This window comes from Megalobrama amblycephala, linkage group LG12 (assembly GCF_018812025.1).
Source record: "Megalobrama amblycephala isolate DHTTF-2021 linkage group LG12, ASM1881202v1, whole genome shotgun sequence".
NCBI lineage: Eukaryota > Metazoa > Chordata > Actinopteri > Cypriniformes > Xenocyprididae > Megalobrama > Megalobrama amblycephala.
The window spans coordinates 38,657,628-38,729,716 of record NC_063055.1 but is presented as its reverse complement, the minus strand read 5'-3'; the positions used below and the strand labels follow the sequence as shown (position 1 = coordinate 38,729,716).

The window sequence follows — 72,089 nt, the reverse complement described above, 5'->3', positions numbered from 1 at the left end:
AACGAGACGAAAATGAAAAAGAGGGACGATTTGGGAAGATATCCAGTCAGGACTGCTGTCCAGTGTGGAAGAATGCGCACAATTTAAGTGTAATGTGCTGATCTAACCGCGGGAAACGCGGCGCTGTTGCGCCCTCTACAGGCTCGCGCCAGCAGCACATCAGACTGCTGCGCAATTAATGAATAGCGCATATTTATGCCATGCGATTGCTTATAAGCTAATGTTGATGAATTATGACAATGTTTACTACACGATGTTTATATGGTAGCATGTTTTATACGGTTGTAAGAATGCATATTTATCACCCTCATGAGCAGCCTGCTACAGTGCAGACTGTAGACATTTCAGAATAAGAGTGTATTTCGGGATGGTTTATAATTATAATTTTTTTCCTGGTCATTATTGTTATTTTGTTTAAACAATAAACTGCATTTAATTTAATTTCTATTTAATTCATAGTAAACTACTGTATCTTCTGTCATAGGAAGGAAAGTTTAAGAACATTATTTGACACATTATTCAATATATTTTTACAAGTGTAAGGGTTATTATTGTTAACTAAACCTAAAACCAAAGAAATCTTCATTACTTGAAATAAACATTAACTGAAATAAAAGATAAATATATAAAAATGTAAACTTATTTTATTTCATAGTTTCTAAGCTTTAGCTTAACCTGAGGTATTAAACAAATAAAAACTTATAGACATTTAAAAGCAAAAACTAAAAGACATGACACAAAAAATTACTAAAACTTTTAACTAAAATTACAATGAAAGCAGGAAAAACTAAAAATCAAATCTAATAAAATGTTTTAAATGAAAACTATAATAGTAGCCTACCTCAAAGATATCTGCTGCCCTCTGGTGCTTATTCTATATATGACATTTGAATATTATTTTAATTATTTTAACCAGAGAGCAGTTATCTGCCTAATTCAAACTTGCACATACTTCTTATAATTAAAAAAAGATTGAAAAGGTGTTTATTTATAATATTTGTATTATTATATATTGAAATAAAGGATGTATATTTATAAAATAAGGGTGTATATTCCCTTCTTTATCTTTATTTTAATCCATAACCATGGCAACACAGTTTGAGATATCCAACATCCCTTTGCAATCTAACAACTTCAATGTCTTGTCACCAAGTTGACTGATTAACTGATTAACAAACCCCTCTGCTACTTAACTGATCAGGGCAGCGTTTCCCAAAAGCATCATAATCTTATGCATCTACGATCAACTTAAGCTTATGATGCTTTTGGGAAACGCTGCCCTGATCCCAGGAATTTAACTGACTTGATGCTTATTGATTTGTCACCGTTAGGCTTGCTTTCATGTTCATTATAGCTGATGCAAGTAATGTGAATTATTTACCATGACAGATGTTAATGTTTTAACGAGTTATTTCATGAGTAGTAACTAGCCTGTTTACCATATCATATAAATGTGCCTCAGTCACATCTAATGTGGTAATGCCGCCATCTTGTGGGCAATCATAGAATGACTCTTATTATTTACACAGACATGGTGTTAAACTGCCTTATTTTGTGGTTAAATTTTATACTTATAAAGATTGTTATTGCATGATAATTGTTTGATAAACATTGAGCATGATAAATGATAAGACTTTGTCTTCAGTAAACGCTTTAATGAGATTCTGTAGTCTGGGGTGAATTCTTCAAGTTAGAAATCATACAGTTCGACTGCAGGGGTTTGAATTGACCTGAATCAATACTAAAATTTAAAACCTCAGTGACAATTATTATTATTATTTTGTTAAAAGTTTGGCATATTGCATAAATTGTGTTTTACTGAAAAGCTTATATTGAAATATTCTACATTCTACCAATGATAAAACTGCTAGACGGTAAGATTTGTGAAGGAGGGCCACTGAGTTGTGTTTAAAATCACTACGATATAGTGGTTTTCAATTTGCATAACACTGACTGTAAAATATGTATTTTAGGTATGGAAATTACATATTTTGAGTTTTTATATTTGGTATATGGTCATTTGGGCTACTTTTTGGGCTAGTTTTGACTGGTCATTCTGCTAGTTTTATTACGCAGATCTGATCTGATATTTCGCTCAAAGTGATCAGATTCTAACATTATTTCTCCTGTGTTTTCAGGCTCTTCTCTGATCATCCCTCTGGTTCTGTTTTTTCTGGTTCTGATCACAGCTGGACTCTTATTATTGTTTTTCTGTAAGAAGCGTCAGTCTCAAGGTAAAACTCATTCTTAACTTATTTAGATGCAGAAATTCACCATTTATACTGAGATTTAAACAGATTTCTTGATCTGTTTTCCCACTTTCTGTCATCACCTATAAGCTGCAATGAAACATGAGCAAAATACAGATATTTGATGATTGTGTGAAAGAATTTACAATTATAATGTAATTAATTTAGGACGCTTGTTTTTGGCAGGTGGTGATTCGTCATCTCAGACTGGACCAGGAAAACATGAAGTGGTGAGTCCAGTTACTGTATAAAATGATATTAATGTCTAATGCCTTCCATCCTGACGATCTTCAGAGCTGTAAATAATTTCTGTCTCTCCTCAGGTTTCTCACACTGGTTGTGATTATGAGGAGATTAAAGACGCTCACAAACAATTACCCACAAACCCCTCTGATTATTCTAACTGCGTTTACGCTACAGTTCAGAAAGCCACTGGTGACTCTCAGTGCTGCATCACATCTGCTGAGGATCTGAATTACACAGTGGTGAATTTCCACAAGAAATCTGACTGTCCTGACAGTGTCAGTAGCAGGAATAATCAGGATTACAGTGAATACGCTGCTGTCAATCATCTCACTGCTTGACCAACAACAGCAGAGAATATAAATGAGCTGAATGTTTTATCACCTTGTCTTTGGCATTACGTTTGCGTGTCTGGTGTTTTTTGTAAGTCTTCAGTGATGCTCCTTTTCCTTATATTTTAGTCAGTTTTGTGAATCAGACTTTTGACTGTTGGCATGAAGTCTGATGAATGTTTAAATTACAGCGCAGTGTTTTGTTCTGCAGACGACAATGAAAGAAATGATCAGAAGCTTTTGGTCAGAGTTTGATATAAATATGTACTGAATGTTTCAGACAAAAGTGTAAAATTAAAGCAGAATATACAGCTGTGCTCTAATTTATAAAGCTAACAAACTTTAGCACATGCAGCAACTGTTGTTTTTTTCTCTCAGTTCTCATTTTAACAGATAACTTAACCTGATAACTTAAAAAAAAAAAAACAGATGAGGTTGCGATATTGTTTGCAAATGTAATATGCATGAATTATGGAAAGCTGAAATGCACATAAAAGCACAATGTCTGAGCTTTATGAGTGTCCGTTGTGAAGCCTGAGGTCTTTTTAGCTTTTGCTCTAAAAATGTTTATTCCAGAAAATTGACTCCCCACTGATGTAATTGTAATGTAACAGAGACTCGTTCGAACTCAGGTTGTTATTATGCCTCTCCCTCTTTCTCATTTGGGGTTCAGTAGATTTAGTTTAGCGCTCTGATATTTTTACTAAAGGTAAAGGGGGAGTGGAACATCTCAATATTTAAGCCCTTTCTCTAGCTGAAGACGCTGCATGTGGTGTCGTCAGTGGGGCCTGAGTGCTATAGTCACCACACCACATGTGCTGAACAAACAAGTCAGATCCATGGAGGCTCCACCTCACAACTTACAGGACTTACAGGAACTTACAGGACTTTATGGATCCGGTGACACATGTGCATTCATTGACTTGAAGAAGTCTTACTTGGTTGGTTGTGATCATATGCTTTCCATCTCCAAGAGAAGAATATGCTGGAAGGAACACCATCCTGAAATGATGCTCAAACCACTCTTGTACTGGAGCTGAATGGTGAAAGTGGAAATTGTCCCACAACTACACAATTTCGCTCAGTTTGCTCCTGATCACTCTGTGGAAAGTTGATTTCATTGAGGGAGTTTAAACAATTTAGAAGCCTTTCTGTGTTTTGCGACCCCAAGACAGCATTGTGTGGCACACCATCAGTGGATTGGAGCACTTGTCGTCCAGGACATTGACTGTGGCACAATGTTTTTATTGGGATGAACTCTCTGCTGCAATTGTTTTCACCTGATATATTAAAGTTTTGGTTGGCTGTATGAACTACTGTGAAAACATTTGTGAATTTTGAATGTAGTAAACGTAGTAAAAGATTTTGAGAAAGTTCCACATGTAACACTTATTTAATATGCAAAGATGTCAGCCAATCACAGCTGTGGATGTTTACACAGCAGACACGCCCCTTCCAACAGAGCGTTCAAATCAGAGGGACAAAATCAGGGTAGAAAATGACCTTCTATTTCTTCACTGATTATAATGGGAGTCACTGATAAACTACAGCTGTTTGACAGCTCCAGCAGTTATTAAGGGATGGTTCTCTGATTGCTTTGTATATAATTTAATCACAATCTAAAGGGTTAGTTCACCCAAAAATGAAAATTCTGTCATTAATTACTCACCCTCATGTTGTTTCACACCTGTAAGACCTTCATTCATCTTCTGAACACAAATAAAGATCTGAGAGATTTCTGTCCCTCCATAGACAACTGTGCAACTACCACTTTGACACTCAAACAGTTCATAAAGAGATCGTAAAATTGAGCGGTTTAGTCCAAACTTTCTGAAGAGACTCGATCACTTTATATGATGAACAGCTTGAAATTAGGCTTTTATTCATAAACATTGATGAGTGAACATAAACAGAAGCTCAAACGTGTAGCGTAGCGCACAAGAGTGAACCTCATTGGTTCTTTCATGCTTGAACTGTTTATCATAACTGATGTGTGCATTGATGAATGTTTATATGTTTGTAAAAGCCTAAAATTCAGTCTGTTCATCATTTAAAGTGATCATGTCTCTTCAGAATATTTGAACTAAACCGCTCAATTCATATGGATTAGTTTAATGATCTCTTTATGAACTTTTTGAAGCGTCAAAGTTTCAGTTGTGTAGCTGTCTATGGAGGAACAGAAATCACTCTGATTTCATCAAAAAGATCAATCAATATGACCCTAATCGACTTTTCTTTAGTTAAAAAAAATGGTTCCCTACATCTCAGTAAGATTTTGTGACTTTTTCTAAATTATCTATCTTTACGCACACACACACACACACACACACACACACACACACACACACACACACACACACACTCTCTCTCTTTACTCGTGTTCATTTCTGGATATTGCTGTTGGTTTTATTTATAAATAATTTCCGGGTTTTTTTTACAATCACTAGGACCCATTTCAAAACTCTTCACACACTTCTCCTAACCAACTTTCATCTTGGCACAGCTGTTCATTTCCCATTCAAAATGCACTCATTCTTCCAGAACTCTAGCAAAGGTTTTCACTCAGCAAACACACTTTGTCAGAAAACACAGACCTAAAACACTAACATCAGGAAGAATTATACAATGATTTCTTTTGTAAAAATTCTTAGTTTTCTTCAACTGCTCACACACATAATCTTTACTTGTCACTCAATTTCTGAAGCCTGATGCTCAAACAGCAGAACCACACGCCAAATCTGCAAATCCATACACTAATTCTCAGCCTTCCACTCAGTTTTCAATTTCACAAACACTTTTTTCAAAACACAACACACAGTTCTCTGTGTAACACACAAAAATCTTGATTTCCTTTTTCAAACACAATCATTGTTTCTGTCCAACTACACACGGTTGATGTATTTCTGTTCTTTCGTTCTGTAATACTGTATTCACAACCTTATGCTTACAGTAAAACAATAAATAGCTTGGTTTCAATCTTGCTCTCGTGTTTACCGTGAATTGTTCAACATCTCTCTGATTACTTTCAGTCTTGTACAGAAATGATCACAGGAGCTCATGAAAGAAGAGCTTTATGTTTTGATTAACTGTGTGAATATGATATATCCAAAAATAGAATATTATGGCAAAAGTGTTTTGAGCGTAAGACAAATGATTGCTTTTGAGAAGTGTTTGTGATATTTTGAATGCAGTGCTTCATTTTGCAAGAGATGTGAGGCATTTTGCATTTTGTGATTCCTGGATTTGTGTGTAAAGTTTTGAAAATGTAAGCAGTTGAAAAAAAAACAAAAAAAACAAAACTGACAAAACAAGAATAACACTCTCTGTTGTTTATAATTCACTGCAGTTTGTGTCACATGAACCATGTTTACATTACAGTATAAAATTATTCCCAAGTTTTCCCCTTTGAATGGATGATAATGAAACTGAAAGACTAACGCTTTTGTAGGTGTTCAGTTTCATCTAATTGCTTTGATGGTGTTTGATTTTTTTAGATTCAGAATATATTTCATTACAATATTACTGTAGAAATGCAGCATATTTCTGTCTTATTCAGTTTTGTATTATGTTATTGTTTTGAAGTTTTGAAAACAGTATAAGCATGTGTAATTGGCCTGTAGATACACTGAGTTTTGGCGTTTGTTGTGTCAAAGTGAGTAAAGAATTAATGTAATTTAAAAGATGTAGTCACTGAATGCATTTTGTGCCAAAGCAATGATAAATGATCCACAGTTTATCCCACAGAGATTTCTGTTGTGCTCACTGTGTGAAGAGTTTAGAAAAAAGTTCACAAAATGTTTCACAAAAGTTATGATGAGCCACATCCAGTAAAATGAATGGCTCTCTATGGCCCCCTGCTGGTCAAAACAATTTCTTTCTTGAACTGTAATTCTTTTAGGTTAATCTCTAACCAGCAGATGGCAGAATTCTACACCTAACACTATAGATCAATATCCAGAAACAGCTTATATTTAATTTAGTTCATCATTTAAGTGATTTTTTCATAAAAATGTAATATTTCACATGCAAGCTAAAGGTGTAGTTGAGGAATTTTGTGGTAAATAGGTACAAAAGTACTTCATATCTCCCAAAACACAGCATTAATGTATAGATGAGAAGTAAACAAAACAAATTATATATTATATGTATTATTAAAAAATGTATGTGTATATATATGCAAAAGCCTCTAAGTGCCATCTGAAATTTTCTTCTAAAATGAGCATTTTTATCAAGCTCGTATGTTTAGGTTCAATAATTTCACTTTAATGGCAATTAATAGGTCATTTTCATTGCCATTAAAGTGAAATAACTGAACATAAACATACAATCTTGATAAACATGCTAATTTTAGAAGAAAATTTCAGATGGCACTTAGAGGCTTTTGCATCTGAAGTCTTCATTATATATATATATATATATATATATATATATATATATATATATATATATATATATATATATATATATATATATAGGGTTAATAACTGAGAAGGCCTCTGTGTTCAGAATGAACCATCAGACTCTCGTCTCTCAAGAACTAATCATCAAGCTCATGTGAAATAATGCACATCGTCAGGGCAAAAGTCGTGTAGTGTATTCCAGCCTTTAGTCAGGGTATGAATTACACAGCGGCCTTCAGGGGGTCAGAGAGTAAGGGCAAAAAACAAACAAATAAACAAACAAACAAAAAACTTTTGTCCATTGTTAATGTTAGTTCATGTTAGTTCTCAGTGATGCTACATAACTTTATATTAATAGCCTATAAAAATTGGCATTTGTGGAAATTTACATAAGCCAAAACTTTAAAAGGGCTTTAAAAGTATTGTTAGGCCTAGTTTATGATAACTATAGTGGAGGACAGTGTTAAAGACTACACAACCTTATGAAAGTGTTCCAGGTACATTAAACAAACTAATGCTTACATGGAGAGACTATCATGCACTTTCCCAACTAATCTTAAAGGGTTAGTTCACCCAAAAATGAAAATTATGTCATTAATGACTCTCCCTCATGTCGTTCCAAACCCGTAAGACCTCCGTTCATCTTCAGAACACAGTTTAAGATATTTTAGATTTAGTCCGAGAGCTTTCTGTCCCTCCATTGAAAATGTATGTACGGTATACTGTCCATGTCCAGAAAGGTAATAAAAACATCATCAAAGTAGTCCATGTGACATCAGTGGGTTAGTTAGAAGTTTTTGAAGCATCGAAAATACATTTTGGTCCAAAAATAACAAAAACTATGACTTTATTCAGCATTGTCTTCTCTTCTGGTCTGTCGTATATCTGCTTTCACTCCACAGTGACGCTTCTTCTTCTTCTTTCCTGTTTTATGGCCATTGGCATCCAGCTTATTGGTGCATTACCGGGGCGGCTCCGGACAGTGACGCGATTAGGACATCCGCGACATGCACACCTACGCACCATTTTAAAAAATATAGCAATACCAAAATACTGTTGGGGATAAACAGTTTAGGACCCTTGAAACCAGATATGTTGAATAAAGACCCGGAGTCAAAATTTAAAATAATTAATAAATTGAAGAAAAATGTAATGAAGAATAGTTTGCAGTTTCATCAGCAGAAGCCAGCTTCAAGTCTCACAAGGAGTTCGTAAGGCCGCTCTGCATACATTCACATTTCCACAGCAATTATACTCTAACAGTCAACTAACTACGTCATCACTTCAGGTTGGATGATTCTGATTGGCTAAGAAAAATAGACAAGATTAGAAATTTTCCACATGTGGACAGATAGTAAGAAGCATATCTCCCTTCGTCACAGTGATGACGAGGGGGACCCTAGATTTAGGTACCGGATGTCCTTTTGGGGTCATGACATGACGTCTGCTGGTCTCAAGCAGATTGCTAGTTGTCCAGTACAAAGGGACCTGCACAAAACTCTTAGCACACATACACAGATACACACGATTCACAGCTTCTTCAAGGCTGAAGTTGATCTGAGCTCTGCTCTGAGCAGGAAACTTTCCCAAAACATACTGATAACATGTTCTTTTCTCTCAGTGAGAGGTACAGAGGAAAATAAATGCTTTAACATACATTGAAGAAGTCATTCAAATATTTTAACAGAAATATAAATGTTGATTAATAACTTAAAAGATATATATTGAAGCAGCAGTGGATTCCAGAATCCATCCATTTTAAAAAATATAGCAATACCAAAATACAAACAATGTAGAATAGCTTGAATACAGCGTGCGTCTCCCTCAGACTGTAAACGAAGCTCGGGCGCACTAGATAACACGTCATCAGCGTCACTGTCCGGAGCAGAAGGGGGCAGTAATGCACCAATAAGCTGGATGCTTATTGGTGCATAATCGCCGTAAAACAGGAAAGAAGAAGAAGAAGCGTCACTGTGGAGTGAAAGCAGATATACAACAGACCCAGAAGAGAAGACAATGCTGAATAAAGTCGTAGTTTTTGTTATTTTTGGACCAAAATGTATTTTCGATGCTTCAAAAACTTCTAACTAACCCACTGATGTCACATGGACTACTTTGATGATGTTTTTATTACCTTTCTGGACATGGACAGTATACCGTACATACATTTTCAGTGGAGGGACAGAAAGCTCTCGGACTAAATCTAAAATATCTTAAACTGTGTTCTGAAGATGAACGGAGGTCTTATGGGTTTGGAACGACATGAGGGTGAGTCATTAATGACATCATTTTCATTTTTGGGTGAACTAACCCTTTAAACTAACTTTTCTTCATGGAATAGTAAGAAAAGCCCTCTTTGTTCTCTTGATATGGAACATTTTCCTTATGGTGATTCTGAAAGAAAACGAGCTGGGTTTCTACTGTTGCCATAGTAACAACCGCAACTTTAACGCGCATCTGATTGATAAACCGCGCGCTCTTATGTCAGTGTTGTTAAAGGGTTAGTTCACCCAAAAATGAAAATTCTGTCAGTAATTACTCACCCTCATGTTGATACAACCATGTAAGTCTTTCTTTCATCTTCGGATCACAAATTAATATTTTTGTGATTAAATATGAGCGGTGGAATACTCCTCCATTGGCTTTAAGGGGGCCCAAACTTGTCCGTCCAGTAAGTCAGTGAAGAAAATGTTTAAATAGTCCATGCCACTACAGTGGCTCAACCGTACGTTTCTCAAGCGACGATAATACTTTTCGTGCGAAAAAAACAAACAAAAGAACGACTTTATTCAACTATTCATTTTCTCTCTTGTAGGCCTCTGACGTAGCTCCATGACGCATGCGCGAGAACTAAACTGACGACGGTCTTCTTCTACTACTACTTGTTACTGGCTGCTCACTCCTTAGGAGTATTACCGCCACCTAGTGTTCAAGATGAAGTGCTGGCATAGCCGCGCTAAACTTTGTTTACAAGCAGGTGAAGGCGCGCGCGCTGTATGTAAGCTATTGAATTCGACATTGATCGTGCTTTTGGTCTCGTTCTAAGTAATTGTTTACAATGGTTAGAAAGTGTGCATTTCCTGGATGTCCGAATCGTGAAAAACTAACAAGTAAACGTAAAGGTGCCTTAACATTGCCACAAAATGAACGGCTTACCTTTCACCGTTTCCCATCAAATGATCGTGAGCGACTGAATCTATGGCTGCTGGCTGTTCAACGGGATGTTAATTTACCGATTAATTTCGTCAAGCACATGAAGTTGTGCAGTGAACATTTCTCTCCAGACGACTTCAAATCAGTTCAACAAAAAAGATTACTGAAATCAACAGCTGTGCCCAACTTGTTTATACAGACCAAGGTAAGTGGAAGCAGTATGTGGTAATTGTTGAAGTCATGATACACTCATTTAGTTTTGTCTTTATTTGTATATGGCTATATATTAAATAAAAAAAAAACATAATACATGATACAGTGAATTTTACAGTGTCTGTGTATTCAGGTTCGAATAAGTAAGGTTGGTTAAAAAAATTCAAGTCTTCATCTACGTCAAAATCTGCCGACATATTTACAAATAATGGTTTTTACATACAGCGCGCGCGCCTTCACCTGCTTGTAAACAAAGTTTAGCGCGGCTATGCCAGCACTTCATCTTGAACACTAGGTGGCGGTAATACTCCTAAGGAGTGAGCAGCCAGTAACAAGTAGTAGTAGAAGAAGACCGTCGTCAGTTTAGTTCTCGCGCATGCGTCATGGAGCTACGCCAGAGGCCTACAAGAGAGAAAATGAATAGTTGAATAAAGTCGTTCTTTTGTTTGTTTTTTTCGCACGAAAAGTATTATCGTCGCTTGAGAAACGTACGGTTGAGCCACTGTAGTGGCATGGACTATTTAAACATTTTCTTCACTGACTTTCTGGACGGACAAGTTTGAGCCCCCTTAAAGCCAATGGAGGAGTATTCCACCGCTCATATTTAATCACAAAAATATTAATTTGTGATCCGAAGATGAAAGAAAGACTTACATGGTTGTATCAACATGAGGGTGAGTAATTACTGACAGAATTTTCATTTTTGGGTGAACTAACCCTTTAATGGTGTAGTTATTTCAGCAGTTTCCTCGCACATTCAGTTTAACGACATTAAGTTCATAATTTCATTTATCGTTCATTGAACTGTGCGTATGCATTTAGACACTTACATTATGTGTTTGCTCCGTCCATGCAATAAATGCGCGCCTTGAAACTGCTCAGGTAATGTCAATGAACCATTTCGGACGTTTCCACGCAATAAAAGCATTTTATTTCAACAGTAGTGACCGCGCAATGACTTGGCAGCTTTATCAATGGCTTGAGCAGTTTGACTCAGGACTATTGCTGTCTTAATAGAGAGCTGTCATCTGCTCATGTGAATAGCAGTGGCCGCCCTGAGGAGAGCTCAAACGTGGGCTACGGACTGAGCGCGAGCGCAATCCAGTTAGAGGCGGTTAAGAGTGCAGCCGCGCGTGTCTGTGAAGGAGAGCTGTGAGGGAAGGTGCAAAATGACGGCGCACAACGTCTCCATCAATTCGCGCATGTAGTAGGCTAATTAAATGTTTATATATTTTAAATACTGAATCGCTATAGAATTGCGATTAATCCGATTCTTAGCATTTTACATCGATTATCGACCGAAATAAACGATTCACGATTCAAAAAACATGTTTCAAGATGCATATGCATCGTCAGGATTTGTAATCGATGCATCGAGAATCGTTACACCCCAGTACTTAAGATTAACATGATATTTTTTACAGTCTATGTGTAGAGCTCAGTCAGACTGATCAAACAATTCAAACTCTAGTTCCTGTTTTAATCATTGATTGATTGATTCTGACATAGAGAATAAATTAATTTAGTCAAAAGCACTTTATAAAATACAGTAGAAAGCTATTAAAGTCCCTGTAAAGTCATTTTAAAGTATGTGTTCTGAGTTTTTCACTCTGCAGAAAAATGTGTTATTAACCACCCAGCCAAATTTGAATGATTAAAAAAAATCTGAAAAAAAAAAAAATTAAATAAGTTATCAAAATCTCGAAAAAATAGGCAGTGCTCTCTGCTCTCAAACGCTGGGGGCGTGTCCTCTGGCGGCTCTGAAGCCACGCCCACTCGCGAGAGCTGCAGTCTCAACTAACTTGAGTCTAATGAGTCAAACATACTGATGCATATGAAAATAATCATTTAGATGACTGCAAATTTTAGCAGAGTTACTGTGGACTACCTACTAATTATAACATAAGCAAACTCGGCAACTTACACTCATTGGTGGGCACGAACTGCCGACTGTTGTCGAGTCGACAAATGACGGTGCCGCGAGACGGGAGAGACTCTGTCCAGCCCCATATATCATCGGTTATCGGTGGGACGGTAGGAAGGCCGAGGCGCGAGGGGGGCCGAGGTCTGTTCAGTCACAATTACCAAAAACAGCGGATTATCTGTGAATCCCAGCTGTCTGATGAAAGTTTGTAAAATTATCTGGTGTAGAACGATCACTTTAGAATATTTCATATCGTCGTTTTAGACAATTTAAATAAGGAGACCGAGCATATTGTATATTATAACAACCATGTAAATATGCAAAGGGCTGTATAACCGTAATGACACTCGAAATTGAGCGAGTGAACCGCTGTAGAGTTAGAGGCGGCGCCACGCTCGGTGCGTCATCGACAGTTATATAGTGTTAGGGGAGGGGCTATGCTCGGGGGTCCAAGTGCGTCATCAGACCCCCGTTTTAGCTCCGCCCAAAAAATCCTGAACAGAGACTTGGTGAAAAACTGTTTAACGCTCTAACTTCACAATTAAACATTACACAATTCACAGTCTTTGTAGTGTGTTTCAGCAATACATTTGTAACATTTATAAAGTGTTTAGAAAGAATTCTCAGAATTGACTTTACAGGGACTTTAAAGGTCACATTGGGATAATAGAGATCACAGTAATAAAATCTATAATAAATATAATTGATGGATCAGCACACAGCTAGAGATGAGTGACACCTCATTTTATAAATGTACAAAATTAATCAGTCAGCAGTGTAATTATACAGTTACCATGGGAACCGCTGATCTCTGTCTTTAAAATGAATGTGATGCACTGAAGAAACACTTCATTAAACTCTTGAGTCAGTTAAAAACATTCAAAATTACGGATCTGAAAAAAAAAAAAACCTGTAAAACTAAGCCTTTGAAAACAGAATCATTCTGTGAAAATCTGTGTAAAATAACACTTAAAGGTGCTAAAGAGGATGTTTTGTTTTATACATTTTTGCAATATTACTTGAAACTGTCTTTACTAACGGATAAAAGACTATTTATTAGGTGCACTTAAAGTAATAATATTAATATACATCATCTGTGCATGAGGTAGGGCCTTAAAAACATCAGCCAATCGTTTACGTGATCATCGCGTAAACGATTGGCCCTCTGGCTTGTCAATCACTGCCATGACGTTCCTTGTGAGAGACGAGCGCGGCTGCGCGCTCCAGTAACTTTCCACACTCCACAGGCGCCACATGCAATGTTTTTGTCAGGAGACAGGAGTAACAACTGCAGATTATGAGTTACCTGCGGTGAGTCCGACATAATGAATCCAAAAAACATGACACAGCGAATGCCGGTGGTAAACACTCGTGTTCCAATACGAGTTTTGGGAGGCGTTCCTTTGAAGTGAGCTGTGAAGGAGGGGGGCTGTTCTTACGCATGCGCTCATTTGAAAAACTCAGTAACAGTCTTTGGATTCTCAGTCGACGAAAAAATCCTCTCTATCACCTTTAATTAGGGCTGCACGATTAATCGCATGCTATTCTCACGCGCATTTCGTCAGTAAAGCCGGTTCCCTGATTACCGCTAAATCGCCATCACCTGCTTTCAAATGAAGCGGCATTTAATAGACAGAGCCGTAGGTCACTGAAAAGCCACGCAATATCGCGTTCATATCGCAGATGAATCGCCTGCGATAATGAACGCGATATTGCGTGGCTTGTCCGTGAACTACGGCTCCGTCTATTAAAAGGCGCTGCGTTTAAAAACAGGTGATGGCGATTTAGCGGTAATCAGGGAACCGGCTTTACTGACGAAATGCGCGTGAGAATAGCATGCGATTAATCGTGCAGCCCTACCTTTAATAATGAGTTTTATCTGCTCGTGTCTGTTCTGTCTGGTTTTGTGTGTTCGTTAAAAATAAGTGAAGTAGTATCACTTCCCTCTTTTAACACTCACTCTCTCTCTGTCTCTCAGAGGAAGTGGGCGTCTCTGTCACATTTAGCAGTTTACTTTAAAGGTGCTTCCAGGAAACATGCAAACTCATCCAAACACTTCAGAAGAGCTTCAGAAGAACTGAATCTACTGAGAAGATCATTTAATAAGAGAGAAGGATGAGGATCATCTTGACTTTCACTCTGCTTATGATTCCTGGTAAGAATCAAGTTCTGATCCAACAATCACATCAGAAGAACTAGAACAGAGATTAAAGAATGACCAAAAGTCTTTAGATGCGTCTCAGTTTGGGTACTTATGCACTATACGCCATTTTGTAGTATAAGTTATGGAATAAAATAATGACAAATGTTTTTGAAACAAAAAAGCTTGTTGAATCGTACTAAGGCTTGTAGTTTTGTGTTCTGGAATTCAACATGGCCGTATATTTAAACAATGAATATTTCACTTTAAAATATTTCGCACACATTTTCATTATTAAAAATACATACAACATCGGTGTTCACGTTTCTAACTTAAACAGCATTTTAAGAGAATGACTTACAGTCACAAAACCAACTGTAAAGTTCATGTATGTCAAGTATCATTCATACTTTTTAGATGTTTGATATTTAACAAATAAACTGTCAAATCTTGTGTAACTTTAATAAGGATTAACCTTTATTTAATTTGTACAGTGAAGATTATATGCAGTGTTATTTTACATTTGATTACTTTATTCAGTTTCTGTACCAAAAAAACACTCATTATTTCATTTGTGTTTTTGTTCTGTTGTATTTATTTATTTGTGCTATTGCTTGTAGTTTAATTATTATTATTATTATTTTTTTATTTTTTTATTAATGACTGTTTACTTGTCTTTGATAATCTTTGAAATTAGTAGTTTTAGCTGTGGTAATGAAAATTGTTACATTTCACTGGTATCTAAAATATTGGGTGTCATAACCTTATTTCAGACAGGACCACCTGGCAAGTTACTTGAGTTTATTGAACACAATTATCTTTGGCGGTATGGTTCCTTATGGGGGTTCTTGCTCCAAAATTAATTGAACATACAAGAGCTTTAACATTAACCCCCCATAACCATCAGCTTGGAAATACATAGACAATTAGGACACTTATTAATGTCTTAATAAGCGAATATGGTAATCGTGTAGATATGGCAGTGGAACGTCTATACTGTAGCTTGGTTATGAGGATGAGTGTCTCTCAGCAGTGAGGTCCATGCCAGCCGGGACTTGAAAGCCTTAGTGATCTGAAACAAAAGAAGAGGACAACCAGAAGGTGCACAGTAATATGCTCATGCTTATAATGAGGAGGGAGGGTTGCGAGCAGTTTGAGCATACTTACCGAGCAGCAATGCCACGTATATATGTCCCGTGTCTAATAGGAGAATGGTAGCGATTGGAGCGATTTGACAGCTGAGCGCGTCAGCTGGTCGCAGCACTATGCCTACGTGGCCTGACTGAACTAACGCTGCGCTCGATTTAATAATATACAAGAATACATGAGTGAAAATCAACAAAAACAATAACTATTTTATTCATTTATTACTTTTTTTGTGGTGGGGCCAGTGAAAATTGAATCGCTGAATTCATTGAATCGAATCGAAAATCGAGAATAGAATCGAGAATCATAATCGAATCGAACTGAGATCTTGTGAATCAGAATCGAAATGGGACATCTGAATTGATATAAAAAGCCAAGAGCAATATATATATTAAGATGTAATATTTGATCTGTACATCAGCGTCGGGGAGGGGAATAAAATTATAATCTCGATCGCGGTAGAGAAGGCTGCTTACATGTAATGTAATGAAAATGTGTGTGAAATGTTTTGAATTGAGATATTCACTGCTTAAATATACAACCATGTTGAATTTCAGCCCATTAAAATGCAAGCCTTAAAAATATTTTTTTAATTAGTGCAACTTTTTTATTTCAAAAACATTTGTCATTCATTTACTTCCATGAATAGCACCAGTAGTGTTCACACTGAAAATTCAAAAAGAAATAGTGCACTTTAAATACAGAATATTGGGCCCGTTTACACTAGTGTGTTTTAGTTTTAAAAAGCATAAGTTTTGCCACGGTTACACCTGTCTTTTACAGTACGCCATTGTTTTTGAACTGAAAGACTTTTGAAAACGCTGCAGACCTTGTTTTAGTTTGAAAACGCCAGGGTTGTGTTTCAGTATAAACGGACCAAAACTGAGACTTTTGAAACCGATGCCGTGGCTGCCCACATGATCTGCGTATCCTTGACGACCGTGTAAACAATAACATGGAGACTGAACTGCAATCTTTGCTGGCTTTATACTGAAGCTGCCTACCTGTGCAAGAGGCAACTGAAACGCGCATGCCCAGTGTGCATGAATGGTCATGTGACATGCGTTTTCGGCCGTGTAGTGTAGACGGAGATCGTTTTCATTTTAAAATGGCGTTTTAAAACAAAAACGCACTAGTGTAAACTGGCCTTGGACACTTCATGCACTCGACTGTCACAGCTTTAATTATGTAGCGGAGGGGCATCAGACTCTGATGTTGAATGACAAAATAACGTTATAAAATTCATACACTACATGGTTTAGTAGACTACATAGTGCATAGTGTATCATTTGGGACGCAACTTTTATTTTCACCTAATATGGTGAAATTACCTTTAGGGACACTTTAAAATAACTCTCACTCCATTATATGTTAGTGTTGTATTAAGATGCTGGTTTGTTGTAGGTGTCGTGAGCTCCATCAGTGTGACAGGATATTCAGGAGGCGGAGTCACAATCACATGCAAATATAAGACAAAATATGAGCAAAATGAAAAGTCTTTTTGTCGAGGTGATCAGAGCTCCACATGCTCTGAGACTAAAGATGATTCTGGAAGATTCTCTCTGTATGACGACACAAGTTCAGCAGTCTTGAAAGTGACCATCAGAAATCTGAGTGAAGAGGATTCTGGGACGTACTACTGTACATTTGGTAAAACTAGAGGAAAAGATTCCTACACTGAAGTGAATCTGAAGGTTATAAGAGGTGAGTAACTGAGAGCTCAAACCCACGATGATCTCCACAACATCACGATACTCAACACTGACTGTAATTACTGCCGTTCACACCTGAAACTCATAACAGACTCCATCAATAACCTTTTGATCTCCTGATGGAAGATTCACACTCATAATCCTGACTTCATTCATAAATGTTGCAGCAAAGTGAGCAGAAATGTGTTTATATTGAGAACAAAATGACAAATTATCTGAGTTTGTGTTTAACAGATCAACAAAACAGGACTGTGAGAGGATATTCAGGAGGAAACGTCATTATAAACTTCAAATATAAGATGAAACACAAGAACAATGTGGAAGTCTGTAAAACTGCAGCAGATCAATGTTTGACTGTAATGAACACTAACAGAGCAGCAGAACAGAAACATGACGGACGATTCTCTGTTTATAATAACAGATCTGCAGATCTCTTACGTGTGTTTATCAGAGAGCTGAATGTGAATGATTCTGGAGAATATAAGATTACAGTCAAAGTTTCTAAACAATACAGTGTCTTCTCTGAGTTTAATCTGGACATCAGAGACGGTGAGACGCTTTCAGTCATTTATGCATTATTTGACAGAATCCATGAATATATCTGGTAATTGTAACATTGCTGCACTTGATTTGGATCTGAAACAGATGATTGTTGTGAGAAGAGCATCAGTCTATCAGCTGCTGCAGGAGGATCTGTGAACATCAGCTGCAAATACCCACAATCCCACAGAAAAGATGTGAAGTTTCTCTGCTGGAGATCTGGAGATGATCTCTGTGCTGAAGAGTCGTCTGTGACAAAGAAAAGTAAATGGATTAATAAGGGAAAGATCAAGCTGTATGATGACAGAGAAAAGCAGCTCCTGACGGGAAGCATCAGTCATGTGACTGAACAACATTCAGAATACTGGTGTGGAGTTCAGTCTGATCAAGGACACAAGAGCTTCATCACACGAGTCCAGATCAGTGTTACAGGTACAGATGATTTTCTCAGTCATATTAATCAAGTCAAGTCAAGTCACCTTTATTTATATAGTGCTTTTTACAATGTAGATTGTGTCAAAGCAGCTTTACATTGATAACTGGTATATTATTTTGGCTGCACATCAGCTCTTAAAGAATAGTGTCAATGCAGGCAGATCAAAGCACTGTTGATTATCAAATGTCAAGTCAAATGTCAAGTTAATTGAAAACCATGACTAATTTCTATTCAGCAGATCACTGTGTGTTATTTATCATGTTGCTTAAAATCATTGAGGTTTGAAGCTGATTCTATTCAAGTAGGATTATTTTTAATTTAGATGTTCTGTTTATCAAAGCAAAACCACAAACTGCAGTTAAAAAGAGGAAGTATAGAAATCAAACTGCAGTTCGTATAATTGCAGTCTACACAGGTAAAAGTGCAGCTTTGTGTTTGTGATGCTGTTGGGGCAGTCGTGTTCTTCCTCTCATTACCACAATCACAAAACCACCAACCGCAACCCAAATGAGCACAAATTCTGAGTATGAGAAACTAGTGTTGGGCGGTATGACCAAAAATTTACATCACAGTATTTTTCAAAATTATATCGGTTTCACAATATATGACAGTAATTTTTCCCCATGACCGGGCGTTAACCACATTTTCTACTGATTGAGAGAGGAAATACTGCAGTAGATTGACTAGAATGACCTGTTTTACTGTCATGAGTGAATATTGTAGACAAATTCCACACTAGTTAATACAGGTTTACAAAGCCCCACAAAATGATGCTGTGGGGAGACAACAACCAATAAAACACAGACCTGCAACACACTCATTACAGACTCATGAATATTAAAATATGACCATGGAGATAGAAAATAAAAGAGTTGAATCTAACCCTATATAACAAACTGCCAAAACGAGGGAGAAACGCAGAAGAACATTTAAACTGTCTAAGGATATTTTCAGTACATTTAAGAGCACTACAGTCTCTGAACAAATGACACAAGTAAGTTTAACACAGAAAGAATAAAGCAGTTACATTTTTGCCCATTCTTCTTTGAATTGTCAGTCTATTTATTAACTTACATCGTCTTCTGTTTCGCAGAATAACCCTGTAATAAGTTCAAGTTCGTAGGGAAGGAAGAGGACAGGGTCGGCTTTGACTGCTGACTGAGCTTTATTCAAAGTAACAAAAGTGTCCAACAAAAGTCTGTGCAGCACACAACAACAAAATACACAATCCATAATAGGGCTTCACTCCAGTGTTGTTGTCACTATGGAAGGCTGTTTCAGCATAAAAACGTTCCAGCGTTACTCGTCATAATTATACTTTTACTAGTAACAATTACAATTATAGAGCTCTATAATTAAATTTTTACTAGTAACAATTATGATTGTAGAGCTCTCTAATTGAATTATAGAGCTCTGCAATTGTATTCTTACTAGTAACAACTGAATTGTAGAGCTCTATAATTCAGTTTTTACTAGTAACAATTCCAATTAGAGAGCTCTACAATTCATTTATTACTAGTAAGAATTCAATTGCAGAGCTCTACAATTCCACTAGAGAGCTCTTTAATTCAATTCTTACTAGTAACAATTCTAATTACAGAGCTCTATAATTGTATTATTACTAGTAAAAACTCCTATTCATGAGATGCAAAACAGATTGCAGATTTCCCGCCTACAAAAGTGAGTTTCAAAATAAAAGCCCTGTAGCGTGGTTCTAAAGTATCCTGAAATATTTTACAGAATTAGGTAACACATTAATCATGTTCACATTAAAGCAAAATTAAGATGATGCCTGAGATGAAAGCCTATATTTAGTCGTTATATTCATTCACCTTTGTATATTGGTAAAGCTAAGAGCCAAGAACACTCCATATCACTGGACATAATATTCACCTTATTCCGCCACGCCCATTTTTAATTCTCCGCCCTTCCGCATTTTGTCATCCGACTTCCGCTAAACTGACTCGGCACATCCGGTAGCTAGATCAGTAATTAAACGATTGTTTATAGCGAGCTATAACTTTAGAGAAATGACAAATAACATTAATGCAGTAAATGTTTCAAATTGGGAGCACGGAGAAAACTTTATACGACGATCAGATAGTCTCATATCGTCACTGTTAACGGCCGTAACTGGTAGACGATATGAAGAAGTGGCCAGAGTAAATCATGGGACTGTCAGGAGTTGATGGAGCAGCATGTAGAGGGTGTAGGTGAAGACGACTGGAATTATTTTAAATCAGTTTTGTTAAAGATAACTTTGTGATTTGTATTTTAGAAAATGTGTAATTTAATAAGTTGTGATAAAATCAGTCGTAAGAGTGTTTGTTGTTATCAGGAAGCTAGACACCTTTTACTGACCTTCATGTAGAGATAATGTTTCACCATTTAATTTTCATATGCAATAAACCAAGATAGAATTAATTTGCAAACTTGGCATGACTTCTTCTGCCCTCGGTTGAGTGTGTGGCTACTCAGCCTATGCAGCGAGCTAAACATACAGTAAGAGAAGGCGTGGCTCCATGAATGACAGGACACAGTTTTCTTCTTAGAGCCTTTACTGAAGACCTCTCTTTTCTGATTTGTAAAACTGTAAACATACAAGGAAAATGTATTATTTAACAAACCAAGACACATTGCTGTGGATTTAAATGCTGGAATGAGAATTCAAGATATAAGAATCACAAGATTACATTTTAAATACTTCAGTTTGTGTCAGTTTGCCACCATGAGGTTGCAGAATATACTGCAGTCAATTGCAGTTTTAGTACACAAAATTAACAGGCAGTTCAAAATACTGTTCGACATATTTATAATCCCAAAATTTATTTACTGCTACTGTAGAAGAAAGTTATGCATTTGTTTCTTTTTTACTTTGACAACCCGTATGAACAACCTGACGACCTATGTTGTGTGAAAAGCAATGCTGACATTGACTTATAAGAAACTGCGCAACCACATGCCAAACAGAAGCTAGCAACATGAGATTGACTTAGATAACAAACCTCTTTTTTGCTTGTAAGAGTCAAAATAACCTCTTAAGTAACAGAACATTTAGAAAAACAAAACTGGCCATTTATTACTTACAGATTATGGCATGTCAAAGCTTCCCAAAGATATAAGGGGTCTGAGAGGAGTGTAGCGTGTCAACACCTCCAGACATTTTTCTCACACTGCCTGTAACAAACTTTTTGCCTGCTGGCTCAACACATCACCAACAGAGCGCCGTCACACTAAAGGAGATACTGACCCCTAGTGGGAAAATAAAGAAATGCACTGGCGAACTAATACCATACTATTGAACATAGAGGGACAGAATATGACTTATTCTATTTAAATCAGAATACTTCATCCCTTTAAATTGTAAGAGCTCACATTATATGGTTTTATTAAAACTATACTGACAGCTAACATCTGGCCACATTGTAAAGATAAAAAAAAAAAACCATCACATATGATCATATTGTAAAGGTTTATAGAAATAATTTTAAGATAGACAACATTTGGTCATATTGTAAAGGTTCATAAAAATATCTACATACACTATTTACACTGATTAGTTAAAGCAAAACCACAGCACAGACAAACATACCTAAAATCAACATTTATTCATCCTTTACATCAGAAATGATGTTGCTCAGAAGGGTAAAATGGGCAAATTCTCTAAATGATCAATTTTAGGGGTGAGGTTAATTTGAACTGTTGTAAGAAAGGATTTTGAAGATTTTCAGTCATATGATCCATGTACATTAGCGATGCGCCTGGTGTTGGTGGTGTCTTCTTTAGAGAGTTGCGTGCATCTCTTGGTGAATGCTGGAATGACAAGTTTCACCTTCCTTTGATATTCAACAGTGTTTTGATCTGTCTGCATTGACAACATTGTATGCCAACTGAACTTAGCTGGATGATGACATCACTGTTTACTCCAGTGCTGATATAGATAAATTATCATCCTGATATGACCACCTTATACCACCCTAATGATCACCCTGCAATAAATTACGACGCAGCTCCATCAGAGTCGTCAGGAGCTGATCCCAAGTGTGTAGCTGGAAACTGTTGGTGTATATATTGGTAAGGTGCTTGGCGACTGAATGAATGGTGGTTGTTTCTCAGCAGAGTTGTGTACAATGGCGCCAGCTCAACGCATTTCATTCTCATATCAGATGTAGGAGGCTTCAGATTGAGATGTGATTTTGAAGTGTAGTTGTGGTCAGAGACAGATGGATCCTCCCAGTGTGTTTCTGCATCACAGTTCAGGGTATGTGGATGTGATCATCCTCACAGTTGATCACGCTCATCGATGCATCTGAGGAAATAATATAACCATACACATATGTTTACATTAGAAATTGTTCATCATGAGAATTAATATAAGATTGCACTCATACTTTAACAGAACAGTGTGAGAGAGAGATGCATTAAAAACGAGACAGTATATACACAATCTCTAACTCTAGTGTTAATAGTTAGGTCAATATCAATATGAGAGATGTAGCTAGCTGGCCTGCTATCACCTGCAATCTCTATAAATTACAGGAATAATGTAACTTAAGCTATTATTAAACTATAATGTACCACAATCCTATCTTAAATATGTACCATTGTACTATCTTACATATGAAATATATAGGTGGCAATTGTAATAATGCCAGATTCGTTGTATTTTGTGAACTGCTCTTTACTGATCTTAACTGTATTCATAGAAGGGACTTCACAAATCTAACGTTAGGTTAACATGTACATGGCTAGCTAAGTTATAGCTTACCTGAATCTGACAACCTGTTCAGCATCCGCCGTGACTTATTTACCGGAACATCGTTGCCGAGCCATTTCTCGGGGAAAGGGTGTTTGTCAGTCGGCCTCCCGTCCATGAAATGGTACGAACACACATAAGGGCGCTTGGGTGGTCACTTCAAGTTTAGCGCCTTCAGCCATTGCCTCAGGTGCTCCTCGTCTTAAGGTGGTGGGTGTAAATTGTAAAGTGCACCACAACACTCAGACCGCTTCACATTGTATTCGTAACATCGTTGATGCCGTTTCAACTGTTCTCTCTTCTTAATCTAATTGTTATGACAGCACCTAACTGAGCATATAATACTCATCTACCGTTACAGCTATAGGATTACCGCTAGCGACTACTAGTTTAGGTCCCTCAACCGGAAGATGACAAAATGAACATAATGGCGCCACCCTTGTTGTCGCGGAAAATAAGGTGAATACCCCAGTTGAATGCATAAGGCACGATTAGCATAATGATATGTCGCCGAATACAGAGCTCTGTAATGCAATTGTTACTAGTAAGAATTGCTATTGTAGAGCTCTGTAATTCAATTTGTACTAGTAAGATTGCAATTACAGAGCTCTCTAATTCTAATTGTTACTAGTAAGAACTGAATTATGGAGCTCTGTAACTTAATTCTTACTAGTAACAATTCAATTAGAGAGCTCTTTAATTCAATTATAGAGCTCTATAATCAAATTATTACTAGTAACAATTGAATTAGAGCAGTGTTGTTTTTGGCAGCCCTTTTAGTTTTAGTCTTAGTCTTTTGGACAAATGCTTTTTAGTTTTAGTCACATTTTAGTCACTTATAAACTTGATAGTTTTAGTCAAGTTTTAGTCGACGAAAACACAAAAAGGTTTTAGTCAAGTTTTAGTCGACGAAAGCGCAAAAAGGTTTTAGTCAAGTTTTAGTCAATTTTAGTAAAAAACTAAAATGTAGTCTTTAACAAATTAATTTAGGTTAAAAAGTATTGGAAATGGACTTAGGTTTGACAGGTTGTAACGAGTGTTGCAATTCATAAAACAACAGTTAACCTTAAAAGCTTTGCATAATAAACTAGACTTTCTCATTGATGGAGATGCAGTGCTGCCAAGCTGTACTTCATGGTCGCATTGGGCAGAAACCTTTTATCCACATATTTCAAGTTATATTTTTTCCATGAATTGATGCTCTTCTAAAATTTCAGCACATTGCCTATTTTCACCAGTAATCACAGTAAGAAAGGAATGGTTTAAAGTTTAAACAGCAAAAAACTTTGAGCTACTACAACATTACACACAGATAAAGTGGTAACAGTGGAATCACTGTTTTACTCCAAAAAAGCCAGGAATAAAAACATTCTTACTTTGGCAATTGTTGCTTTATTTAAGAAATTGCTAAAGTGCAATGAACAACATGCCCAAAATATAAGCTATTGAGGAACACATACTTATGCTCTACAACTTGTGCTTCAACTTGTCTGCCAGTGCAACAACAAGATGCATATTATTTGTAAACACAAACATCATACAACCCTGTCTATCTTTAACTTGTACACATTCCAAAGTTGCAAACATTTTGAAACAAAATAATACAATAAATAAATAATACTGAGGTGCATTGAGCATAGGTTCTTAGGAATGCATACTTGAATTTAAAGTATGAAACAAACATGACACTTGAAGTGTGTTGAACATAAAAATGAATACGACAATCCCTGAATACTGTAAACACAGTATTTGGTCTTTAAAGAAAGCAAACTAATTTACTAAATAAATAAAAACAACGTTGGTTTAACACAATGAATTAGAGGAGGGCCCTACCTCTAGTGCAGTCTCACAGCAAGCCCAAACAGAATATCACAGTAATCTGTAAAAAAAAAAATTAAAATTAAATGCTCGTTAAATTAGCCTACTGACCTCGATTCAGTTTCAGGAAAGCACTTCTTTCTAAAATGACTCTTGCTCTATTACGACAGGCCACGACTGAGGTCACCTGTAATGCTAAAGACCTCTCTCAGCAAATGCTTGAGATGCTGGCATGGCCAGAAGGTCTAAGGCAATAGGTTTTAGGCTCGGATAAACATAATCTCCCTGTGTAGCCCAAAATTCTAGGGCAGTCTCTTGGTTTGTAGGCTGTGACAACTGCTCCTTGAATTTCTTGATTTCCTCCTTGACACACGGCTTTGAGATGGTAGACTTGGAAGGCCGGCTTGGTTTGGACAAGAATCTGAATCTGGGCCACTTGTTATGAGGCTGCTCTTCTTTGGATTCTTCTCCCTCCGCTGGCTCCTCATCTTCAGCCTCCTCCTCCCGTACAACTGGTGGCACCAATTGAGCAAGATAATCTTCTGATCTTCTCAGAAGTGCCTCTATTTGCTCATCATCATTTTCAAGGAGTGCTTCAGGTGCAACTGTCGGGTCAAGGAAGCATGCAGCAGCAGCTCAGTGGAGTCAGTGTGATCAAGAAAGCAGCTGAACCTCTTGTCCATGTTTGCCTTCATCTTAATTGCCAGGGAAGCGAGGTCCTTAAAGCTAGATCCCTGGGCATGGGGGAACTCAGACAGGTGACCCTGCAGGTCCAGAATGGCAGGCACCACAAGGGATAATGACTGTGTGTCACTCTGGAGCAACTGGGTATGCTCAGCGAAGGGGATGAGTAAATCTCTGAGAGCGGACAGCTTATGCCACTCACTTGACAGTAAATAGTCCCAGCTCATCCCATCCGCAACCTGAACTACTGAGTCCTTGATTTGGAGAAGCCGTGATATCGTCTGATATGTGCTGGACCATCTAGTAGGGCAGTCTTTGATCAGGGTTAGTTGACACATCTGCAGCAGTCGCTCAGTTGCCACAGATGACTTGCGGAAGAGCTTAACAAGACCTCTAACTTTGCTCAGCAGTCGGTTGACACTAGTGTCTTTCTGGATCATGTTCACCACAAGTTGTAGAGTGTGTACAACGCAGGGGGTCCTACTCATATCTATGGCTCCAAACCTAGAAGAGACAAAAATACAGAGAAAAATAAATAGTTTTAAGGACATTCAATAAAATTGCCATGAACAATTGCTAAAAAAAAGTGACTATAACATACAAGCATAACTCAAGAGTGACTAACATACTGAAAATTAACAGCAAACTGAAGTAATTTACCTCTGGCGTTCTCTAACAGCCACCTCAGAATCTTCAGGGTCACTCGTCTCCATGGATTCATCCTCGGAGTCGGAGCTAGTGGGCTCATCTGGTTCATTAGACTTGAATGCTGCAATCATGTTGCTTCCATTGTCAGTTATGACTGTTAGAATTTTGTGTTGTGGTATTCCTCAGTCCTCTATGCATCGGTCAATACAATGTTTTATACACTCTGCCGTGTGTGGGTGTGCGATCTGATCAAGTCTCAACAATATGTGCTGTGCTTTGTTGACCACAGTGCAAAAAAAACAAAACATGCACTAATTGCCAGAAATGAAGCTGTAAGTCCTTTTTTGGTCCATATGTCCAGCCCAATTGTTATTTTACGTGCTCTGGCAAGCCGCTCTTTGTACTTTAGTTTTTCGTCTTCATAAATCTTGTCAACTAAGTTGTTTATTTTTGTTCTTTTGGGTATGGTCATCCTTTTATCAAAGGTCTCCATCATGTGGATGAAATCTTCATCCTCAACTGTGCAAGCAGGTAGACCAGTGCGTCCAATCCAAAGAGCGAGCGCTTGTTCTTTGACATGTTGTTCCACAGAGTTTGACTTGTATTTGGATCCTGCGGCGAAGGCTGTTTCGATAGATGTCTGTGCCCCGTCGTTATTTGGACAACCAGATTTCTGTATAGGAGTTCTGGTCACTGGGATCTGGATGAGGAGAAAACAAAGACAATTACTCTCTAAACAAAGTACATCTGTAAAAGTCATGTCATGTGAATACAAAACAATTAAATGTGTATGTGTGTATACTGTATATTACAGTAGTAATAGTAATAATAGTATATATATTATGCAGATCATCATGTTTCAACACATTACGTTTAGAAAACAAAAAGTTATTTTCTTTGACGCTTTGTTCAAGAAGCTTTTCGATTTGGGAAACATGGGGAACAGCAACCGGTCTGAAATGCTAATTTTCCCTCCACATTTTAGACTGTCACTGAAATCAAATATGGTTTAACATAATGACGATCAACACTTCCTACCCGGCCAAAATCCCTGCATGTTCAACAAATAAAAGTGACACAAACATTCAGGGATGCAAACACATGTATGGTCAAAAAAGAGAGAGTTATCGAAGCCCTCACCCCGCAGCAAATATCACAATTTTATATTTATTATATATGAATGTCAAGAGATAAGAAGTGTATGTATTTATATAGCCTACACTACACACAAATAATATACAATTAAATTATGCTCATTTTAAATGTATTGTGTAGGCTAGGTATAAAAATATAGGCTTTTAATAATCTTTCAGTGCGCAAAACCATGATAATATGAAACGCTTCAAAACGGAGCGCACAAAGCGCGTATGCACATCGCGGGTGCAGAATGATGTGCTCAAAGCAACATGGAGTCACAGTGTGCTGCGCTGCTCAAGTGCGCATTTAAAAGTACACGGCACAAAGCGAAGAAATGTCGAGCGCACAATTCCTAGTGTAACGTATATCTGTCCAACAGTTTATTGATCATTTGTTTCTTCAGTTTTAAATTCCAGTTATTGTGCGTTTGATGCCAATTCATAGTCCCTGTGATGTGTGTGATCTAACAGGCACACGCTAGCGAGTCGTTTAAAAACAGCAACAAACATAAAATACAAATACACAAAAACTTTAATTTAATGATGTAAATAAACTTCTGTACCTCACATTAAGCTATGAAATGGCTTCAGATGACTTTGTGAAATTATAATCAGACCCTCTCAGGCCCAAGTCACCCAAACTGACGTGAAAAAAGCGGGAGGTGCTGATAAGCGCGCTGTTTGCATCCCTGAGTTAGTGCAACCAAGCTAACGTTAATATTAGCCTGAAGTTAGCAGCAAATTTGCGCCAGTAGATATATGCAAAACCTTAAGCTTACCATGAAATGTGTCACAAGCCGATTGTCGAGTAAAATTGAATGTATATGATATGTTAAAAGCGTGACTTGTTAGTTAACTTACCTTCGAAAAAATATCAGCGTGATGAGCCTTCAGGTGCCGCTTGAGGTTGGTGGTATTCTTCCCACCTAGTTTGTGGCCACATTTACCGTCGTCTCCCAATACTATGCATTCCGTTTTTCTTTCTGATGAATTATACTGAAAGTATGTCCATAAATCATCTTGTCGTTTCCGACCACCAAGCCTGTTTATTGGCATCGCCGCCATGGTCCTTCAAAGATGTATGGCGAGTGACCAGCCACAGGTGTGTTGTCGTGTGGAATCTGGTGTGCGGCATAGCGGCAGCCGGGTGGTGGGCGTACCCAAAACAAGGATAGGAAGCGGCAGATTTCATGCAAAATAGGCAGAAATGACATGCATGGTGAACGTCAGACTTATAATAATTTTCGTTCCGTCTCATCTCGTCAACGAAAACTCGAAAACGTCTCGTCATGTTTTAGTCACATTAGAGCCATTTTTAGCTAGTCATCGTCGCGTTATCGTCATAAAAAAAGGTGCGTCAACGAAATCATTTCGTTATCGTCATCGTTGATGAAAACAACATTGAATTAGAGAGCTCTACAATTGAATTCTTACTAGTAACAATTGAATTACAGAGCTCTATAATTAAAAATGAATGGAAGTCAATGGAGACATATGACTAGTAATAAATGAATTGTAGAGCTCTCTAATTGGAATTGTTACTAGTAAAAACCAAATTAGAGAGCTCTACAATTATAATTGTTACTAGTAAAAATTGAATTATAGAGCTCTGTAATTGTAATTGTTACTAGTACAAATTAAATTATAGAGCTCTTTAATTTAATTGTTTCTAGTAAAAATATAATTACGACGAGTAACGCTGGAATGTTTTTATGCTGAAACGGCCTTCCATATGTCACGATCAGTCAGCAGTCCCCCTCTCTCTCCCCCTCTCTCTCTCTCTCTCTCTCTCTCTCTCTCTCTCTCTCTCACACACACACACACACACACACACACACACACACACACACACACACACACACACACACACTCCTGCTTCTCCTGGTGTTTTATCCTGTCTCCATGCCAATTACTGGAATTAGAAACAGGTGTTCGTGATTTACATTTAACCCACTCACTGACCATGCGTCTCCCGGCTCTCTCTCCAGTTGCAGACTCCGCTGAACCACGCCCCCCTCGCCACAAAACCATTGTGGTCGTGATCAGATGTACAGTTTAGTGCCCTTCACCAAGAGAGAATCAAAAACGATGGAGAAGGCATGCTTTAGAGTTTACTCGTCTTATTTTTGAATAGTTCTTTACACGCTCTTCTTCGACGACTGCACATTGTGCTCAGTACTGTGCGTATTGCCACCTAGTGGACTCTTCTTTCCTGCTTGCGCATGCGCTGTTGCATGCGCAACCTTCATGCGGTCTCGAAATTTGGCCTGCGCGCGGACGGGGGTGTCCGGCTGGTGTTACGAGATTTTCGGTTTCTGAGATTTTCGGTTCCCTTTCGATACTCTCACTCATACTGCGTATGGGGAAAAGCTCCTTTTTCCTCCTCGCTGAAGCCTTTTTCAATAGCGCAGTGTAACTGCACGTCTATTGGCTCAAAGGAATGAAACTCTTTGAACCAATGACGGCGCGCGAGCCTATGGCGAAACAGCGCGCCAACAAGCCCGCCAAAACGGGCGTGGCTTATGGCTATATAAGCCGGCGTTTCGCCATGGGATTCAGTTCTCTCTCCTTCAGCGACGACTACGCTTCGCTGGATTCCTGCTGATCGCCTTCGCCGCTGGAACGAGCTCTCCGCCGTAGAAGAGGCTTTGCAGAGGACAGCTGAAGACCGCCGCCTACTCCCGCCGGCGCCGCCGCAGACTGCTGCCCAGAGCGCCGCTCTCGACCGGCCGCCGCAAGCTTCCGGTTTCGCTCTCAGCGAATCTCCTGCTGCCATCCGGCAAGTTTTGAAAGCGCCTTCAAGCGGATTCTTCCGCCGCTGCTTAAGAGCTTCTTCTAAAAGAGCCCACCCAAGCGCTGTTTTAATGGCGGTGGCGTTGTTTAAAATGCTGCGCCACGCTTGTGGCACCTGCAGAGCCCCTCTGCAGGACGATGACGGCCATGGTGAGTGCGTCGGATGTCTGGGCAAGTCCCACGCGGAAGCCGCACTCACTGAGACTTCATGCCCGCACTGCGAGTGCCTTTGGCGGCTCGGAGGATGAGCAGCTCGACGACTCCATGTCGCTCGCAGCATCTGAACCGGAGGAGTGGGCCGGAGAGGAGGAGCCCGCCTCCCAGCCGTCACTGGAGCCCATTGACTCCAGGCCAGGAACGGACGCCGAATTACTCCGCGTCCTCTCCAAGGCCGTCGAGGAGCTCGACCTGGAATGGGCTGCACCTGAAGAGCCGACGCACAGTAGGCTAGATGAGTGGTTTCTGCCGGGGCCCCGCCAGACCCCTCGCCAGCGATCTGCGCCCTTCTTCCCTGAGGTACACACGGAGCTGACGAAGTCGTGGCGCGCTGCCTACTCCGCCCGCCTTCGCACCTCTTCACCCGCGCTCTCACCTCGGTTGACGGCTCACGTGAGAAGGGCTACGAGCAGATGCCGCCGCTAGACGAGGCCGTGGCCGCTCACCTCTGCCCGCCCGCGGCCGTGGGCTGGAAGAGCAAGAGGGCCCTTCCCTCCAAGCCCTGCCGTACGACCTCCGCCATCGCTGGCCGAGCGTACTCCTCAGCAGGACAAGCTGGTTGTTTGGGAGTGCCGTCTCTGGCTCAACCTCACGGAGATTAAGGATGCAGACAAGATGGCCTTCCTGGATGCCCCTGTCTCACCCTCAGGTCTCTTCGGGCCAGCTGTGGAGGGGTTCACCGAGCGCTTCTCCGCTGCACAGAAATCGTCCCAAGCTATGCGTCATTTCTTGCCAAAGCGCTCCAGCTCTTCATCTGCTGCAAGTCGGTCCAAACCTGCGCCGACCCAGCTCCAGAGCAAACCAGCCCCCTCCGCATCTCAAGCAGCGCCACCCAAGGAGCAGCGCCAGCGAGCCCGCCCTGCGAAGCGCTCCACACTCCCGAGACGCCAGGGTCCCCGGCCCAAGATAGTGCTGGACCTGATGCCTCCGGCGTCTTCCTGATCTACGAGGAAGAAAGAGGATGGGGTTAAGTCTCGCCACGGCCGGACCACCCCAAAAGCTCTCTCGCATGCATTCCCCGCCACCTCGCCTAGTTCCGGGTGTTGGGAATCATCGGGTTACGTGCCCTGGGCCCACAGATGTTGCGCCCACACAAACCGCCGTTTTAATGGCGAACCCAATATTTTTAAATTTCCAAAAAGAGAGCAAATTTCCTCATCCTGTAACGACGGTACAAAGACCCCTACACAGCGGTCTGTCACCGGACGCTATTCAGCCACTGGTCACACGGGTAGAGGCCTGGCAAGCCATCCCAGGCGTGTCACAGTGGGTCATAGGGACCATATCCCGCGGCTATTCTCTGCAGTTCGCCCGAAGGCCCCCGCGCTTCAGCGGTGTGGTCACCACTTCAGTCAAAATGGATGATGCGCATGTCCTCCGTACAGAAGTGATGTCTCTGCTACAGAAGGGAGCCATAGACATTGTTCCCCCAGCAGAAAGAGAGTCGGGCTTCTACAGCCGCTACTTTGTTGTCCCAAAGAAAGATGGTGGTCTCAGACCCATCTTAGTCCTCAGGCTTCTAAACCTCTCCCTCATGAGACGGAAGTTCAGAATGCTAATGTTGAAGCAGATCCTTGCGCAGATCCGCCCCGAGGACTGGTTCTTCTCACTGGACCTGAAAGACGCATACTTTCACATCCAGATAGCCCCCCACCACAGGCGATTCTTGAGATTCGCCTTCGAGGGTGTGGCCTATCAATACAAGGTCCTGCCCTTCGGGCTGTCTCTAGCTCCCCGCACGTTTACCAAGTGCATGAACTCGGCGCTTCTCCCTCTAAGAGAGATGGGGATCCGAGTTTTAAATTACCTCGACGACTGACTCATACTGGCCCAGTCTCGTACCGACTTAAAACACCACAGATCCGTGCTCCTCAGCCACCTTCAGTGCCTGGGACTCAGGGTCAATTTTGCCAAGAGCTCGCTGCTCCCCAGCCAACGTATCACGTTCCTGGGCGCAGTCTTCGATTCAGTCCATATGAGGGCTGTAATCTCTCCAGAGCGCGCTCTGATGATTCAGAAGCTCTCGGCATCGATCAGGAACAATGTCCGTTACCCTCTGAAGTCCTTCCAGAGGATGCTAGGACTGATGGTTTCCGCTTCCCCGGTACTGCAGCTCGGCCACCTCCAAATGCGGCCTCTGCAATACTGGCTGAAACTCAGGGTTCCACTGCATGCTTGGCGGCATGGCCGCTTCTTAGTCAGGGTCAATCAGGCCTGTGTCACAGCTCTGAGACCTTGGACAGACCCCAGCTGGTTCAAGCGTGGAGTTCCCCTTCAGGCGGTGTCGAGAAGGAAGGTGCTCTCGACGGACGCTTCCAACACGGGTTGGGGAGCCGTTTTCGAGGGCAGACCGGCCTTCGGCTCGGAACCACGAGCAGAGCCATCTGCACATCAACTGCCTCGAGATGCTGGCAGTGTAATACGCCCTGGCCGCGTTCCAGAAGTTCCTGAAAGGACACCACGTCCTGGTCCAATCGGACAGTATGACGGTCGTGTCATATATAAACCACCAGGGAGGCCTATCGTCCAGCCACCTTTGTGCCCTGACAAAGTGCCTCCTCGAATGGGCAGCGCCCAGGCTACGGTCGCTCAGAGCAACCCACATACCTAGGAAAACGAATTTGGGGGCAGACATGCTGTCTCGGAGCAATGTCCCCTCGGACGAGTGGATGCTCCATCCCCAGACGGTTCAGAAAATATGGGAAATCTTCGGGAAGGCAGAGGTAGACCTCTTCACCTCAGAAGACACTTCTCACTGCCCAACCTTCTTTTCAAAGGAAAGGGATGCGCTGGCCCACGAATGGCCCAGGCTCCTCCTATATGCCTTTCCCCCGATCGCGATGATTCCGTCATCAGACGGATCAGGGAAGACAAACACAGAGTCCTCTTGGTGGCCCCACTCTGGAGGACCCAAATCTGGTCCTCGAGCTGTTCAGGCTCTCCACAAGAGCCCCATGGCCAATCACCCTGAGACGAGACCTCCTCTCTCAGGCGAAAAGGACGATCTGGCACCCCCAGCCCGAGCTGTGGGCTCTGCACCTGTGGTCCCTCGATGGGAGCCAGTAGATCTCCCCGGGAACATTCTGCACACCATTTCTCAAGCTAGAGCTCCATCTACCAGGCGTCTCTATGTTCAAAAATGGTCAGTCTTCATTGACTGGTGCTCAACGCGCAGCGTCGACCCTGTGGAGAGTGACATATCTCAGATTTTGTCTTTCCTCCAAGAGCGGCTGGACAGTGGTCTCACCCCTTCCACGCTTAAGGTTTACGTTGCAGTCATTGGAGCATTCCACGCCCCTATCGCTGGTCAGACGGTGGGAAGAAACGGCCTCATTGTCCATTTCCTAAGAGGTGCTAGGCGTCTTAACCCCCCTAGACCACTTACCGTTCCCTCTTGGGACCTCTCCACTGTCCTTGCAGCCCTCAAGGGCCCGCCCTTTGAGCCGCTGCAGTCAGCTGATCTCCGGCCCTTAACGCTCAAAACCGCTCTGCTACTCGCACTGGCATCGGTTAAGCGCGTCAGCGACCTGCAGGCCCTCTCTGTGAGCCCTGCATGCCTTGAATTCGGGCCCGACGACTCTAAGGTCGTTCTAAAACCCAGGCATGGCTATGTCCCCAAGGTGCTCTCGACCCCGTTCAGAGCACAGGTCATTTCCCTCTCGGCGCTACCTCCTTCTCTGGATGAGCGAGAGGTGCATTTGCTCTGCCCCGTTAGGGCATTGAGAGTCTATATTGAGCGTTCCGAACCATTCAGGCAGTCGGACCAGCTCTTCGTCTGCTTTGGAGGCCGCACCAAGGGGTCTCCGGTCTCAAAGCAACGCCTCTCGCGTTGGATAGTTGACGCGATCGCTCTATGCTATTCCTCTATGGGCCTGGACTGCCCCATAAGAGTAAGAGCCCACTCCACTAGAGGCATGGCCTCATCCTGGGCGTGGTCTAGTGGTATTTCTCTCAAAGACATCTGTGACGCGGCCGGCTGATCCTCGCCGTTCACTTTTGTCAGGTTTTACAACTTGGACATCCCAACCTTACATGCTCGGGTCCTCTCGGTGTGATACGACGGCCTCTTCAAGCCCCATCGCCACGCCTCCTCAGGGGTTTTCCTGCTCCTGTACTTAGGGTTCGACGGCCTTGGCCCCTCACATATCCTCTGGGCCCCCCTCGTGCCCATGATATGTTTTGTCGTTCCCTGTCGTGGCACGGCGTGATTGTATTCGTTCCCCATACGCAGTATGAGTGAGAGTATCGAAAGGGAACGTACTCGGTTACGTACGTAACCTCGGTTCCCTGAGATACGGGAACGAGTACTGCGTTTTATACCGTGCCTCGACACTGCGGCTCAGTGTCGTCGCTTCAGTCGAGTTTTAACTGAATCCCATGGCGAAACGGCGGCTTATATAGCCATAAGCCACGCCCGTTTTGGCGGGCTTGTTGACGCGCTGTTTCGCCATAGGCTTGCGCGACTACGCCGCGCCGTCATTGGTTCAAAGAGTTTCATTCCTTTGAGCCAATAGACGTGCAGTTACACTGCGCTATTGAAAAAGGCTTCAGCGAGGAGGAAAAAGGAGCTTTTCCCCATACACAGTACTCGTTCCCGTATCTCAGGGAACCGAGGTTACGTACGTAACCGAGTACGTTTCCGAAGGTGGAGCATACATGAATATTAATGAGTTTCCTAGACATGCACGATTGCATGTGCAACTGAGAATTTTAGTTCACATTGCATCTCAAGACATTAGTGGATTATTCCATAAAGGAATATGATCCTCATGTCACACTGTGGGATCTCAGCTGTCATTAATGTCAGACTGTACGACAGTCAAGATGCATTAAAAATGGACGTCTGCATGAAAACTTGTCCGGAGTTTTACATCATCGAAACATACACATTCGATGACAGTGAGCTGCATTACACACAGGACTGAAATGGTGGCTAACAACGACATCTCTATCATTAATTTTGATCACGGCTTGTCTTGAAAAATGACCCCTTAATCGCCTACATCACTGTGATGTCACCGCTCTAGCTGGAGGCAAAACATAAGGAAGAACTCATAGCAGTCGTGCTAAAAGTTTGAGGTTTTGACTTTAAAATGTCATCTTGTTGTGTTTTTGGCTGCCAGAATAGAAGGAATCACACTTTTGGTTCAAAACTAAAGTTTTACAGGAGCCCGGCAGACATTCCTTCACAGAAATCAAAAGATAATTGTGGTTGAATGCAATACGGCGTACAGACTGGACGGAGACGATCATAAATAATACTCGTGTTTGCAGTGCACACTTCATATCAGGTAAAATAATCTATGCATATTTAATGGTGTGTTGGTTTTATCTAGTACAAATCAGCAAGTTTCTGTTTTATAGTTGAAAAGTCGCCAACCTTCAGCACGCTAGCTTAAATGTTAAACAAACATACAGCGATAGATGTGTGTGCCATCCTTTGAATGGTCTCTTAAAATAATCCACATTGCTAATCATAGTTAGCCCAGCGATAGGTTACATTAGACAATAACCCTTGACAAAATTCCCCAAACCACCCGAAAGTAATTCATATGTTGTCTAGGAAATATCCAAAACCTGGTTAAACTGTTTCTAATTTACAAAAATAGCTGTCACGGTCCCTCAGAGTCAGTGACTGTACATATTCGGACAGTTCAGAACTTTCTTCTGCATCCATGTTTAATAAATCCCTCCTAAAACATGCTAGCTTACGCTTGTCAACATTGCGTCCAGCGCCTCTTTTTGCCTCCAGCTAAGCCCCGCCCACCAGGAAACATTGCAATGTTTACAAACTTTTAAGGGGTCAATACTTTAACGCGCAATATGGCGGAATAAGTCACGCCTTCTAAATAAGAGCCAGTCGCCGACTAGTAAAGTCATTGCGTCACTGCAGCGGCCGTTAAAGCACTGGTTTCTATAGAAACAGTCTGATGCGCACCTCCAAAATGAGGCACAAGAGGCGCACATTTAGGACTGCGCATGCGCATTAGCTTGATCCGGCCTGAAAAATACTGTTTTTTTGTCATGATTCGAGCGCTTGGAAACAAAATTTATGAGACAGTTGTTGTCAGATTTCATTGGTGATTTCAAATATGAAATTTAATCGAAAGCTTGGCAAAGTATTTGATGTTTCCCCATTCAAAGAGATGCACTTGCATGCCCGAGAGGCGTTTCAAAGATGGCCGCTGAGTGAAATGACTTGTCTTAAAGGGACATTGGCGACACATACCAGTATTGCGGTATCATCAAAATTCATATCATAACAAAAATAAATACCAGTATTTGGTATGAACCGGTATACCGCCCAGCACTATGAGAAACCATACTTGACTACACGTCACTTCCACAACAAGAAACTGAACTGCGCGCATAAGCAATTATCAGTGTTTGTGTTTGACCAATTTATTCTTCATTTCATTCTATAAATGTGACCACTCTAATATTTTTATACAGTTATAGTTATTTGTTCATTTAACATTCATATACTCATTTTTTTTTTTTTTTTTTTACCGTTAATGAAACTTACATTATCTTTGTCAGCATCTGCAAATGGCTGAAGATCTTGCAGTTTGAAAGCGTTTAGTGTTTAGTTCTCTCTGGGTCTGTTAATCTCGGATCAGTGTCTGGTGTTGCAGCATTAGTGTGGTCATTTGGATACAGTAGAAGTGCAGGTTTTAGTGCTGCTGTGAGTCCTTTTACCACACTTGTACTATAGTTAACTGCAGTTAATGGTGCTCATCCAGTGACCCTCAATGCACTGTATTATTCAGTGTGAAACCACAGGCTTAATTTCAAACAAACAGCTTGCAATTCTGTTTTCTAAGTGTCTGTGTATCAGCAAACATGAATTCTGGGTAGTGAATGACATCAGAAACAAGTATTGGTAACACTTTACAATAACAATAACAAAACTAAAATGTAAAAATACTTTTTCAGCGAAAAAACTTAAAATATTTATGAATCTTTCATGTCATAAAGATTTATGTATAATTTCCCTTTTATCGTTTTGTAGACAAATGTAAGATCCCCAAACCACATCCCGAACCTAAACATACCCATTTTATACAGAATGTTAATAAAACATAATGGACATAAATTTTTAGGAAAATGACAGTTTTTGTAAAAATATAACATTAAAACAATATTTTGAGCCATTAATCCTACATCTACCCCTAAACCTACGCATAACCATTTCTTAAAACTATAACTGTTATAAATAAAAGAATAACAGACAAACAAGCGTAATCTCTTTTTTTTATCAATGAGCGTTCAATATCAGTGCCGTAAACAGTGTCGTAAAGGTTCTCGAGGGCGCAACTTTCAAATTTGAATAACAACGAGTGTGGGCTTTGACTGTGATGGCTGCTGCTGAGAGATCGCCGGATAAAGGGCTGAATTTGGATTTGTTCCTTGCGAACATGGATTCTAAAGATTTGGAGTACAGTGAACAAATAACATTGATGTGATTTGTTCATTTATGTTGTGCTTTGGTGTATCTTATGTATTGTCAGTCGCTGCATAGGAGAAAACACCTTCTGTGTCACACAGCAAACAAACTAAATATTACAAAATGGTTAAACAATTACATACATTTTATTCATTTAAATGCTTTGTTGAAGGTAAGTCATGTTAATAAAGGGTCTACAAATGTTTGTAACATCAGTTAATGTTGAAATATTGTACAATAAGGTTCACAAATTCCATTAATAAATGCTTTGTTGAATGTAAATAATGATAGTAAAGTGCATATAAACATGAACAACATATCTGTTAATGTTCAGATAGTTTCCACTTCAGAATTATGTTTACAGCCCAAATCAATGCCTTATTAATAAATAATGCTGATAAGGTACACAATGGCATTTTTACCTTTAGGGTAGATGAGTTAGAAATGTTTACCCTTAGTGTGTCAACTGCTACATAGACTAATGTAAATATGTACAGTACGATAACCTTAAAACATTAAGGCTATTTACAGGCTTTGTTCATGATTAGTTCATGTTATCTATTGCATTAACTATGTTAACTACTTGCGCTGTTAACGTGAATAGATGCATTAGTATATGTGTGAGTTAACGTTAACAAAGATTAACTAATGCATTAAAGGTGCTAAATAGGATGTTTTGTTTTATACATTTTTGCAATATTACTTGAAACTGTCTTTACTAACTGATAAAAGACTATTTATTAGGTGCACTGAAAGGAATAATATTAATATACATCATCTGTGCACGAGGTAGGGCCTTATAAACATCAGCCAATCGTTTATGCGATCATCACGTAAACGATTGGCCCTCTGGCTTGTCAATCACTGCCGTGACGTTCCTTGTGAGAGATGAGCGTGGCTGCGCGCTCCAGTAACTTTCCACACTCCACAGGCGCCGCATGCAATGTTTTTGTCTGGAGACAGGAGTAACAACTGCAGATTATGAGTTACCTGCGGTGAGTCCGACATAATGAATCCACTAACACAACACAGCGAATGCCGGTGGTAAACACTCGTGTTCCAATACTCGTGCACGAGTTTTGGGAGGCGTTCCCTTGAAATGAGCTGTGAAGAAGGGGGCTGTTCTTGCGCATGCGCTCATTTCAAAAACTCAGTAACAGTCTTTGGTTTCTCAGTCGACGAAAATATCCTATTTAGCACCTTTAACTAACGTTAACTAATTGCGCTGTTAACATGATACAAGTGTGTTAATGTTAACAAAGATTAACTAATGCTGAACAGAGGTGTTGTTCATGGTTAGTTAATGTTAACTAATGCAATAACTAATGTTAACCTTATTGTAAAGTGTTACACAAGTATCTGTATCAGTGTTGTCAAGTTCTGTGTGTAAAAAAAACTTTTCCATTTTTCCATTTTTTTTTTTTTTTTACAAAATTCTCAGAAACATCATCACCACCACCACCATCATCATCTGCTTCTTCTTCTTCTTCTTCTTTTTCATCAGTCAAAACTTCACCAAGCACAGTTGTTTCCAGTACTTCTACATCACTGGAGTCTCCAAACACATCAGCAGGTGATCTTGTGCTGAAATACAAACATGATCAATGGGTGTAGCTTGTGAGGAGGCCTGATTTATTTCCACTTTTATTTATATCCACACTTATTTATTGATATATGTTTTTATGTATACATTTATTTCCACATTTATTTATACATGTCTTTGACCTTATGGTAATGAGGGAGTCGTGTTTTACTTCAGACATAGCAATGGAATTATGGAATTATTTCACTTATATCAAAAAGTTATCACCCGATTAGTTATTCTAAATCTAAATTATCTTTCCCTCATTCTACTGACTACCAAACTCCGCCCCAACCTAGAGCGGCATATCACTGAACATAAAAACTGGCGTTTTGAGCGGTGAGTGGACTATGAGTTTGCACGATCGCAAATTCTCTCATCAAAACAAAGAAATTTAGACATTATGTAAATAAGAGATTCAATGTGTGACAGCTTCATTTATTATAACAGAACTTTGTGAGATATGACAACTTTTTAGTGTTTACAGAGGGAGCACTCTTTGCGCGCCTTCTGCCATGCTCCCTTACTGTAGGCCTATTTTCTATTAAAATTGGTTTTTGGTGCTCCGTCCCCGACTGGAACTGTCCCTGGAAATGTCCCTGTTTTATAACTCATTCAAAATAACCCACAAATATATTGCAAAAAAGCTCGACCAACATAGCAGCCTGTTGGTTATCGGAGCATGTAGTGATTATATTCACCAACAGAGGGGGCTGTGCAGCTACACTGTCACGGATACACTTGGCTGCGCACGCGCCACTAACCTGGACCAGAGCAGAGCGCAATATCATCAATTATCAAAAGAAACATCGTTATCTGTTTCAACTTTAAAAGGTAGTAACATAACTATTCATGTTAAATTAAAGTAATACAGTTATGTGTTTTATAACAGGGTGCGGGATTGTTTTAGACAGGTTAAACGTCCCCAGTCACAACCCAGCAGATATGAATAAATAAATAATACACTTGCAACTTACTTAGTGCTTAAAATGAGACTAAAATGCAAAATAATAATTACAAATATTTGTTAAATGCTGTTTTATTAATCTAATTGTTACGTGTTGTTGGTATAGAGATGAGGCAGATACGGATTTCCACAATGACACACACTTCTTTAATAAACACGGGCAGGAAACACCAAACATACACTTATTCACAACATAGAACGGACAAGGAGTGCAGGGAGTGAGTGCATTATAAAGGGAGTGCAGATAATAGAGTCCAGGTGCAGGTGATCCGTGATGATGAGGAGCTGACGAGGGAAGTGACGAAGGTGACGAAACAGGTGGATCATGGGAAATGGAGTCCAGGGGAACAAGGGATCTGTAACACTAATCTAATATTTATGCTGTTTTATTTTTGTAATGTGATTTTTCAAAATAGTGTAATAGTTTTTTCTTAGTTAGGCTTTGTTAATAGTATAATATTTTTTGGTGAATTGTATTAAAACAGAACAAAAATCCTAATAAAATTAAATCATAATAATTATTAATGTAATGATATAGGGAACCTGCAACAATTAAAAAACAAAAACATTAAAAAATGTATTGTCCGTCTTTTATTAATAGATAATAACAAATGAGATTTCTGTGAGATTTTCGCCTATGTGTGTGAGAGAAAGCAGAGCAGTCATGTTGCTCACCTTTGTGTGCACAGTATTTATAAATGCCATATATTTATAATAAACTCTATTCATAATGGAGAGCTGTGCACGCGCAAGTGACGGGATTTTGGGCGTGAGAACCGCTTGCACACTGTCACTTCGCAATTAGCTACTACCACCGATTTGTGGCTTTCGTGTGTCTCATTGAAAACGAACTAGAGACTTGTGTTTTGCGCGTCCTGTAAACTCTTTATGTCGAAGTAGGCTACTGCCGGCCCAATTTATCAGCGGCCCACCAGGAATTCTCCTGAATCTTCCAGGGGATATTCTTACTATTATATAACATAAGTGTTTGCATTTGTAGTTAGTGGTTACGTGTTGATTATTTTTTTACATTGCAGAGTGAAAAAAGAAATCAGAAAACATGTGTTACAGATCCCTTGTTCCCCTGGACTCTAATTCCCATGATCCTCCTGTTTCGTCACCTGCACTCACTTCCCTCGTCAGCTCCCCATCATCACGGATCACCTGCACCTGGACTCTATTGTCAGCACTCCCTTTATATGGCACTCACTCCCTGCACTCCTTGTCTGTTCTCTGTTGTGTTATGCTTGCGTTTGGTGTTTCCTGCCTTTTGTTTATTAAAGTATTGGATGTTATTGTGGAAATCCGTATCTGCCTCATCTCTACACCAGCAACCGTAACAACATGCTTGTACATTCTTTTATATTAGTGCAAGTTTATTAATAAATCAATAAACAAAACCTTCATTCTTTCACATGCACCTCAAAGATCGAGTTTAATTGTGAGTGTAAAGTGGGGGCGGCACAACGGTGTTTTACCTCGAGCGGCAGTTGAGCTTACACCGGCCCTGAATGTGAGCGCTAACCGTGCTGGAGCAGGGAACAGCTACTACTTTTGTGTGCACTATTGTCGTCATTACGATGGCAAACATCTTTATTACAACTTTGATAGTCCACTTTTCAGTTCATGTACTAAATTCGAGTGTATTTGGGTTTATAACGAGTCTGGTTCTCTACTTGATGTTCTCTACTCTACTTGATCTCTACTTCTCTACTTCTTCCATACAAAAAGTTGCATCGTATAATCTTTATTTTTTAACCTTGTGCTGTAAGCGCAGGATTCTCGTGAACAGCTTGGCATGTCTGCGGTGTCTCTACTACTGAAAATGTATGTAAGAGGACGGGGAGGATTGACTAATCAGACTGTGGCCTCAAAGGTTCACCCTTGCCACTCTGAGCTCGATAGCTATGTCTGAGGTATAACACGGCCCCCTCATTTCCATATGGACAAAGAAATGTATAAATAAATGAAAAAATAAACCAATGTGAAAAAGGTATAAAATATATAAACACTTTATATATTTATGTATTTTATTATTATTATTTTAGTCCGTGCCAAAATCAAACTTCCGAACGACCGACCGACCGATCGAACATCAAACCGAACGTCTATCTGAACTTCTTGTACTTTGAGCGTCTAACTGAGCGCGTCGACCCACGTGACGACCTGACGTGACGCCAGCGTCTTGAAATTAACTGGTTTTTAACCATGTAAGGTGCCAAGCTGATGTGTAAAGACTATGAATGGACACAAAAACATCCTAGTCTTAATTTGATCCGTACAATCATGTTAACTGTTAGCTTTATTGCCTACTGTACAATATAGCCTATGCCAGTCCATCAGACCTCTTTATCATACTTCCCAGGAAATCTACAGAATACCAATCAGGTGATGTGCTCCAGGAGAGCCTTTAGTGTGGGCTGTTAAACTAAACTCTGCTGGTCGTGTCCCTGCAGGAACTAAATTGTATAGCCTTGCTTTATACACCTTTTTCCACCAGTTAAAATAATTAGTTATAGTAGTTACTTCTCACAAATAGTAGCTGAGTTAGTAACTAAGTTACTTCATTCTCAATTACCAGGGAAAGTAACTATTGGGTTACTTTTTAATTTTCTTTTTTCAAATATGTCAAATAACTTGGATGCCCTAATATTACATATGTTAAATGAATGAAATGGACACTAAATAGAATAAAATATTTTTTATAAAACATTGTACCTAATCTACACTATTTTAATGTTGCTGTGGGGCAACGTGAGAGACAACTATCAAATTCAGTATTGAAAATAGTATCATTACTATGGAACAATAAAACACAATAGATGGTTTAGAACTTTTAATATTTATTGCACAGGCTACAACTGGCCAACAAATAAGTCTAAAAATAAATTATGCTTGATCCTTCTTGACTTATGATCCACTCTTACTCACGACATGAAATTTATCTGTACTGTAGGCTACTGTTGGTAGCCATTAAAGAAAACGTATTTAGTTTCATATTTATGTTTAAATAGGCCTATTATAATGTTATTTTTTAATTTCATCTATTTGATAATGAAAAGTGAACAGCATGAGTAAGATGCATCATAAGATGCCCAATATATCGGGAGACATGGAGTGGGTCAGGCATGATTTTGACCACTTCATTAAGTTTTGTTTTGTAGAAAGCCTTTCTTAAAGTCAATTTCGTTTTGTAAAAAATGTATCTTAATTTAAATCAATGTTTAATCAACCATTTGCATAGATTTAATAAATAAGAAGCAAATAAAGTAGACAATATAATCATGGCAGGCGCGGGCGCGATCACTGGCGCGTGAACTGGAGCACAACTTATAGGCTATATGAACCGAGACTCAGTATAGTCTGCTTGACTCACAGACATGAGAAATATATCTATAGAAAGCTTGACATGTCTACTTTTATGTAGTCAAATTGGTGTGGTTCTAAAAACAAAGTATGGTCACATCAAATAGGCCTACTGATTAAAAAAAAAAAGAAAGAAGAAATTGTTGTTGTTGCAGGGGCAGTATTTTTTAATTTATAATTGTTTTATATAATTATAAACAGGGTTAGGGTCTCAATAATTTGATAATAAGCATTAAGGAATCTTGCAGCTATTCTATTTCTATAAGTTAAATAATATGATCAATTCACTGCTCTGTAACAAATTAGAATGAAAAAAAAAAAATTGTAAAAGTTTTTGGCCAATCAAATCAAACTTTACTGTATGTCTGATTTAAATGGTCAGGATATTTTATGCAACATATCTGTTATGGTCTGGCTGTTGTAGAGATGAGGCTGATACGGACTTTCCACAATAGATGGGTTTTTATTAATACAACGGAGAGAAACAACTTCCAAACACATAGCAACATTTAGAACAGACAAGGAGTGAAGGGAGTGAGTCCAAGTCCAGGTGATGATGATGAGTGATGATGGGGAGAAGACGAGGGAAGTGAGTGCAGGTGTGGAGAACAAGAGAATCCTGGGAAATGGAGTCCGGGAGACAAGGGATATGTAACAGTACCTCCCCCTTCCGGTAGGCGCGACCTCGTGCCGTAGATGAAACGGCGTGGGCATCCTGGAGACCTCACGCCGGTGCAGGGAGAGGGACGGACATCACCGGAGGTCTCCAGGACGAGTCTCTGAACCCAGACCGCCCAGGTGCAGCGGGCAGCCATGGCGGGTCAGGAGCCTTGGGCGGCCATGGCAAAGCCCCACCCACATGTGTGGCGCTCACATGTTCCCCACCCACGGGTACTAGCCCCCCCCCAAAAAAGTACTTGGGGAGGTTTAGGATAATTTTGAGGAGTCCAAGGAATATAGTGAATATGTGGGCGGAGGAGTATGGAGCTGGTTTGGCAGCGCATGGAGCGGCTGGTTCGGCGACTGAGTCAGGAGCGGAGGGCTCGGCGGCTGAGGCAGGAGCGGAGGGCTCGGGGGCTGAGACTGGAGCGGAGGGCTCGGCGGCTGAGACTCGAGACACTGGGAGAGAGGTCCAGTCCATCCCCTCAAAGACGATTAAAATCCCCACAGGCACTAGAGCTGGCTCTGTGGAGACTGGAGCGGCGGGCTCGGTGGCGGCGGCTGGAGCGGCAGGCTCGGCGGCGGCGGCTGGAGCTGATTTCTTCCTCCTCCTCCGCTTTCTGGACCCAGCGGAGGTGTGTGGGTCCAGTGTGGAACTGGTAAGTAGTTCACTGGAGGGGTATGCGGAGGAAGACGGAGCTTGACTAACTGGCCAGGCCACCCGTGTTTCCGGAAGGACTGGATGAGATGAACACTTATCCTGAACCTCTTCGACAAGAAATTTGGAGCCATTTAAATACAAAATTACATTTATAGTCTCAGTTAAGGAAACATAATCGTCAGGTTCATCAAAGCGGATAGTGTTCTCATCCAGCCCATCCAGAAACAGGGCGATAAGACGAGCGTCTGACCAGTTAGTCAAATAAGCTAGCTCTACGGACTCCTCCACATACCTCTCCAGCGAACGTCTGTACTGGAGGAGCCCGATGAGTCGTTCCGCCGCGGACATTGTAGAGAGAGGCACTGGAGAAGCGGGAGCCACCACTTGAAGAAAGATTCCCATCTTCTATCGTGGAGGTCCAACGGTTTTGGTCTGTTCTTCTGTTACGGTCTGGCTGTTGTAGAGATGAGGCTGATATGGACTTTCCACAATAGATGGGTTTTTATTAATACAACGGAGCGAAACAACTTCCAAACACATATAGCAACATTTAGAACAGACAAGGAGTGAAGGGAGTGAGTCCAAGTCCAGGTGATGATGATGAGTGATGATGGGGAGAAGACGAGGGAAGTGAGTGCAGGTGTGGAGAACAAGAGGATCCTGGGAAATGGAGTCCGGGAGACAAGGGATATGTAACAATATCAATAGCTTATTTAATTTAGGCGTAGCTTATAAAAGTAGATAGGCTATTTAACATTTCGAAATTAGAAGTCTGTCCCTGAAACTTTTAATGGGAGATGGAGAACATGTTCTTGGAATGTCTCGTTCTTTTCCAAATTAGCCGTCCAAGCATGTGGAAAAGGATACAATCGAATCATGAGTTAAATTAAGGTAAGAAAAACACAAACGTGTTACAACGTGTCTTCACACGTAACAACACGTTGGGAAGATGATCGGTTACTCGCACTTCCGACCGGTCGCCATAGGAGCGCGTTAACAACACGTAAGCACGTGTAGGAACGTGTTACATTAAATTAAATATATGATGTTATTTCGCTAGGTGGCGACAAGTGTCTGATAAAATGTATTTTATGTATCATTGTATCATTTATTCAAGAGATCAGTTCAAAAACTCAAGGCTGTGGAAATAAAGTCTGTTGTTTATCCTTTTGATATTTCATTTTAAAAAGTGACTGTCTATCGTGTTCTGATCTATCCCTTTACATTTCCCTTCATTTGTAAAATTCAAAATTCACCTCTGCAATTCTTCAATTCATGACACATTAAAAAAAGTCTAACAGAAATGTATAGAAAATATGCTTGACACTTGACAGTTTATGGCAACTAGTTCAACCATTTTGCATTAAATGACTCATGCAAGGAACTAATGTTTTGAGGGGTAAAACTATTCATCAGGGAACAAATATCATATTTAATCTACATGACAATTGATGAATTAGGAAACAGCAGACACACAATCAATTGCATGAGTTTACCAAAGCATTCTCAATTTTTTTTTTTCAAGAGAATGAGAAATTGCTTTTATGATGCAGCCTATACAAGACTAGTATGTATTTTTCATGTCTGATAATAAAATAAAAACACAGCAACACACTTCTACAGAATGTAAAGTATAAGTTATATAGACAATATATTTTCTAAAAGGCATGCCTCAATATTGACTGTTGAGCTCGGGTAGGCTACATAGCCTACCTTTAATCAACCAAATCAATCCTAGTTTTTATTTGTGTGTGTAGACAGATAATTTTACAGATAATTAAAGATAATTTTGTCACCAAATCTCATTCAACTGAGATGAAGGAAAGAGGGTAAGAGCAACTGTCCACTAAAGGAATTGTAATGTTAAACTTTCATTCAAAAACCTTTTAACGGCTCTTCTGAGACTTCACCTGATATCACCTGAATATTCTGTTGATTTCTGGGAAAAAGGATAAAGAGACTCTGATGATATACTATATAGGCAATTACAATAATTAACAATTTATTAATTTAGAGTGTCTTGCATGGACTGAGAACATTGTAGCCTACAGCAGGCAATAAAATTAACAATAAAAACAAGTTAGAATGATAATATAGGTCAAATTAAGAATATAGAATGTCTGTATGGACAGTCTGCTTTTTGAAAGTAAAACAATGGAGGAGCACATGGATTCAGGAAAGAAATATGTTTGTGTTAGTGTTGTTTTAGATGTGTATTGCCTGTAATGTCCACGATTTAGGTTTTAGGTATAAAATATCTTTATTTAGTGCCTATAATGTCCATTTATAGTCCTTACATGGTTAAAAACCAGTTAATTTCAAGACGCTGGCATCACGTCAGGTCGTCACGTGGGTCGTCACGTTCAGTTAGACGCTCAAAGTACAAGACGTTCGGTTTGACGTTCGATCGGTCGGTCGGTTGTTCGGAAGCGTGATTTTGGCACGGACTCCGCGCCATAAAGACGTTCGAATAGACGTTTGGTTTGACGTTCGATCGGTCGGTCGGTCGTTCGGAAGCTTGATTTTGGCACCTAGTCCGCGCCATAGTGCATTGGCTCACACACTGCACTGAGCCATGTGAGGACCGTGTTCTGATACGTGTTAGCGAAAAAATAAATAAATAACTTCACTGCTACACGTGAATCACGTGTGAACGTCTGACTCGACACTGCCACACGTGATTTACGTGACGTCTACGCCTCGTCTGCGTCTTAAAATGAATGGATTTAATAGCAAAAAATTAAAGGTCCCGTTCTTCGTGATCCCATGTTTCAAACTTTAGTTAGTGTGTAATGTTGTTGTTAGAGTATAAATAAAATCTGTAAAATTTTAAAGCTCAAAGTTCAATGCCAAGCGAGATATTTTATTTAACAGAAGTTGCCTACATCGAATGGCCAGTTTGGACTACATCCCTCTACTTCCTTCTTTAATGACGTCACTAAAACAGTTTTTTGACTAACCTCCGCCCACAGGAATACACAAGAGTTGCGATTGTAGAGTGTGTTTGTCGCCATGTCGTCGAAACGCTGTTATTTTCATCCCGCAGTCCAATCACCGGGTCTGATTCCGGCTCAAATTGATAGGGTAAAATTAAAGACATGTTTACAATAGGGGTGACCCTGAATAGTCGACGATTCGAATCTTCGATTGGAGGAGCCTGATTCGACTACCAATCTCACAGTCGAATCTTCGCAGAGGTGTTATGAGACGAGATATGGGGGTGCTCAATATCTGATTGATTTTACATAGACATACCGGTTCTTTCCCAATAGGTTAATATACAGCCTATTATGTTAATACCATAAATAAAAATGTGAAAAGAAAGAAGCTTTTAATAAATATTTTTAATGTGCGTGAATAAATCCAACCACCCCTGTGACCGATTTAAGTTTCACTTCCATCATCCGTGACCGGCAGAGGAGCATCTTTGCGGCAGGGATTAAATCTTTAACAATGTCTTGGATAAAGTGTACAATTGGATGCACTTTGAAATGGTAAAAGATGATCCAAAAAACGTATGATGCAAGTTGTGCCAACAGCTCATGTCCTAGAACTCAACAACTACAAACATTGCGGCACGCTTCTGACGGCCAACGAGCTGACTATAGCGCACTATTTGAAAAGACTCAAACGGACACAGGCAGATCGCGTGAAAGACTGGATTTTTGTCTATCAATCAGGTGTAGCTACAAGTGATTTCAAACTATTTTCGACGGATGTAATTTGATTTTTGAATGTTTAGCTAAAAAGACTGCCAATCCAGTTCAGCGTTTATTGTCTCTGCAGTTAAAAAGATAAAGTTGACAATTCTGGCTATACTTTCGTTATTTTAAAGGTCCCATTTTTCGTGGTTTTTTGAAGCTTTTATTGTGTTTATTGTGTGCAATATAACATGTGTTCATGTTTCGCGTGTAAAAAAACACAGTATTTTTCACATAATTTACTTATCTGTATACCGCTGTTTCCACTGTCATAAAAACGGGCTGATGACTTCCTTGTTCTATGAAGTCCCTCCTTCAGAAATACGTAACGAGTTCTGATTGTGCCAGCGGTTCCTGTGTTGTGATTCGACAGCAGCTTAGCGAACCTTGCCCGGAAAGGTCACGCCTCTTACCATAACGTGGAGATGCACGCGCTCAGTGTTATTGTAAACATGTCTTTAATTTTACCCTATCAATTTGAGCCGGAATCAGACCCGGTGATTGGACTGCGGGATGAAAATAACAGCGTTTCGACGACATGGCGACAAACACACTCTACAAACGCAACTCTTGTGTATTCCTGTGGGCGGAGGTTAGTCAAAAAACTGTTTTAGTGACGTCATTAAAGAAGGAAGTAGAGGGATGTAGTCCAAACTGGCCGTTCGATGTAGGCGACTTCTGTTAAATAAAATATATCGCTTGGCATTGAACTTTGAGCTTTAAAATTTTACAGATTTTATTTATACTCTAACAACAACATTACACACTAACTAAAGTTTGAAACATGGGATCACGAAGAACGGGACCTTTAATAATTTCTTTAACTTTAATTTATTTATTGATCACTCTGGGTTATCTAATTTATTTATTTGTGGCTTGTGTTTTGAATATATTTTCCCCTGCACTTCAGGCATTTTACAGATTGACTTGATCATATTTCTGTTCTAATTCAATTCTGTAAACTAATGTTTGAAAAAAAAAAAAATTATAATTTTTTTTATTAAATGAATTTAATTTTTTGGTGCATCAATGTTGCGCTGTAGAGTTAAAGCTTGCTTGCGCAGACAGTTTAGCCGATGTAATTTGATTTGCCGACATATGAAATGTAAATCTGCAGTGTGGCAGTGTGACTGCAGTTATTTTTATATATATTTTAAGGTTTATTGATCCAAAATGTTTTTATTCGTTTTCTTCTATATCTTTGTGTGGTGTTCTGATCGTGGCTGTGAATGTTTATCCACATTGCCTTTCATTTGTTTAAAAAAGATAAAATCATTGTCAGTTTCGTCTATCACTTGACAGGCAGTTTGGTCGGTTTATTAGAAAGACGTTTCTCTGTGCTGTGTGTGAAAGAAAATAAAAATTGTCTTAAGCCGCGCCTGCGGGTAGGCTAGGCCTTATGCTGCGTTCACACCGAACGCGTCTGGGGCGTCAAATTCGCGCCAGACGCGTCTAGTTGGATGCTTGAACATTTTTAAGTCAGACGCGCGTAAAATTCGCTCAATTCGCGCGTCTAAACAAAGTGTGTTCAGACGCGAATTCGCGTCATGGGAGGGGCTTTCATCTCTTTCTGCACAGATCCTCTGAATAAACACATAATCTCGTCAGTTGGAAACCTGTAGCGGCAATTTAACTCGGTTATGCCGGCCGACTTTTGCTAGCTAGAAGGTGGGCTATCAACGGCTAAAATCATGCAAAAAGTTTTACATCTAACCAGATTGTCCGATTTCTTCGCTTATTCTCTTCCAGGCAAGGTCCTTTTTATTCCTGTCTCGATAAAAATATAATGAGACATCATAGAGCTCAGGGTGGCCACACACAGCGACATCTTTGTTCTGGTCTCCACCACTGATCACATCATAAACACGTTACTACCAAAGCAGAGTCCCTGATTGGTTAACGCGCCGCGAATTTACGCCAAAGTTCAGATTTTTCAACTCGGGCGTTTGGGCGTCAGACGCTCAATTCGCGCGTCAGCCGCGTGAACGCTCAATTCGCGCCGCGCTATTCGCGCGTCAACGGCCGATTCGCGCCACGCTATTCGCGCGTCAACGGCCGATTCGCGCCGCGATAGACGCTTGATTCGCGCCGCAGGACACCTAGACGCGCGTTTACATTGACTTAACATGTAAATCAGACGCCCCAGACGCGTTCGGTGTGAACGCAGCATTAGGCCCACGTCATTTTCCGTGTCCCGCTCCATCTCGTGCACAGTTCAGCGCGCGGCTCTCTCTAGTGGACTGCTGTTTTTCAAGCTCAAAAACAACCCCCCCCCCCAACATATGATTCGACTATCAGTCGAATATAGGCAATCTGATTCGAATCGGATTCGACTATGTAAATCCGTAATCGAGGACACCCCTAGTTTACAATAACACTGAGCACGTGCATCTCCACGTTATGGTAAGAGGCGTGACCTTTCCGGGCACGGTGCGCTCAGAGCTGTCGAATCACAACACAGGAACCGCTGGCACAATCAGAACTCGTTACGTATTTCTGAAGGAGGGACTTCATAGAACAAGGAAGTCATCAGCCCGTTTTTATGACAGTGGAAACAGCGGTATACAGATAAGTAAATTATGTGAAAAATACTGTGTTTTTTTACATGCGAAACATGAACACATGTTATATTGCACACTATAAACACAATCAAGGCTTCAAAAAACCACGAAAAATGGGACCTTTAAGACGTCAGTGAGACGTTCAGTGAGACGAGTGCATGTTACAACGTCATATTAATGAGTCCATGATTTTTGTGTTCACATAGCTAATGCGACTAAAGTCACCAAGTGTCATCCCACGTTAAAATATTAATCTAATTAATTAGTTTTGTAATTAAAATGTTAATTTTGTAATTAATATATGTAGGGCTCCACTTAGGACAAGATAAGAGCGAGGGCATGAGTGAAGTACAGCCTTATACTGATGCACTATGTTTTATACACATCTTCAGAGATATGGTGGACATTCATAGGCCTATTAAATTTGCATTATTTTCCTATGTTTTTACATCATGAAAATCTGTAAGACTTTAGTTAAATGTGGGACATATATGACATATAGGATTGAAAATACATAAATATTATGCAATTTGTATATGCTATTTTTGCAGCATATATGTCCCATAATATTCAGTTGGAACATATAAGAATCACATATGTTTTTAACAAAACTTTTCCATATGGGTTGCAGTGATCCATTTGCTTTTTTAAATATATACCTCAGGGTTTGTATCAAAGCTATTTGTACAGTCAATCACAAAGCTTTTTCCTGTTTTGGATGTGTTTTGTGTGTTTTTCGCGACATTCACGCTGAAAACCAATACTGCCAATCAAGGGGCTCGCACACCGGACGCGAAGCTCAGCGCCGTGACACGTCTTTCAAATTCGAACGCATTGTTTTATATTTTTTTCTGAGTCGTAGCTGGGCGCCGCGGACAGACGCCGAATGTCGCTGCCGGTGTGCGTAAGTTACATTCATAGAAAACAATGCGTTTGAATTTTAAAGACGTGCCGAGGCGCTGAGCTTCGCGTCCGGTGTGCGAGCCCCTTCAGTCTTTTGCCACTCAGTGGCCGTGACCGCAGTTGTAATGGTCGACAGTGACATCACGTGTATACCCTCTATACCCGGGGCTTAATGCGCAATATGGCGGAATAAGTCCCGCCTTCTAAATAAGAGCCAATCACCGGCTGGTAAAGTCATCGCGTCACTGCACTGCAAGCTCCAGTTCCTATAGAAACAGTCAGACGCGCGCCTCCGAAATGAGGCACAAGAGACGCGCATTTAAGACTGCGCATGCGCATTAGGTTGATCCAGCCTGAAAAATACCGTTTTTTTGTCATGATTCAAGCGTTTAGAAACAACATTTATGAGACAGTTGTTGTCAGATTTCATTAGTGATTTCAAATATTAAATTTAATCGAAAGCTTGGCAAACAGTTTTAGAGTATTTGATGTTTCCCCATTCAAAGAGATGAGCAAGAGCAGCCAGAGAAACACTAACACTAAAACAGTCAAGAGTCAAACTGCCTAACTGAAGTAAGCGCTGACCTCGATCACGGTGACATCAAACCGAACTTATTTTCAACAAATCATCAATATCTAAACCTCTGGTAACTCTCAATAACAACTTTTGTAGATGTATGTCAGAAATAAAGTCAATCTGGTTTGTAATGTGAAGCTGGTAATGCAGTTTTTGGAGTTGTTTAATGACATTGGAGCTTGACATCAAAACAATTTTGTGTTTAGACATCAACCTGATTTTCATTTTCAATCAAAGTTTGACATCTGTGGGTGATGTTGAAGTCCACATCCAGCGCCCGATGGGAAACTTCCCTCTAAAAACTTTATAAGAACGTTAGGGGATAATGTTCTAACAATGTTATCACTAAACATTTTTACAATGTTTTTAAATAATGTTATCCTACATTTATAGGACAATATTCTGGGAACAAAACTTTTCAAAAAAATTCTCAAAACATTTCTAGTTGGGTTAGCATCATTTTAACCTTGTACGGAGGTTCAATGAACGTCTGTATCGGACATGCCGAAAATAAAAACTTAAAAACTTTCATTCTGGCTCCTCAGTGGACGTCTGTTCAACGTATGACTTTTGTGACAAAGACATTGAAAAGATGTCTTCTGGACATAGCTTTGTTCAGTGGGTTACATTGTCACTTGTCAGCATCTGCAAATGGCTGAAGATCTTGCGGTTTGAAAGCGTTTAGTGTTTAGTTCTCTCTGTGTCTGTTAATCTCAGATCAGTGTCTGGTGTTGCAGCATTAGTGTGGTCATTTGGATACAGTAGAAGTGCAGGTTTTAGTGCTGCTGTGAGTCCTTTTACCACACTTGTACTATAGTTAACTGCAGTTAATGGTGCTCATCCAGTGACCCTCAATGCACTGTATTATTCAGTGTGAAACCACAGGCTTAATTTCAAACAAACAGCTTGCAATTCTGTTTTCTAAGTGTCTGTGTATCAGCAAACATGAATTCTGGGTAGTGAATGACATCAGAAACAAGTATTGGTAACACTTTACAATAACTAAACTAAAACGTAAAAATACTTTTTCAGCGAAAAAACGTAAAATATTTATGAATCTTTCATGTCATAAAGATATATGTATAATGTCCCTTTTATCGTTTTGTAGATAAATGTAAGATCCCTAAACCCCACCCCGAACCTAAACATACCCATTTTATACAGAATGTTAATAAAACATAATGGACATACATTTTAGGGAAAATGACAGTTTTTGTAAAAATATAACATTAAAACAATATTTTGAGCCATTAATCCTACACCTACCCCTAAACCTACACATAACCATTTCTTAAAACTATAACTGTTATAAATAAAAGAATAACAGACAAACAAGCGTAATCTCTCTTTTTTTTTTTTTTTTTTGTGAAAATGTCAAAAGAGCTACCAAAAGTAGTTCAAATGATGATGAGTTGCAGTCACAGTCCTCTCTGGCGGTAATAGTTTTTTATAGGGTACAGAGCGGAATTTAACTTAATCCATGAAAATATGATGAATCCGGATTCTCTCCGCGAAGGTGTGCACTCATTTCAAATGTCAGTCCACTGAAACATGGCATGTCGCAATCTGTGACGAAGCAGGTGAGAACCAATGAGCGTTCAATATCAGTGCCGTAAACCGTGTCGTAAAGGTTCTCGAGGGCGCAACTTTCAAATTTGAATAACAACGAGTGTGGGCTTTGACTGTGACGGCCGCTGCTGAGAGATCGCCGGATAAAGGGCTGAATTTGGATTTGTTCCTTGCAAACATGGATTGTAAAGATTTGGAGTACAGTGAACAAATAAAATTGATGTGATTTGTTTATTTATGTTGTGCTTTGGTGTATCTTATGTATTGTTAGTCGCTGCATAGGAGAAAACACCTTCTGTGTCACACAGCAAACAAACTAAATATTACAAAATGGTTAAACAATTACATAAATTTTATTCATTTAAATGCTTTGTTGAAGGTAAGTCATGCTAATAAAGGGTCTACAAATGTTAGTAACATCAGTTAATGTTGAAATATTGTACAATAAGGTACACAAATTCCATTAATAAATGCTTTGTTGAATGTAAATAATGATAGGTGCATATAAACATGAACAACATATCTGTTAATGTTCAGATAGTTTCCACTTCAGAATTATGTTTACAGCCCAAATCAATGCCTTATTAATAAATAATGCTGATACACAATGGCATTTTTACCTTTAGGGAAGATGGTGAGTTAGAAATGTTTACCCTTTGTGTGTCAACTGCTACATAAACTAATGTAAATATGTACAGTACGTTAACCTTAAAACATTAAGGCTATTTACAGGCTTTGTTCATGATTAGTTCATGTTATCAATTGCATTAACTAATGTTAACTACTTGCGCTGTTAACGTGAATAGATGCATTAGTATATGCGTGAGTTAACATTAACAAAGATTAACTAATGCATTAACTAACGTTAACTAATTGCGCTGTTAACATGATACAAGTGTGTTAATGTTAACAAAGATTAACTAATGCTGAACAGAGGTGTTGTTCATGGTTAGTTAATGTCAACTAATGCATTACCTAATGTTAACCTTATTGTAAAGTGTTACACAAGTATCTGTATCAGTGTTGTCAAGTTCTGTGTGTAAAAAAACAATTTAGAAATTAATTTTTCCATTTTTTTATACAAAATTCTCAGAAACATCATCACCACCACCATCATCATCTACTTCTTCTTCTTCATCAGTCAAAACTTCACCAAGCACAGTTGTTTCCAGTACTTCAACATCACTGGCGTCTCCAAACACATCAGCAGGTGAGCTTGTGCTGAAATACAAACATGATCAATGGGTGTAGCTTGTGAGGAGGCCTGACCCCCCTAGCGGCTGAAATATATTACTAAACATAGAAATAAATTATTTTCCACCCTAAAATAAATATTGCATTTAATACATTTTAAGTAGCTAATATATGAAAATAAATAGCAATTATAACCTTATCAGTCTTGCATATTGAGTTAATCTGCATTTTGGTGGTTTGATATGGAATGCCACAGCTGCCGAAACAAGAAATAAATAAATACATAAAGAAATGTAAAAAATAATAAAGAAATAAGTGTGTATTTCCCTATTTATGTTTAATTGTATTTCCCCACATTTATTTATTTATTTTTTGTCATTTATTTAGTTATAAATCTATTTATTTATATCCACTTTTATTTATATCCACACTTATTTATTGATATATTTTTTTATGTATACATTTATTTCCACATCTATTTATACATGTCTTTGACCTTATGGTAATGAGGGAGGTGTGTTTTACTTCAGACATAGCAATTAATCTTATAGTGGCAAGGGCGAAGCTTTGAGGCCACAGTGACACTTGTGGTGGGACCAAATGAAATGCAAGAGGTTTGTAGACATGTCTTTGCAAGTTACAGAGGGAAAGAATGACTTAGTGTGTACTCACACTACACAGCAAAATCCCTAGAGTTAAATGAACTCTGCTCAGAGTACATATGGTCCCTCTCTATATAGTGTTAAAGTAACACTAAAGCAGAGTTAAAGTTAATTAGATAATTAAGTGATTAATTAAGTGATGATTGAGCATTAGTGATGAACACCTGCTGTTAACAAGCAAAATCACTGAAGAGAAACAGGAACTACAACTGACTTCCAGCCACAGCCTAAGGGTGTACTCACAATAGGTGTTCTGAACCGTGACCGAGCTCGTTTGACCCTCAAAGCCCGGGTCGTTTGACAAGTGTGAGTGTTCCGTTCTGTGCCCTGCCGTGGTTTGTTTAGCCAGCCCTGGCCCGCTTGGAAGAGGTGGGCCAGATCACATTTCAGATGGGCTCGAGTGCGGTTTGCATGCAGTGTAAGCACTAACCGTGCCAGAGCATGGAACAGCTACTACTTTTGTGTGCGTTACTGTCATCATTACAACGACAAACATCTTTATTACTACTCTGATAGTGCACTTATCAATTCATGTAATTAATTTGAGGGTATTTGGGTTTATAACGGGTCTGATTCTCACCTTATTGATGAACAGAAATTGTAGTTTGCGAGTAAAGCTGCAAATTCCACCATTAACGTTAGCTGCTGTAATAATCCTCTGATAAGTGCAAGTGAAAATCGATGCGCAGCATAAATGATAAATATATTAGGCAGTATCTTAGCTGTAATGCCACACCAGCAGAGGGAGCCCTCGCCTGAGTATTGACTGTGTCCTATTCCGTCTGCTTCTATTCTTATGGCTTCTTGGAGTGGCTATGCACCTGCCCTTTGCAAAGTATTGCCAGTCTAACTGCCTTACCGAGCGTTTATTACTAATCCTGCCTGTTTGCCTTGTGTATGATTCTGCCTATTTACCCTGTTTACGTCTGTTGGATTTTCCCTTTGCTTTGGTAGCCTGATTCGGACTGATTATTGTGTTTGGACTGTTTGCCTGTTTCCACTCCACTTCCCTTTGGATTACCCTTGTGTTTTGGTTGCTCGACTGGACGGCTTTCCTGTTGTGACCCGCTGCCTGGCTTTACGTTCCTGCCCTTTAATAAACTCCGCAAATGGATTCTAACGCCGCCTCAGCCTCGTCCTTACATTAGTGAAAGTGCATTTCTTCCTGTTTTCTTCCATTCAAAAAGTTGCATCGTATATAAAGTAGGCATGCTCCAGCCTGGAATGTTAGTTGCAGTGTGAGTGCAGGCCAGCAGGGGAGTGGGGAGGGGGGACAATCGCGCTCAGGCTCGGTTCAAGGCAACCGTGCCTAGTGTGAGTACACCCTAAGAGTAAAGTCAGACATTAAATCTCTCAAGATCTGATTAAACAACTCCACAACTCCTCTGTGTCAATGTTATTTTAACTCAGTGTAGAGAGGGACCATATTTTCTCTGAGCAGAGTTGATTTAACTCTGGGGATTTTGCTGTGTAGGTGCTCTGAACGGTGCCCGAGCATGTTTTACCCCCAAAGCCCAGTTCGTTTTACAAGTGTGATTGCTCCGTTCCGTGCCCAAGCGTGGTTCGTTTAGCCATCCCTGGCCCGCTTGGAAGAGGTTCAGAGGACGGTTCGTTGGGCTCGAGTGCGGTTGGCATGCAGTGTGACCAGGGCCGGCGCGTGCCTATCGGCGAATTAGGCAGCTGCCTAGGGTGGTAGCACAATGAGGGCGGCAAAAAGGAGAGGGATTTAGTTTTTAAATTAATTAATTTATTTATTTTTGGGACATTCGTTTGGAATTATTTCACTTATATCAAAAAGTTATCACCCGATTAGTTATTCTAAATCTAAATTATCTTTCCCTCATTCTACTGACTACCAAATAAAACTTAAAACATAAGAAAAACTGCCGTTTTGAGCGGCGAGTGAACTGAGTTTGCATGATCGCAAATTCTCTCATAAAAACAAAGAAATTTAGACATTATGTAAATAAGAGATTCAATGTGTGACAGCTTCATTTATTATAACAGAACTTCGTGAGATATGACAACTTTTTAGTGATTACAGAGGAAGCACTCTTTGCGCGTCTTCTGCCATGCTCCCTTACTGTAGGCCTATTTTCTATTAAAATTAACAGTGGTTTGTGAACGTAGTGAACAGACGTCCCCGGTTTTTGGTGCTCCGTCCCCGACTGGAGCTGTCCCTGGAAATGTCCCCATTTTATAGCTCATTCAAAATAACCCGCAAATACATTGCAAAAAAGCCCAACCAACATAGCAGCCTGTTGGTTATCAGAGCAATCGTGTAGTGATTATATTCACCAACAGAGGGGGCTGTGCAGCTACACTGTCACTGCTACACTTGGTCGCGCGCGTACCACATACCTGGACCAAAGCAGAGTGCCATATCATCAATTATCAAAGGAAACATCGTTATCTGTTTCAGCTTTAAAAGGTAGTAGCCTAACATAACTATTCATGTTAAATTAAAGTAATATGGTTATGTGTTTTATAACAGGGTGCGGGATTGTTTTAGACAGGTTAAACATCCCCAGTCACAACGCAGCAGATATGAATAAATAAATAATACACACTACTGCCGGCCCAATTTATCAGCGGCCCACCAGGAATTCTCCTGAATCTTCCAGGGGATATTCTTACTATTATATAACATAAGTGTTTGCATTTGTAGTTAGTGGTTACGTGATGATTATTTTTTTACATTGCAGAATGAAAAAAGAAATCAGAAAACATGCTTGTACTTTTTTGTTCTTTTATATTAGTGCAAGTTTATTAATAAATCAATAAACAAAACCTTCATTCTTTCACATGCACCTCAAAGATCGAGTTTAATTGTGAGTGTAAAGTGGGGGCGGCACAACGGTGTTTTACCTAGAGCATGTGAGCGCTAACCGTGCTGGAGCACGGAACAGCTACTACTTTTTTGTGCACTATTGTCATCATTACGACGGCAAACATCTTTATTACTACTTTGATAGTCCACTTTTTAGTTCATGTACTAAATTCGATTGTATTTGGGTTTATAACGAGTCTTGTTCTCTACTTGATGAAAAGGAATCGTAGTTTGCGAGTAAAGCTCCAAAATTCCTCCATTAATGTCAGCTGCCTTCATAGATCATAATAATCCTCTGATACCTGCAATTGAAAATCGCTGCGTGGAATAAATTATAAATCTTTAGCGTAAGTGCATTTCTTCCTGTTTTCTTCCATACAAAAAGTTGCATCGTATAATCTTTATTTTTTAACCTTGTGCTGTAAGCGCAGGATTCTCGTGAACAGCTTGGCATGTCTGCGGTGTCTCTACTACTGAAAATGTATGTAAGAGGACGGGGAGGATTGACTAATCAGACTGTGGCCTCAAAGGTTCACCCTTGCCACTCTGAGCTCGATAGCTATGTCTGAGGTATAACACGGCCCCCTCATTTCCATATGGACAAAGAAATGTATAAATAAATGAAAAAATAAACCAATGTGAAAAAGGTATAAAATATATAAACACTTTATGTATTTATGTATTTTATTATTATTATTTTCCATTTATTTCTATATTTATTTATGTATTTACTTATTTCTTATTTCGACAGCTTTGGCATTCCAAAGTGGAAAAATTGTTGATTTAAGTGAAGAATATGCCATTTTTACATACTTGCTGTTACATATGGTTCAAAAAATCTATTTATGACAAACTGGCTGGTACATTCAGTTATATAGAAGAGCAACCGATGTGCACACGTGCAAGACAAGATTGTTATTTAAATCGTTCGCATGAATGTACAGTGTACCAAGAATGTATCTAGAAATCAGTTTGACTTTTTATTATTACTGTTCAAAAGGCTTCTTGAACTTTCTTCATGTGATCAATCAACATTTGCAACGTCACCATCACTTGCATTATGTCTTTTCTAATAAACTCTTTTCATGAGTAATCCGCTTCATCACACGTTTGTCTGCAGCATCCCGAAGTTACTGATGTAATATAGTTGTGCCGTGCATGGATAATAAGTAAGTGTATTTGGTTGTTCTTTATTTAAATCTGCCGATTGTTCTTATGCCACGAGTGAGACACATAGCACCATATGTAGATTTATGTTTACGGCATAAACTTAAACTGCCTTATTATGTCCCGAGTACCGATGGTGTGAGGACCCTGTTGTAATTGCTCAGTCGATTATTCTTCTTCTCCGAAATGAATCACATTTTTGAGGGCCTAAACATACTTGAAAACTCATGAAACTTTGCACACGCATCAGAAATGGTGAAAATTTAATTAGGTCTGGCAAAATGGCTGGATAGCGCCACCTACAAATTTTCAATTAAGTGCAGGTATGAAATTTGGTAGACACATGTAACCAATGTACATGTTGCACTTGTAATCCAAAACCTAATATTCATACTTAAATAATTACTCCATGTAAGATTATTTTGTATTTTGTTCCAGAACCACAACTTTGCCTTCAGCAAACGCTTCAATGAGATTCTGTAGTCTGGGGTAAATTTTTCAAATTAGAAATCATTTTACAATTCTGACCAACTGTCTGCAGGGGTATGAATCCACCCATCAGTACTAAAATTTAAAACCTCAGTCACAAGTGGTCCTTCGAGCCAGAGCTCGAATTACTGCAGAGAATTGACATCTTGACCAGAGTCAGAGCTTGCAGTTGTCTGCCCCAGATGACTTGTAAAGCCACTAGCAGACTTCCAAGTACAAAGACCTGGATCTGAGAGGAGATCCAAGCAACCTTCATCTTCCAGTGATGATTAAGCTAATGCTGAAGATCCTCCACTATCTTCAAACCTTGAGTTCAGTGTCTCCACATCAATAAGTCAGCGTTCACCCTCCAGTGATCTGGTGCTACAGGATAAATGGCAAGATACAAAGGACAAGCTGCGTGGGTCGACACTCTACCTGGGAGGAGATGAGAATGATGAGCTTCGCAGCTGAATTTGACACCTTTTAAATTTAAAGTGCATTACAAGGCCTTAAAACAGAGAATGCTGTTATGAAATGAGAGATCCTAGCCACAAACGTGGCCAACCCACACAAATCAGTGTCTCCAGTACCAGCTCCTCATTTTCATTTGCCAGAAACATGTTCTAGCCAGCCAGTGAACACCAAGGCAAGGCAATTTTATTTGTATAGCACATTTCATACACAATGGTAATTCAAAGTGCTTTACATAAAGAATAATAATAAAAATAGAACATAAGGAATAGAAATAACAGTAAAAACAGAGAATTTTACCGCAATATTTAAAATGCTTTAAAAGTCAGAATCAAGATGATAAAATACATTAAAAATGAAATAAAATGCGCAAACAGTTCGGACATAGCACAGTGCTCAATCAGCAAATGCATAGATAAAAAGATGTGTTTTGAGTCTGGATTTGAATGTGGCTACTGTAGGAGCACACCTGATCTCTTCTGGAAGCTGGTTCCAGCTGCGGCTGGCGTAACAGCTAAAAGCAGACTCTCCCTGCTTTGAGTATTTTGGTATTTTTAAGTGTGTTGATCCTGATGATCTGAGTGATCTGTTAGGTTTATATTCTATGAGCATATCTGCAATGTATTGGGGTCCTAGGCCATTGAGTGATTTATAAACGAGTAACAGTACTTTAAAATCAATTCTAAATGCAACTGGAAGCCAGTGCAAGGACCTGAGGACTGGTGTGATGTGTTCATGTTTTCGGGTTCTGCTCAGTATCCTGGCAGCAGTGTTCTGTACGAGCTGCAGTTGTCTTATGGTCTTTTTGGGAAGGCCAGTGAGGAGCCCATTACAGTAATCCACCCTGCTGGTGATGAAAGCATGAACAAGTTTCTCTAAGTCTTGACTGGAGACAAAGCATCTAATTCTTGCAATATTTTTGAGATGATAATATGCTGATTTAGTTATTGTCTTTACATGGCTACTGAAACTCATTTCTGACTCCAGAATCACACCAAGATTCCTGACTTGATTTTTAGTTGTTTGACCCCTAGAGTGAAGGTACGTGTTCACTTTGAGAACTTTGTCTTTGTTTCCAAATGCAATGACTTCAGTTTTGTCTTTGTTTAACTGAAGGAAGTTTAGGCACATCCAATTTTTAATTTCAATGCATTGGCACAGGGAGTCAATGGGGCTGTAGTCGTTAGGTGAGAGGGCTAGGTAAATCTGGGTGTAATCTGCATAGCTGTGATATGCAATTTGGTTCTTTCTCATTATTTGGCTCAGTGGCAGCATATATAGGTTGAACAGGAGGGGTGCAAGTATTGAACCTTGAGGGACTCCGCATGTCATGGATGTCCACTCAGACTTATAGTCACTGATACTCACATAATAACCTCTCCCTTCTAAGTATGACCTGAACCATTTAAGGACCATCCCAGAAAGCCCAACCCAGTTTTCGAGCCTGTCAAGAAGAATGTTGTGATCAACAGTGTCAAACGCAGCACTGAGGTCGAGTAAAACCAGCACTGATAATTCACCTGAATCTGTGTTTAGGCGAATATCATTTATTATCTTTATGAGTGCTGTCTCTGTGCTGTGATGCGGTCGGAAACCAGATTGAAAGTTGTCAAAGTATCCTTTCAAGCTTAAGAACTTGTTCAGCTGATTGAAAACAACTTTTTCAATGATCTTGCCTATGAAAGGAAGATTTGAGATTGGCCTGTAGTTGCTCAATATGGTGTTATCCAGATTGCTCTTTTTCAGGAGGGGCTTAACAACTGCAGTTTTCAGGGATTTTGGAAAAGTCCCAGAGAGAAGTGAGGCATTTACCACTTCTAGGAGATCTGCTTCTAAACAGTTAAACACTCTTTTGAAAAAAGATGTGGGAAGTGTGTCAAGGGCGCAGGTTGATGTTTTAAGGTGCTGTACTGTTTCTTCCAAAATTTTACCATCAATTGCTTCGAAATCAGACATAATAGCTACTTTCTGAGGTTGTGATCTGATCTGTTTTACCCCAGTGCAGCTCAAGGATGTGCTGATCGCCTTTCTGATATTATTAATTTTCTCAGAGAAGAAGGAAGCAAACTCACAACATTTGCTGTCTGAGAGCATTTCACTAGGAATCTGACTTGGGGGGTTTGTTAGTCTCTCTACAGTAGCAAAAAGAGTGCGGGTGTTGTTTAAGTTTCTGTTTATTATATTTGAGAAGAAGGTCTGTCTAGCTTTGCCTAATTCCACATTGAAAGCATGAAGAATATCTTTATAGATGTTATAATGAATTTCAAGTTTTGTCTTTCGCCACATGCGCTCAGCTTTTCTGCATTGTATTTTCATATTTTGCACTGCTGTTGAGTTTCTCCACGGTGCTTTTTGTCTGCCACTTTTCTTCCTGACTTTCACAGGAGCAATGTTATCAATAACATTCTGTACTTTTGAGTTAAAAGAAACAAGGAGAAAATCAACAGAGTCTGCAGATATGCTTGGTGTTAAAGATATAGCCTTCATAAACAGTGCACTAGTATTCTCATTTAAGCATCGCTTTTTGCCCGAGACAGATCTAGCTTCAACAGTCAGATCAATATTTCAAAGAAAATACAGAAATGATCAGATAGCGCTACATCCTTAATGACAATGGATGAAATGTTTAGACCCTTACTAATAATTAAATCTAGAGTGTGTCCACGATTGTGTGTAGGTCCATGTACATGCTGAGTCAGATCAAAAGTATTCAGAACAGTTATGATTTCTTTTGCCATATTGGATTCTGCATTTTCTATGTGGATGTTAAAGTCCCCAGTAATAGCAAAACAGTCAAACTCTGAGGATATTGCTGATAACAGTTCTGTAAAGTCCTCCACAAAGGCTGGAGAGTATTTTGGAGGCCTGTAGATAACTATAAGTAAAATGCGAGGAGCACCTTTTAATACAATACCTAAATATTCGAAAGACAAGTAATCCCCAAATGACACTTGCTTGCATTGATAGACATCTTTAAATAGAGCAGCAACACCTCCACCTCTCCTAACAGCTCTGCAGACACTCATAAAAGTAAAGTTAGGAGGGGCTGTTTCATTCAGGATTGTTGCACTGCAGCTGTCTTCAAGCCATGTTTCATTTAGAAGCATAAAATCTAGGTTGTTTGTGGTTATTAAGTCATTGACTAGAAGTGATTTATTTTTAAGTGAGCGGATGTTTAAAAGTGCTAACTTAACAGTCTTACTTTCTGTCTCTACAGTAATCTTAGTTTGACGTGTAATAGGTAGCAGATTAAATGGGTTTGCCAAACGGTTTGAAAAGGCTTTAGGCTTTCTATAACGTAATAAAACAGAAATAGAGAAAGCTACAGGCACACTGGGTTCCCGCTTGTTCTGTAAACAATTGATAAAGTCACTGTTATCGTAGCGGGGACCCGACACACATCACTGAGAGCTGTTATCGGTTGTTTTTGATTCACCTAGAACAGGTGGAGGAGGGTGAGGGCCCTGGCGTTGTGGCAGGGGCCGAAGAGCTCTCGCAGGAGGAGGGGGTGGCCGAGCTGGGCCCACAGGCTTTGGTGGTTTCGGGGCTTGACACTTTTTTTGTTGATATCTGGGGGCTCGCAGCAAAAGAGTGGGAGAGTTTGGTTCCAGCATACACCAGTTCCTCCATTTTCTCTGAAAAGCACAGAAGAGGGGATGCTGGAGAGAGGGATAACGTGTCCGGTGAGAGGGGCTGTTGCTCTGGTGTTACCGGAGGCTGTAATATGCTGTCCTGGCTTCCCTGGCTGTTTTCCCAAAAGTCGTCCTTGGGTGCTGAATCTTGGAGCAGTTCTAACACGTCACTGTCTCTCGGTGAGCTCTGTGGGCAGGGCTCAGTTAGGATTGTGTTCGTGAGCAGTGGTTGTTGTGGCTGCGTGGTGTTATCATTGACCTTGTGGGAAGTGTCAACCGCATGTCCATTCAGCTGCTGAAGTGAAGTCCTGTGGTCAGTTGTACTCTGTCCAGGTGTGTTTGTGCCATTCAGGTTGAGTGGATTTGCACACACTGCTGAAGGATGATGGAGGCAGAAGTAGATATTGTCCTTTAGCACTCTTGAGCCCGGTTTGTTTGGGTGCAGGCCATCATGAGTGAACAATTGTCTCTGACTCCAGAACAGATTGAAGTTGTCGATGAAGTTCAGTCCTTTTAAGTTGCAGGTTTTTTGCAGCCATGTGTTAAGTCCAAGCAACCGTGTAAATCTATTTGTTCCTCTTGCTGGGAGTGGTCCACTGATGAACGACTGAACTTTTAGTCTTTTAAGCATTTCAAAAATGTTCATTGAAATCCCTCTTAAGGAGTTCTGACTGCTCCTTCCGAATATCATTCTTCCCCACATGAATGATTAGTCGATTTGCAGTCTTATATTTCATCAGAATGCTCTTAAGTTCCCTGTTTACATCAGAAACTGTTGCTTGTGGAAGGCAGCATGTAGTTGTATCCCTGCTGCTAATGTTTCTGATAATAGAGTCACCCACTATCAGAGTCCTGGGCTCGGCTGCTCTAAGAGCTGAGTGCCGCTGACTGTTCAACCTTGAGCGGCAGTTAGCATCGGTGTTAGCTGCTGGCTGATTTGATCTGTGTCCGATCATGTTTGGGGATTCCTCACCCACATTCATCAAGTCTGGAGATTCCTCACCCACATTCATTAACACTTCAAATCTGTTCTCCAGATGTATTGGTGGTGGTAGGGAGCTAGTGTTTGGGGTAGAGGATGCTACTGCATTAATATGTGATACTTGTGACAATCTAATGTCTCGAGTGCCTTTGGGTCTCGCTCCCTGTGTGTGCCATCGATTAATGTGCTGATCAGTTCCGGCACTCAGTACGGTCTGTTTAGGGGCATTAGATTCATGGGACTCACCGGCTTTGTGCTGAAGACGTCCATGACGAAGCTCTGTTTTGTGTTCCTTCTGGTTTGGTAGTCCCGCAAGTAACTTTGTTTCAAGAACTGCAATCCTTTGTAGAAGTCTGTGGCAGTTTGTGCAGCAGGTAGATTCTTCAACCAGAAGAGGCATATTATTTCTAATCCTTTTGGATGTAGGCAGCTGTGTTTTCCCTTCTCCGGAATGTAAGCTGATGGCGGTCAGTGGGAGGCTGGTTGGATAAAAATTCCCCTTTTTTTGTAGCAATTCTTCTAGTTAAAAAGATTGTTGTTGCCAAGATTTGTCGTTTGAGCACTGTGCCGATTTGCTGTAGTTAAAATTAGGAGATAAAATATAAAAGCAATAGAGCAAAGCGCGGAGCTGTAAGCAAGAGCGTCCGAACAGTAGCGAAGCAGGAAGCAGATCCTGCAGATGCACCACACAAAGCAGAGGCTTCCATCATTACCTCTCTGCGCAGATTAGGCAGATAACAGAGCAGGTGAGGGACTGCACTGTTTCACCAATACCAGATGATCAACCTTAAGCTACGTCAAGGTATCGTACCCCTGCTCAGAGATTCGATGTTCCTCCCCATGCTCAGCCTCATCCATATGCAGAAATCATCCACTGTGATGAGAAGTTCAGAGACAACTATTATCTATACTTGGGTGTCAGAGAGTCCTATCCTACACGACGATCTAAGGACATACCCAGATCTGCAGTGCCTTGCTTCCAGGAGAGAATCTAGAAAGGACCGAAGCCATCTATACCCTCCATGAAGACATCAGATCCAAGAGAGTTTTCAAGGTTGTGCATGGCATTAGAGAACCTCCTCCCTGTCGAAGCCACAGAACGTTTCAAGTATCAGATCCTCATAAATCATCTACAATTAGACTGTGGGTCACATGTGTAATGACTTCAAAATAGACTCCATCATGAGCTAAGAACTAGCTTCAAGAGATACATACACTCAATGAGGGTAGCTCCAAGAGGACAGGTCTCCCAACGGAACCCAGAAGTAAGAAAAGGCAGGACTGCCGTAACTCAAGGGCTTTTAGGAAACCAACTTGCATCTTGCTGGGCACAGAGAAACTCATGACTGGGAGTGAAATCCAAGCAGCCGCTCAAGAGGTAACATCTAAATCTGCCAGATTCAAAGGGAAATTGCGTACATATCCCCTATTGTGACAATGTCAATCACTTCTTAAATGGGTGTGCCAATTTCAAAGAGCTCACTAAAGAACAGAAGGAATCTTGGATCTATAAGAACAATCAATGTTAGTTCTCAGACAGAGTCATCATGCCTCAAAATTCAACCTGAAAGCCCCCTGTAAGACGAGCCAAAGGAAACACCTCTGTATACTGCATTATGTAAATAGACGGACTGTAGATAGCAAAACTGAAATGGACACTAATGACAACTCCTGTCTGGTTAATACCACCAAGAACACCCTGTATATAGATCGCTCTATCTACAGTCACAAGGTTCTTCTAAAGGTGAGCAAAGTCATCACTAACGGGGACAAATCTATTGAGGCATATACTGTATTAGCTGATGGGGTGGAGAGGACCATACTGCTCCACACAGCAGCACAGCATATGAAGGGGCACTCACCAATGCCTCTTTACTGCCATCTCCCCCAATGCTGATCTGTTTGCCCAAGTGGCAAAGCTATGGCAAATGGATGTAATTCCATACAACAGAGAGGAAGTAATGATGCAGTCAAAACTTGATCAAGAGGCCATCAGACTTTTACAAGACAAAATTTTGCAGGTTAACGTGGATGGTGTCATTCGGTATGCGACACTAGAAGCACTGAGTGAAAGCTGATGAAGAACCCTGATCAGGCCTGTGCTTACAAAACTGAGATTGAGAGACTTAAGAATGCTGGCTATGTGGAGAAACTGCAACCATGCGAGGCTGAGACATTACAAGAATCATGGTACATCCCTCACTATATGGTCATGCATAATGGCAAGAATCGTGTTGTTTACAACTGCTTATTCTATTATGAGGGCCAAAACTTGAACGAGTTGCTTCTTTCAGGTCCCACTTTCTGATGACAAACCTTTACTACGGTTCCTGTGGAGAGACATAACCATAGATCAAGCACCAGATGTGTACCAGTGGCAGATACTTCCCTTTGGGACTCCCCTGCAGTCCCTGTTGTGCCACATTCTCCCTGCAAAAGCATGTGCTAGACCACAGTCAACCAGGAGATCAGGTGGGGGAGGTGATAGAGACGTCCTTCTATGTTGACAATTGTCTACACAGTCTCACATCCACAGGTGTCGCCAAAGACCTTGTTGATCAGCTCTGTGCCCTCCTAAATGAGGGAGGCTTTGAATTGGGATAACGGGCCAGCAATTGCCCAACAGTGGTCGCTCACCTTCCCTCCGATTCAAGATCAAACAGCTGTGAGCTCTGGCTTAGTCAGGGACTGCAAGATACCAATGAATCTACCCTTGGACTGCTCTTGCATTGTCAGTCAGACCCTTTGCACTACATAGGGAAGTGAATCAGAGTGAAAACACTGGTGCAGTGCCTATGGGATAAAAACCCAGAAGATCTGCTCGGCTCATGGGAGAAGGAACTGGGTGACCTGGAAAAACATCACTGCCAAGATGCTATTCCAGTCCATACATGGATCTCCCAAATAGCAGATGTGATATACACATATTCTGTGATGCATCTGAGCAGGCCTATGAATCTGTGGCATATTTGCAAATAGAAAACACAGAAGGCCAAGTTGAAGTTGCATTTTGAGCGGCCAGATCATGTGTTACCCCCTGAAAGCAACAGTCTCCAAGGTCCTTGTCACAGAACTCACCATCCCCATCTGTTCCTTTACACACTGGTCAGATTCTACAACTGTGCTTGCCTGGCTGTTGTCAAGTTCTTGTTGTTACAAGGTGTTTTGTGGGAACTCGGGTGGCGGAAATACAAGATGCTCACAGCATCTGTTACCTGACATTATGATCCAAGGACAATCCTGCGGACAGCATCACAAGATAAAACGCTTGTGGGGTCATGGGGTTTCTCCCTCGGCCGAAATCACGTTTCAGGGGGGAAAAATGGGAACACATTTCACGCGATCAAAGGGGCAGGGGCTCAAGGCCGCCGCAACCTGCCTTCTCAACTGGCATGGACTGTTTGGGACCCTACGTGATTAAGATAGGACGCCGAAATGAGAAGAGGTGGGGCATATTATTAATTATGACCAGGGCCGTATTACAAAGGGCTCTGTTGGCGAACATAGATTCAGACTCCTTCCTGATGGCCCTTTATCGCCTGACTTGGGAAACCGTACAAATTAAGTGATCAAGGCACTAATTTCAAGGGTGGAGAACAAGAGCTGAATTAATCCTTTGCTACCTTGCAACACAAGCTACAAGGTCACCTCACTTCCCAGCAAATCAAGTTTGTGTTCAGACCACCAGGAGCACCTCACTTTGGTGGATGCTGGGAGAGGGAGATCCGTTCAATCAAAACAGCTCTCCAAGTTACCATTGGAGCACAGACTGTGACGGTAGAAGTCCTGAGTCTTGACTGAAATTGAAGGGATTTTCTACTCAAAACCTCTTGGTTTCACCTCTTCAGATATCTCTGACATTGCGTTGAGCAGACATGCAGAATGAGAAATCTTTTCATGAGTTTAATGAGATTTTGGAGTCTAGGGTGAATTTTTCAAATTAGATGTGATTATACAGTTCTGACTGACTGTCTGCAGGGGATTGAATCCACCTGAATCAGTACCAAAATTTAAAACCTCAGTCACAATTATTATTATTTATTTATTTTTGTTAAAAGTTTGGCATATTGCATAAATTGTGCTTGACTGAAAAGCTTATAAGCTTATATTGAAATATTCTACATTCTAGCAATGATAAAACTGTGCTAGATGTTAAGTTTTGTTAAGGAGGGCCACTGGTAAGAGCGTTTGAGTTGTGTTTGTAATCACAACGATATAGTGGTTTTCAATTTGCATAACACTGACTGTAAAATATGTATTTTAGGTATGGGAATGGCATATTTTGAGTTTTGATCTTTGGTATATGGTCATTTGGGCTACTTTTTGGGCTAGTTTTGACTGGTCATTGTGCTAGTTTTGTTACGCAGATCTGATCTGATATTTCGCTCAAAGTGATCAGATTCTAACATTATTTCTCCTGTGTTTTCAGGCTCTTCTCTGATCATCCCTCTGGTTCTGTTTTTTCTGGTTCTGATCATAGCTGGACTCTTATTACTGTTTTTCTGTAAGAAGTGTCAGTCTCAAGGTAAAACTCATTCTTAGCTTATTTAGATGCAGAAATTCACCATTTATACTGAGATTAAAACAGATTTCTTGAACTATTTTCCCACTTTCTGTCACCACCTATAGGCTGAAACGAGACATGAGCAAAATACAGATATTTGATGATTGTGTGAAAGAATTTACAATAGACATCAGTGTTGAATTGCAATATAATGTAATAATTTAGGACACTTGTTTTTGGCAGGTGGTGATTCGTCATCTCAGACTGGACCAAGAAAACATGAAGTGGTGAGTCCAGTTACTATCATTTTATATATTAATGTCTAATGCCTTCCATCCTGACGATCTTCAGAGCTGTAAATAATTTCTCTGTCTCTCCTCAGGTTTCTCACACTGGTTGTGATTATGAGGAGATTAAAGACGCTCACAAACAATTACCCACAAACCCCTCCGATTCTTCTGACACTGTTTATTCCACTGCCAAATTACCCACAAACCCCTCTGATTCTAACTGCGTTTACGTTACAGTTCAGAAAGCCACTGGTGACTCTCAGTGCTGCATCACATCTGCTGAGGATCTGAATTACGCAGTGGTGAATTTCCACAAGAAATCTGACTGTCCTGACAGTGTCAGTAGCAGGAATAATCAGGATTACAGTGAATACGCTGCTGTCAATCATTTCACTGCTTGACCAACAACAGCAGAGAATATAAATGAGCTGAATGTTTTATCACCTTGTCTTTGGCATTAAGTTTGCGTGTTTGGTGTTTCTTGTAAGTCTTCAGTGATTCTCCTTTTCCTTATATTTTAGTCAGTGTTGTGAATCAGACTTTTGACTGTTGGCATGAAGTCTGATGAATGTTTAAATTACAGCGCAGTGTTTTGTTCTGCAGACGACAATGAAAGAAATGATCAGAAGCTTTTGGTCAGAGTTTGATATAAATAAGTACTGAATGTTTCAGACAAAAGTGTAAAATTAAAGCAGAATATACAGCTGTGCTCTAATTTATAAAGCTAACAAACTTTAGCACATTCAGCAACTGTTGTTTTTTTCTCTCAGTTCTCATTTTAACAGATAACTTAACCTGATAACTTAACACACCCCAGATGAGGTTGTGATATTGTTTGCAAATGTAATATGCATGAATTATGGAAAGCTGAAATGCACATAAAAGCACAATGTCTGAGCTTTATGAGTGTCTGTTGTGAAGCCTGAGGTCTTTTTAGCTTTTGCTCTAAAAATGTTTATTCCAGAAAAATGACTCCCCACTGATGTAATTGTAATGTAACAGAGACTCGTTCGAACTCAGGTTGTTATTATGCCTCTCCCTCTTTCTCATTTGGGGTTCAGTAGATTTAGTTTAACGCTCTGATATTTTTACTAAAGGTAAAGGGGGAGTGGAACATCTCAATATTTAAGCCCTTTCTCTAGCTGAAGATGCTGCATGTGGTGTCGTCAGTGGGGCCTGAGTGCTATAGTCACCACACCACATGTGCTGAACAAACAAGTCAGATCCATGGAGGCTCCACCTCACAACTTACAGGACTTACAGGAACTTACAGGACTTTATGGATCCGGTGACACACGTGCATTCATTGACTTGAAGAAGTCTTACTTGGCTGGTTGTGATCATATGTTTTCC

The 72,089-nt window shown here is 40.1% G+C and overlaps 2 protein-coding genes across 4 annotated transcripts; one reads left to right on the top strand and one right to left on the bottom strand.

Annotated features, from left to right (window-relative positions):
* The first annotated feature begins 14,493 nt into the window (after positions 1-14,493).
* On the top strand, positions 14,494-71,543 carry LOC125280497 (uncharacterized protein DDB_G0271670). Of its 3 annotated transcripts, none has more exons than XM_048211067.1 (9): positions 14,494-14,669; positions 17,205-17,504; positions 17,747-18,061; positions 18,158-18,484; positions 39,491-39,559; positions 55,627-55,743; positions 70,372-70,467; positions 70,690-70,733; positions 70,829-71,543. In XM_048211067.1, exons 1-9 carry the CDS (start codon positions 14,630-14,632, stop codon positions 71,135-71,137), a joined length of 1,617 nt encoding a protein of 538 aa, XP_048067024.1. In that variant the 5' UTR covers positions 14,494-14,629; the 3' UTR covers positions 71,138-71,543. The 3 variants fall into 3 exon arrangements, with proteins under 3 accessions (XP_048067024.1, XP_048067023.1, XP_048067025.1); XM_048211066.1 differs by having other exon boundaries at positions 39,428-39,559; XM_048211068.1 differs by lacking the exons at positions 39,491-39,559; positions 55,627-55,743.
* On the bottom strand, positions 25,361-26,819 carry LOC125280498 (zinc finger BED domain-containing protein 4-like). The gene is made up of 2 exons (XM_048211070.1): positions 26,407-26,819; positions 25,361-26,250 (listed from the first exon to the last, which is right to left on the bottom strand). Exons 1-2 carry the CDS (start codon positions 26,523-26,525, stop codon positions 25,626-25,628), a joined length of 744 nt encoding a protein of 247 aa, XP_048067027.1. The 5' UTR covers positions 26,526-26,819; the 3' UTR covers positions 25,361-25,625.
* Positions 71,544-72,089: the final 546 nt, after the last annotated feature.

Excerpts from the sequence above, each read along its gene's own strand:
- LOC125280497 (XM_048211066.1), top strand. The coding sequence starts at position 14,630 with ATGAGGATCATCTTGACTTTCACTCTGCTTATGATTCCTG. Across the intron at positions 17,505-17,746 it reads GAATCTGAAGGTTATAAGAG|ATCAACAAAACAGGACTGTG; the intron begins GTGAGTAACTGA and ends TGTGTTTAACAG. Across the intron at positions 18,485-39,427 it reads AGTCCAGATCAGTGTTACAG|AAACATCATCACCACCACCA; the intron begins GTACAGATGATT and ends CAAAATTCTCAG.
- LOC125280498 (XM_048211070.1), bottom strand. The coding sequence starts at position 26,525 with ATGATTGCAGCATTCAAGTCTAATGAACCAGATGAGCCCACTAGCTCC. Across the intron at positions 26,251-26,406 it reads GCTGTTAGAGAACGCCAGAG|GTTTGGAGCCATAGATATGA; the intron begins GTAAATTACTTC and ends TGTCTCTTCTAG.